The 72,089-nt window shown below is 40.0% G+C and overlaps 1 protein-coding gene across 2 annotated transcripts; it reads right to left on the bottom strand.

The window, feature by feature from the left end:
- Positions 1–38,640: 38,640 nt before the first annotated feature.
- On the bottom strand, positions 38,641–70,294 carry PSAT1 (phosphoserine aminotransferase 1). Of its 2 annotated transcripts, XR_011558322.1 has the most exons (10): positions 70,151–70,294; positions 64,682–64,742; positions 62,707–62,776; positions 59,824–60,029; positions 55,524–55,696; positions 55,134–55,303; positions 50,291–50,419; positions 45,821–45,958; positions 42,000–42,950; positions 38,641–40,552 (listed from the first exon to the last, which is right to left on the bottom strand). XR_011558322.1 is itself a non-coding variant. In XM_070742717.1 (9 exons), exons 1-9 carry the CDS (start codon positions 70,208–70,210, stop codon positions 42,848–42,850), a joined length of 1,110 nt encoding a protein of 369 aa, XP_070598818.1. In that variant the 5' UTR covers positions 70,211–70,294; the 3' UTR covers positions 41,130–42,847. The 2 variants fall into 2 exon arrangements, 1 of the variants encoding a protein (XP_070598818.1); XM_070742717.1 differs by lacking the exon at positions 38,641–40,552 and having other exon boundaries at positions 41,130–42,950.
- Positions 70,295–72,089: the final 1,795 nt, after the last annotated feature.

Raw genomic sequence — 72,089 nt, 5'->3', positions numbered from 1 at the left:
AGTACATTGAGTCAGATGAATGCTTATGCTTATGCTTAAGGTATAATTCAGGGCTGTCAAACTTGTGGCCCATGGGTTGAATGCATCACACAATGGCCACACCGACACCCGGTTTAGCAAAAGGGGAAAAAACCACTGTGACTCTGTGAGAATACAAGTTTGACACCCCTGGATAAATTCATGTAATAGTGATCATTAGTGATAATTATTATTAAAACAAGAGTGATGAGTTTCTTTCAGCTTTAGTTCCACTAAAAGGAACAATCGATAAATAGCTCATCTCAGTGATTCCTATTTTAGAAGGAATCTTCTACGTTCTTTCTTAATTGTAAATATCTCCAAATTTATGATTCTCCGATACTCCAATTTTGTTGTATGAATGTTACAAACACTCACACTGGTACATACAGCACATTATATAGAGCGCTGGTGAGACCACATTTGGAGTACTGTGTTCAGTTCTGGAGACCTCACCTACAAAAAGATATTGACAAAATTGAACGGGTCCAAAGACGGGCTACAGGAATGGTGGAAGGTCTTAAGCATACAATGTATCAGGAAAGACTTAATGAACTCAATCTGTATAGTCTGGAGGACAGAAGGAAAAGGGGGGACATGATCGAAACATTTAAATATGTTAAAGGGTTAAATAAGGTTCAGGAGGGAAGTGTTTTTAATAGGAAAGTGAACACAAGAACAAGGGGACACAATCTGAAGTTGGTTGGGGGAAAGATCAAAAGCAATGTGAGGAAATATTATTTCACTGAAAGAGTAGTAGATCCTTGGAACAAACTTCCAGCAGACGTGGTTGGTAAATCCACAGTAACTGAATTTAAACATGCCTGGGATAAACATATATCCATCCTAAGATAAAACACAGGAAATAGTATAAGGGCAGACTAGATGGACCATGAGGTCTTTTTCTGCCGTCAGTCTTCTATGTTTCTATGTTTCTATTCAGTACCTAATCTGTTAACTCATTAATTTGGTTTATGGGATTTGCAAAAGTAAAATGGAGTTGACTTATCCATTAGCACTGCTGTTTGCGATGAGATCTTGCTTAGAAATAATAAATTATGATAGTATACAGGAAAATATAAGAGATCATGAGTGTGATGTTGGAGTCACCAAGCTTTAGTGTTCTATGGAAAGTTATATAAATATATTATAATAGGTAAGTGATATAAAATCTTTTACAGAAGAAAAAAAATAAAATATTTCAATTCAACAAACATCACTTCTGGCATTATTGCCCATTTCAAAACATTTATTATAAGACTTCAACTTGGTTCATATACTATGTGCTACTCAGCAAAAGTACAGTATCTTAAAATTATTTGTCAGCATGTTTATATTTTCTGTTATAGGTTACAGTAACATACTCTTTTTTTTAAAAAAAATGTCAGAAGGGACCTGTGGATACACATTGTTCTATTTCCTCCAGGGAACAATATTTGCTTCATTTACTCCTGTAGAAAATGTTGCATTTCTTTTTTCTGGAAACCCCCACCGATAGGCAGTTAAATCATGCATGCAAGCAACTATGAGTTAAACCTGCTTGGCAAATCAATAGCCTGGACAGACACTGTGCTCAGTTCATTGAAAAAGCAATGCTTCAAATCCTAGCAATCTGTTGATATCTTTCATCTGATTTCCTTGTGCACAGAAGTGGACCAGGGGGAATGAGAACATGGAAAAAATATTTTAGTTGCATTACATCAATGAGACTAAGCCTACAATTGTACAATAAAATATGAGTTTTGGAAAAATAACATTCTGCCACAAGTGCCCCATTAAAAGGCTGGGTTCTCTAGAGATATCAAAAAAAGACTTTTTACCACACTGATAAAACTACATTTTGATCTGAAAATAGCAGAATTATATTTTTCAAAATCGCTAATTCTTCCCAGTATTTAACTATAAGTGGAAGCTATGTAACCTAACAGCTTCAAAACATTTTGTTCTTTTCAAAAGCTTGTGGTGTGGTGTACTCATGTCTTAACATTCCTTTAAATCAATCAATTCAATCTGGGCACCAGCTACACAATTTTGTGAAGTTTGTCCTGAGATAGTTTGCTACAAAATACAAAATGTATCCCCTCTCCATAACATTTACAGATGTCTACTGGATTGACAATTGAAGTCTTACAATTCTGGGAACTGAACAATGTGCCCATTGCAACCAGAAATAAGTTTAATAATAGAAGAAAGTATGAAACAACCCTTCTGTTTATCTTCCTCCACTATAGCAGCTGTTGCAAGAAGTGTCTGATTTACTTTGCCTAAAAGTAGGCCTAGCCCTGAATTTGTCTCCTCAAAAATGGTACCTGTCCTTCCATAAAGACTTTGTTTTGCCTGAAGTCAATCACAGCCAATGCAAATGTGGAGCTGAGTCATTTCAGGTGAAAATCATTGCTTTAGTGGAAGTAGTCTTGAGCAGAGCTGATCATGTTTCAAATCTATTTAACCATACCACCACATTATGTCAAAGACAATTAAACTTGGATCTTTTGGAAGTTTTTAAAGAACCTCCCAGGCAAGATAATTTTTGCAAGAGGAAACAGGACTACATCTTAGGATATAATTTGGGAATACTTTATTGCTTGGAAAAGCTAGCTAGGTCTTTTGTTCTTTTCAATTCCATGACTTCACTTTCAAAGATATCACTGTGTCTGCTGGATCAGAGGTGGGTTTCCGCAGGTTCTGACCAGTTCTGGAGAACCGTCCCCTGTCCAGTTGTCTCTCCTTATCTCATTTATCTTTTCTTCCTTTCAAATATGTTCACCTATACTTTTATATCTTTTCTTCTATTCTTTTCTTTACTTATATTACTACATATCTATTCTCTTCAATGTGTATTATGTATTGGATTAAATAAATAAATGGGGTGGGAATGGGGTGGGAATGGAGATTTTACAGTATCCTTCCCCTACCATGCCCACCAAGCCATACCCACCCAATCACATGGCCACCAAGCCACACCCACCAATCAAGCCACACCCACAGAACCTGTAGTAAAAAAACACTGAAACCCACCACTGTGCTGGATATAACATTTCCCAGTCATTACATATTACAAGCATTCATACACAGATACATGAGCCTTGATAAGAAAGTGTTTAGAATGCAGTATTGCAGACGAACTCTGCTCACATTGCCAGGAGTTCAATTCCTCAGTCCTGACTGGCTCAAGGTTGACTCAGCCTTCCATCCTTCCAAGGTCGATAACAGGAGGACTCAGATTGTTGGGGGCAATATAATGACTCTGTAAACTGCTTAGAGAGGGTTGTAAAGCACTGTGAAGCGGTATATAAGTCTAAGTGCTATAGTTAGTGTTATAGCTACATGCAGATTCAATTGCAGACATAAAGACAAGTTGCAACCGAATGAGTCTTCAGAGAGGGTCGCCATACAAATCTAATAAATAATAATAATGAAGACCTCTGCTTAATGCCTCCTAGCTCTTCACACAAATGGATAATTCTCTTCCTAATATAAACATAGCAGACAACTATGAATTCAAACATTGAATTGACCTAAAATAGCACAAAATATTCTAAAAATCATTATTTATTTATTGGATTTGTATGCCGCCCCTCTCCGCAGACTCAGGGCCCTAGATCAGAATTTTGGCTTATTCAAGCCAAATGAATCTAATTTATTTATTTATTTATTTATTTATTTATTTTGTCCAATACATAATGTAGCTTTCAGAGGATATAATCATAGTAAAATATATCAATGGAAGAATAGAAGAAGAATAGAAGAAGAATAGAAGAAAAGAAAAGGAATAATATGGAAGAAATAATCATTGGGAATAAAAGAGTTCATAAACATACGCATGTACGTAGTAGAAATATAAGAGAGACATTAGGACAGGGGACGGAAGGCACGCTGGTGCACTTATGCACTCCCCTTACTGACCTCTTAGGAATCTGGAGAGGTCAACCGTGGATAGTCTAAGGATAAGCAACATGAGTTACCATGCAGTACCTTCACTCCTATTTCATTCCTTCTTTCTCATGGGATAAATCAGGTCACCTTGCAAATTTGGAAGCTATATTGGCTGGCAGTCAGTTTTTGGCTGCAATTCATGGTGCTATTGTCACCATGTTAAGACCTATATGGTTCTGAAACAATTTATCTTCAAGATTGCCTTCTCCCATGTTCATCTGCTCATTTGATGAGATCAGATAGGATCAACTCCCTCTGGGTCCCATCTAACCAGGAATGCCATCTGATGAGACTGCAGTAATAAACATTTTTCATCACCACTCTGCCACTCTAGAATTCATTCCCCACAATAATCTGCTCTACTTCTTCCTTCCTGGGGTCCAAGAGAGAGCCCTGAAGATCTGGCTTTTCCATCAAGCACAGGAAGAAGCATGTTGCAAATGAATATTTTAATGGAGCAGATGCATTTTTTTTTATATAGTATATTATCTCCTTTCTACATAATTTTGATATTGCATTTAGTCTATGTCACATCACGTTGCCATCACATCACGTTTCATGAGGTTTTTCCCATTGGCAGAGCTGAGGTGAGCATGGCCTGCGCATTATGCATCCATCCTATAGGCTGCCAGTTTGACACCCATGATCTATGTCGTTAGTGGACTTCATTATTCTCAAGAAGGTTCTGTTTATGAAGTTTTTTGACTGTCAGTTGCCTGGAGCTTTTGGAAATTGGCAGGATACAAAGAAAATAAGTAAGTAGAGAACTACGGCCCATTAGCCAAACAAATCAGGATTATAAACCAAATTTAAGTCTACTTTTACAATGCCATCCGCCCTGCTGTTTCGTCACTGAATTCTCCAACTCTTTCTTTAAATGAAGTGGCAATTTCAGAAAATTATTGTATTATGAACTCTAGCATGGGAAATGTTACTTTTGCAGCGTGAGATGATAAATATCACTAAAGTTTCCCAATTCTATCAGTAATTACTGTTCTCTTATTGGTCTTGAAGGAAAACATATGTTTTTGCCAGTTGTCTTTCTCATCGTCAGCTTACAGTTGCCATAACTCTTAGAAATATATTATGCAGTTGCTTGTTATGTTTTATGACTTCCTTAATTTATTCATCCCACAGCATTACAAATCTCTGTCTGTTTAATATCTTTCTTATGAATATGTTGGTTCTGCCCATCTGCTGTTCTTCTACTACTCCGATGTGTTTTTGTAGATGTGCTAGACTGCTTTGCTTAAGTATGAACCTAAATGAAGACAATCATTTTGAAGCCAATAAAACCAACGGGAATTAAAAATTGCTCCCAAATATAGTTAACATTGGGATGCAAGTGATCAAGAATAAGATCAAATCGCTTTTCTTAAATATCTTATTTAAGCATGGTACGATCGTTATAAATGTATGCTTACAATATTATGTTTAAGCTGTTAATTATTCAAATCTCCTGAAGGTGTAGAACATTAGGCTTTGGGGCTGTTGATGTGAATTTTTTTAACTGCTGCAGGCCCATATCAGATTCCACAGCTTTTTAGAACTGGAATTGTAAATGCAAAGTGAGGAAAGAAAATATCCATACCTCTTTTACTTTCATATTTTCATTCTGAACTAATAAAGGAAACAAAATGGTTTTGGGGTTTTTTTTAATGCAAGGTCATTTTAGAAAACACTAAGAAAAGGCTTATGGAGGCAAAACTGCTCTCATTTTTCAGAATTGGTAGAATTAGAATCTGCAAATTTGAGAATGCAAATCAAGTCCCTGAATATATAGGCTTTTCCAGGTACATCAAAGAATAGAAACCCTATTTATTTATACAAGCATAAAACTCTATTCTACAGGCTATGTTTGAACACAAGCTTCAGTGGAGCTCAAACAATTGCATGCTGTTGTCACCAGATCCTTCCTTCCTTTCTCCTCTCCTTTACTTTTTACTTTTTATCTTTTCTTCTGTTTGGTTGTTTATTATTCTCCACCAGTTTTTGTGAAACAACCTTTTAAAATGCCCAGGCTTTTGTTTTCTAGAAAATGAATAATGGTACACCCAGTAAATTTTTACTGTCACACGGTGGGTGTGGCTTATTTTGTGGGTGTGGATTGATGGTCATGTGACTGGGTAGGAGTGGCTTGCCAGCCATGTGACCAGGTGGGAGTGGCTTGAACGATCATCATCATTCAAGTGAACTGTTAAGTCCTCAACTTACAAACTCACCAGTGTCGCTCTCTGGGGTGACAATTTGCTTCACGTTTCCCGTGCTTTCTGTAATAGAGGCCACAGTTAACTCAGAAGTTTATTACAGAACTCATGCCAGGCCTGGCAGGTACAGACTTAAGCAAATAATACACACACAGGTTTATATATAACAAGCTGCCTGAGGCAGCACCCAATCCCGCAGAGAGAAACTTCCCGCTTACATTGTAACTGGGGCTGGCGGCCAATCAGCACCCTGGATAGGGACGCCTATCGCCCGGCTCTAATCTGCGGCTGTAACTGAGCAGATACAACACTCCTATCCCTTTCGTTAGCACATACATAATCTTTCAAATATTCCGGCCTCTTACAAAGACGTCCCGATCTCCGTGGCTCTATTTCTTGTTCCTCCCCGGTCTCCAGACTCGCCTCTCTGCTTCCCTCGCTTCCAAACGGCGAGGCTTCTGCCGAGCTGTCAGTTTCCCCATTACTTCCGCCTCGGTTTAGGGTTTCCTCCATAACGATTCCGGGGTGGCCTTGACCTCTTTCCTCACCAGTAGCCATTCCCTTGTCTGACCGAATTTGGTCCAAATGTCTCCTCCACACTCGGCCATCCCGTAACATGACCTCAAACGACCTGGGACCCAACTCCCTGCTTATTTCTCCTTCAGCCCAATTCTGCTCCCCAGAATATGAGCGCGCAAACACCCGGTCACCTACTCTCACCTTTCTGGCCGGAGTTTCTGGCCAGGGCACCGACTGTGAATACCACGGATGAAGTCTATCTAAGACTATTCGAAGTTTGCGACCCATTAATAGTTCAGCAGGGGTCTTGCCAGTGGCCACACAGGGTGTCGTGTGCTGTGCTAATAACAAATCTGCCAACCTTTTCTGCCATGAACCCCCAGTCATCTTCTTTAAAGAATCTTTGACTGACCTCACTGCCCGTTCCGCCTGCCCATTACTGGCCGGGTGCCAAGGCGAGGTCAGCGCATGGCGAATGCCCACCGATGCCAAGAACGACTCGAACAGTACAGATGTGAATTGCGGGCCGTTGTCCGAAACCAGGAGGTCTGGGAACCCCTGTGTGGCAAATACTGTCATCAGAGCCTCTATAATCATTTGTGACTGTGTGGATTTAAGGTGCACCACCTCCACCCACTTAGAGTGAGCGTCCACTATTACCAAGAAAGACTGCCCCATGAAGGGGCCAGCCAAATCAATATGTATCCGAGCCCAGGGGCCCGCAGGCGGCTCCCAGGCCAATGGCTCTCCTCGGGGAGGGAAAGCCCGGTGCTCTTGGCATGTCCTACACTCTGCCACTCTTTGTTCTACCCCCTTATCCAGCCCCGGCCACCACACGTAATCCCTTGCCAGGCTTTTCATGCGCACAATGCCTGGATGGCCATCATGCAAGAGAGCTAACACCTGGCTGCGCTGCCTACTCGGAATTACCACCCTGCACCCTCTCAGCAGAATTCCCCTTTCCACGGAGAACTCGGTTCGACACCTGAAGAAAGGCACATACTCCTCGGCAGGGGCTGAGACAGGCCACCCCCTTAACACCCATTGCCTCACTTGGGACAAGGTGAAATCCCGCCCAGTTTCCCAGGCTACCTCGGCTGCAGATAAAATATGACCCCCATCTGACAGCGCAAAGACAGAACATGCAGGTGCGGGGTCCACTAAAACTTCGGCCAGGGGGCATCTGCTAAGAGCATCTGCATGAGATATATGGCGCCCAGGTTTGTATGATAAGGTGTAGCTATAGTTAGCAAGAAAAACTATCCATCGTGACATCCTGGGGGAGATAACTACAGGGCTTTGACGGGACCCAGACAATAATCCCAATAATGGCTGGTGGTCAGTCACCAGCTCGAAGTGACGGCCATACAGGTACTCGTGGAATCTTCGGACCCCAGCAATCAGAGCCAGCGCCTCCTTGTCGATGTGGCCGTAATTACGTTCCGCTTTAGCCAGCGTGCGGGAGAAGAAAGCCAGGGGAGCTTCTGTACCATTGGGCAGTCTGTGGCTTAAGACCGCGCCCACCCCGTATTGAGAAGCGTCACAGGTGAGTACCAGGGGCAGTCCAGGTGAGTATTGAGCCAGGATATTATTAGAAGTGAGTAACTCTTTAACCCCCACGAACGCGGCTTCCTCCCTCTTTCCCCAATGCCAAGGGGACTGTTTGTCCAGAAGTCTGTGCAGAGGCTCAGCCACTGATGCTTTATGCGGGATGAAGACCGCATAAAAATTAAGTAAACCCAGGAACGCCTGGAGCTCTCCCTTGGATTGTGGCCTGGGGGCATCCCTGATGGCACGAATCTTTTCAGGAGTGGGGTGTATTCCCTGCCCATCCACCGTGAAACCCAGGAACTCGACTCTGGGCACCCCAAACACGCATTTCTTAGCTTTCAATTTAAGCCCAGCATCCTTAAATTTAGCCAAAACCCTCCTTACTCGAATCATTAGTTCGTCTGTGGAACTCCCCGACACTAGAACATCGTCGAAATACGGCACAGTTCCTTCCAGTCCATATAACAGGCGCTCCATCAAACCTTGAAAGATGCCGGGGGCGATGGAAACCCCGAATTGCAGCCTGTGGCACTTAAATACCCCCCTATGGGTGATGATCGCCTGGGCCTCGGCTGTCAGGGGGTCTACGGGGAGCTGCTGGTACGCTTGGGACAAATCGAGCTTGGCAAACACCCGACCCTCCCCCAGAGTATGTAGCAGCTGTTGCACCACTGGCAAGGGGTATGAATGGTGGGCCAATGCACGATTCACAGAGCACTTATAATCCCCACACAATCTGATTCCCCCATCCCCCTTGAAAGCAATCACCACAGGGGTCTCCCAAGCAGCCTGATCTACCGGCTCTAAAACCCCCTGGGCAATTAATCTGTCTAACTCTGCATCTACCTTAGGACGGAGGGGAATAGGGACACGACGGGCCTTTAAACGAACTGCTGGAACCTTAGGATCTAAATTGAACGAGATGGGGGTGCCAGTATACCGACCCAAATTGCTGTCAAAAACGGCAGGGAACTCCCGTGCCAGCTGTTCAAATCCCGACTCCCCCACGATAGCATTAACCCCCTCAACGGAGAGTCCCAGAGAAGAGAACCAGTCCAGTCCAAGCAGGCTGGCAAAGGGTCCATCCACCACTACGAGAGGCAGTCTACCAGCGAAAGTCTTGAAGCGGACTGCAAAACGACCTTCTCCAATGATAGGAATTGCAGCTCCTTGGTAATCCCGCAGGCTCAAAGCGCAGGGCAGCAGACGACTCTTCCTCCAGGCAGGGAAACAGCGCTTGAGGGTGGCCCATGAAATTAATGAATGAGCAGATCCGGTGTCTACTTGCATGCTACAACGAGAACCCCCCAATTGAACCACCACAGAAATTTTCTCAGCCGAGCCGGCGGTCCTCCTGACATAAGACGGAACCGGACGAGGGCAGCTGTACACCGCGTTGCAGTCATCTCTTCTGGGGGGGGGAAACCGTCTTTGACCCCGAGAGCTGAAGCCAGAAAACTCACGCTGCTCTCGGAACGGGGCAGCAGGGGATCTACGAGACCGGCAAACTCTGGCAATGTGACCTTTGGCACCACACCGCCAACATGCCACATCTCGGGACGGGCAATTTGAACGATAATGACCCCCCCCACAGCCACGGCACGGCGACAAAGGAGGACGAGGACGTCCCGTCGGTGCTTCCCTAGCCCGATTAGTAGCCAATCTGCAGACCTCTTCATCTTCTTCGCCCCCTAAATCGCCCACCTCCTCCGGGGCCAGCTTGGGTTTATCCGGGACAGGGGTCGTCTTTTGCGTGGCATTAACTGAGCTGTCCATAGAAGCCAAAGATTGTGTAGATAACTCGAAAGCACGAGCCTCCGCCACTGCAGCTTGGAAGGTTAAATCCCGGATCGCCAGGAGACGCCGCTTGAGGCGACCGTCTCTGACTCCGAAAACTAGTCTATCCAAAAGGTAGTCATTAAGGTCCCCAAACTCACAATATAATGCCGCTCTACGGAGAGCAGCCAGAAAGTCATTAATAGACTCCCCTTCGGCTTGATTTCGCTGATAAAAAGTGTAGCGACGAGCACACCTCGAAGGGGCAGGGGCATAATGATCTTGTAACGTTTTCAAGAAATCATCCCAAGCCACATCATGGATGGAAACTGGGGCAAACAGGGCACGAGCTGTTTCAAACATATCGGGTCCACAAAACCCCAAAAAATAGGACCTCTTTCTATCCCCAGAAATGTCCTGGTATCCATTTGAGATCAGGAAACAATCAAAACGGGCGACATAGGAGTCCCACGTCTCCCCTTGAGGATCAAAGGGGGGGAATGTTAAATGCACAGACATCCTGACTTACTGTCTCCACTGTCAATCTTCAGCATAGGCTCGCTACCTCGTCGCCAATGTAATAGAGGCCACAGTTAACTCAGAAGTTTATTACAGAACTCATGCCAGGCCTGGCAGGTACAGACTTAAGCAAATAATACACACACAGGTTTATATATAACAAGCTGCCTGAGGCAGCACCCAATCCCGCAGAGAGAAACTTCCCGCTTACATTGTAACTGGGGCTGGCGGCCAATCAGCACCCTGGATAGGGACGCCTATCGCCCGGCTCTAATCTGCGGCTGTAACTGAGCAGATACAACACTTTCCTTCCTGGGTCGCCCCCTGCCTTAGGCTGGGTAGCTAGGCAAATGGGTACCGATCAGCTGTTGAGAAAAGAGAGGGGAGGAAATGGCCCCCCTGCCACTCCTGCCGGTGCTGGTCTCCCTGCCGCTTTCCAAGGAAGAGGAGGAGGATGGGAGTGGGGGATAGTCAGCTGGAGCTGGGCCCACAGCTTCATTTCCAGCGGTGGAACTGTGTTCCACCCCATCCTGCCCACTGCCCACCCCTGGGTACACCCCCATCCATTTTCAAACTTGAAGTGGATTCTCTGGTTAGCCTTAATAAATGTGCCAAGGAACAAACCATTGCCAGTAGCAAGAGATTTATTATTTATTTATTTATTTATTTATTTATTTATTTATTTATTTATTTATTTATTTATTTATTTATTTATTTATTTATTTATTCAACTTCTGTGCTGCCCAACATAATAACAATACAAAAAGATACAGCAATAAAAAAGAAGTCGAATATAAGCTCTAAAAAAATAACTCCAATAAAAGCCATTTATATAAAAACCAATCAAATCTTATGCATTCAGTCCTGTTCTGTGTAATATTCTCAAGGACCAATTTCTACAAGATTTTAGTCCTGCTAATCTTAAAGCCTATTTTCACCCCTCATTTTTAAGCCAGCCCTTTCAAATCACTGCAAGAGACCCACATTAATTGATAATTATCAATCCCAGCACTTTTGTATGGTCAGAAGTTGCACTTTTGAGCCTGCTGACCTCACTAAACCCCCCAAGGTATGCTGAAATTCATAACAACCCGGGTTGCTTTCACCATATTACTTAATTAATCCAGCTGCTCCAGACTTGCATTAGTGGATATTAAAACAACTTGTCAATCTGTAATTGCAGATCTCCTTCCTCCCTTTTTATCTAATTCAGCTCCGTTATATTAAGTCAATCTCTTCCTTGCACTCAATCTCTTTGTTTCATTAACTTCAGATGGGGATCATTTGATAAAATGACTGGAAGTGAAAATTCAATCTGGCCAGTATGGACATTAAGGCCTGCATTTATGAAATCTTACATATATTTAGGAACTACCCTAAAGCATTGTATAAAAAATATACAAACACAGTTTATGAAAACAACAGCTCGTGAGTAGTCTGTTGAACAGCAGGAAGATATTACACTCCTCAAATTGTTTATAAAATAATAATGTTTTACATTAATTGAATATACAAAGCAGGCAGTAGGGAAAGCAAGTAGGATGCTTGGCTGCATAGCTAGAGGTATAACAAGCAGGAAGAGGGAGATTATGATCCCACTGGTGAGACCACATTTGGAATACTGTGTTCAGTTCTGGAGACCTCACCTACAAAAAGATATTGACAAAATTGAACGGGTCCAAAGACGGGCTACAAGAATGGTGGAAGGTCTTAAGCATAAAACGTATCAGGAAAGCCTTAATGAACTCAATCTGTATAGTCTGGAGGACAGAAGGAAAAGGGGGAACATGATCGAAACATTTAAATATGTTAAAGGGTTAAATAAGGTCCAGGAGGGAAGTGTTTTTAATACGAAAGTGAACACAAGAACAAGGGGACACAATCTGAAGTTAGTTGGGGGAAAGATCAAAAGCAACGTGAGAAAATATTATTTCACTGAAAGAGTAGTAGATCCTTGGAACAAACTTCCAGCAGACATGGTAGATAAATCCACAGTAACTGAATTTAAACATGCCTGGGATAAACATCCATCCATCCTAAGATAAAATACAGAAAATAGTATAAGGGCAGACTAGATGGATCATGAGGTCTTTTTCTGCCGTCAGTCTTCTATGTTTCTATGTTTCTATGTTTCTAAATTTGTTTATTGTTTATTGACATATTTATCATGACTTCCATGCATCTTTTCCAGTAATTTATTGAGATTATATCTTTCCTAGTTGGTACCCCGGAGAGAGGTCTAAGCAGCAGTGGGCTACGAGCTGGAACACCTGATGAAGTGGACAAGGCCATCGGAGCTGTGAGTTCTGCCACCTGTTTACTGGATCCGTGTCCCTCCTGGTTGGTCTCGGCCAGCAGGGAGGTGACACGGAGCTGGGCCCAGGAGATTACCAACACTTCCTTGGGGAGGGGAGTCTTTCCAACACTCTATAAAGAAGCGCTTGTGCACCCCCTCCTCAAGAAGCCCTCCCTGGACCCATCCGTACTTAATAACTATCGTCCAGTCTCCAACCTTCCCTTTATGGGGAAGGTTGTCGAGAAGGTGGTGGCACTCCAGCTCCAGCGGTCCTTGGAAGAAGCCGATTATCTAGGTCCCCGACAGTCAGGTTTCAGGCCCGGTTACAGCACGGAAATCGCTTTGGTCGCGTTGATGGATGACCTCTGGCGGGCCCGGGACAGGGGTTTATCCTGTCCTGGTGCTCCTCGATCTCTCAGCGGCTTTCGATACCATCGACCATGGTATCCTTCTGCACCGGTTGGAGGGGTTGGGGGTGGGAGGCACTGTTCTCCAGTGGTTCTCCTCCTACCTCTCTGACCGGTCGCAGTCGGTGTTAGTGGGGGGTCAGAGGTCGGCTCCGAGGTCTCTCCCTTGTGGGGTGCCTCAGGGGTCGGTCCTCTCCCCCTTGCTATTTAACATCTACATGAAACCACTGAGTGAGATCATCCAAGGACATGGGGTGAGGTATCATCAATATGCCGATGATACTCAGCTTTACATCTCCACCCCATGCCCAGTCAATGAAGCGGTGGAAGTGATGTGCCGGTGCCTGGAGGCTGTTGGGGCCTGGATGGGTGTCAACAGACTCAAACTCAACCCGGATAAGACGGAGTGGCTGTGGGTTCTGCCTTCCAAGGACAATTCCATCTGTCCGTCCATCACCCTGGGGGGGGGAATTATTGACCGCAACTTGGGCGTCCTCCTCGATCCACAGCTCACATTAGAAAACCATCTCTCAGCTGTGGCGAGGGGGGCGTTTGCCCAGGTTCGCCTGGTGCACCAGTTGCGGCCCTATCTGGACCGGGACTCATTGCTCACAGTCACTCATGCCCTCATCACCTCGAGGTTCGACTACTGTAATGCTCTCTACATGGGGCTACCTTTGGAAAGTGTTCGGAAACTTCAGATCGTGCAGAATGCGGCTGCGAGAGCAGTCATGGGCTTACCTAGGTATGCCCATGTTTCACCATCACTCCGCAGTCTGCATTGGCTGCCGATCAATTTCCGATCACAATTCAAAGTGTTGGTTATGACCTTTAAAGCCCTTCATGGCATCGGACCAGAATATCTCCGAGACCGCCTCCTGCCGCACGAATCCCAGCGACCGATTAGGTCCCACAGAGTGGGCCTTCTCCGGGTCCCATCAACTAAACAATGCCGGTTGGCGGGTCCCAGGGGAAGAGCCTTCTCTGTGGCGGCACCGGCTCTCTGGAACCAACTCCCCCTGGAGATTAGAACTGCCCCTACTCTTCCTGCCTTCCGAAAACTCCTTAAGACCCACCTTTGCCATCAGGCATGGGGAAACTAAACATCTCCCCTGGGCACGTTAAATTTATATATGGTATGTTTGTGTGTGTGTTTGCTATTACATGGGGTTTTCTTAAATCGTTAAATATTTTAATTAATTGGATTGTTGTGACTGTTTTACTTGTTGTGAGCCGCCCCGAGTCTTCGGAGAGGGGCGACATACAAGTCCAACTAATAAATAAATAAATAAATAATAAACACTAAATTGTGCTCGCCGCCGCAGCTCGTAAGTGCTTGCGAGGCCAGCGCGATTTTGCTTCTGAACCCGTGGAGGTAAAACCTCACCAAAACATGGGCGCACCTGCGGCTTCGTGTGCGATTTCCACAGATGCAAAAGCAAAATCGTGCTGGCCCTGTAAACACTTACGAGCCGTGGCAGCGAGCGCAATTTAGTGCTCCAGCTCGTAACCCACTGCTGGGTCTAAGTGATAATGAGCTAGATAAAGTAGAATAACATGAAATCAAAACTAGACCAGGTAGAGGTGCTATGGAAAGTGGGTTCAGGAACTAAAATTCTGCCTAGACTGAGATTTGTTTTCCTTCTGAAACAACAAGTTCAAGAGCACTTCAGTAGATTCCCATATCAAAGAGAGGCAAGGAGTAATTATGCCTGGAGTACCATCTGCAAATTACCTACAAACCTTCAGGTTGTCATACTTGGCCATAAGGTATAAGTAACCATTGACTGTTTTAAACTCTACACCATGTTTTACCTGAAGCTATCCTTGACAAGTGTCCAGATGTTGAATTTGATGCATGGTGCAAAGGCATATAATGACTATACTGAAAAGAATTACATTGGTTGCCAAGTGCTAGTCAGACATGGTTTAAACTCTTGGTTTATTTGTTTTATTTATTTATTTTATTTATTTATTTATTTATTCAATTTTTATGCCACCTTCTCTTTAGATTCAACATAGGCGGTTTACAGCATATTTATTTATTTAGTTATTTAGTTATTTAGTTATTTAGTTATTTAGTTATTTAGTTATTTAGTTATTTAGTTATTTAGTTATCCAATACACAAATACATAGGAAGAAAAATAGACATGTAGTAATATATATAAGGGTAAAAGTGAACTTAGAGGAGAGGATATATGAAAGAAAGAGAATATATATGATAAGTGAGAGAAAGGAAAGACAATTGGACAGGGGATGAAAGGCACACCAGTGCACTTATATACGCCCCTTACTGGCCTCTTAGGAACCTGGAGAGGTCAATCGTGGAGAGTCTAAGGGAGAAATGTTGGGGGTTAGGGGTTGACCCAATTGAGTCCACGCTTTGATAACTCGATTGTTGAAATCATATTTTTTACAGTCAAGTTTGGAGCGGTTCGTATTAAGTTTGAATCTGTTGCGTGCTCTTGTGTTGTTGCGGTTGAAGCTGAAATAGTCATTGACCGGTAGGACGTTGCAGCATATTAGTAATAGCACTTTTTAACAGAGCCAGCATATTGCCCCCACAATCCGGGTCCTCATTTTACCCACCTCGGAAGGATGGAAGGCTGAGCCAACCTTGAGCTGGTTATGAGATTTGAACCGCTGACCTACAGATCTACAGTCAGCTTCAGTGACCTGCAGTATAGCACTCTATCTACTGTGTCACCCCGGCTCTTGGTTTTTAATTTATTAATTAATTTGTTGAATTTATATCTCACCTTTTCTAGAGTTCAGTCCTCCATCCTCCAATATTTCTTCTCAATGAAATATTGTGAGATGGGCTAGGCTAGCTGAAAGATAATGTGGACTAAACCCATTCAGGGAGATATGAGGACTGAAGGGGAATTTGAATTTGGGTGTTCCTGCTCCAAGCCTCATTCCTTAACTACTGATTGTATATTTGTAGTGTATTAATCTTTAATCTTTTGGTCCAGCTGCCAAAACAGCTGGACTCAAAAGTACTTCTCTACCCCTCCCTCCGCCGTTACTTTATGGTGTGTGAGAGAAACCTTCTCCTGAGCTGCTTTCAGCCATAAATACACCACTTGACATCTGCACACACACACACAAACACAGACACAATTATCTTGGCATTTAGAAAATCTCTAAGCAGACTCTAAGCTAATTGATAATTGATTTTAGACTTAGTGTTAAGTTTTTCGCTTTTTGGACTTTGCCCTTTGTCCTCATTTGGTCAGCATTCTTCAGAACTCATTAGAGAAGAATCGTAAATTAAATGAATAAACAAATCTGAATAAGAGATCTGATTTTTTTTGTTGCCATTTATACATATTCAGTGTGCAATTAATGCTATGCATCTATAAAAAAAATAATGCCATAAAATCATATTTATCAATAGGCAAAAACATACAGAAAGGGTATATCATTAGCTTACAGCCATGATCATACTTTCTAGGATGACCTATACACTACATGCATGTGTATCTAGTAAGGAACATGGTAGCTATGGGGGGGGAAAACATAGCTAAAAATCATAGTTACTCCAAGTACCAGTATATAAATATAATAGGTAAATCCTGTAATTTAAATAAATGACAAAATAGATAGATAGATAGATAGATAGATAGATAGATAGATAGATAGATAGATAGATAGATAGATAGATGGGTGGGTGGGTGGGTGGGTGGGTGGGTGGGTGGGTGGGTGGGTGGGTGGGTGGGTGGGTGGGTGGGTGGGTGGGTGGGTGGGTGGGTGGGTGGGTGGGTGGATAGATAGATAGATAGATAGATAGATAGATAGATAGATAGATAGATAGATAGATAGATAGATAGATAGATAGATGAGAGAGAGAAATGATGATAGATGATTGACAAAGAAGATAGAAATGTACTTAAATACATATAAACATAGAATACATGTGTATTTTAAAATGAATGCCTATTAAGAAAGAAAGAAGCAAGGAAGGGAAGAAAGAAAGAGAGAGAGAGAAAAAAAGAAAGAAAGAAAGAACAAAAGAAAGAAAGAAAGAAAGATGAGAGAGAGAGAAATGATGTTAGATGATTAACAAAGATAGAAATGTACTTAAATACATATAAATATAGAATACATGTGTATTTTAAAATGAATGCCTATTAAGAAAGAAAGAAGGAAGGAAGGAATACCTCCCCCCATCCATCGTATTTTTTTTCCTCTGCAAGCTTCTCAAACCCTCTGTGTACCCTGATTTTGTGGAAAATCAGACTTGTTTTTGGCAAAATGGGACACATAGGGCAGGGTTTCAGGAGGCTGTAGTCGGTGTATACGACTCACTAACATTTCCACCCTCTTTTGGGGGGTAGTGCATCTTATACTCCAAAAAATATGGCAAATGATTGATTTTTAAAAATATTTCTTTAATATTAAAGAAATTAACCCTTAAATTTCTTTAAACTTGTTTTAAAAGCTTTGCTTTTGATTTTGGTCTAAAGGTAGGCATTCCATTTAATATTTTACAGTATCACTTACTATCCAAAGGGCAAAACCAAAGTACCAAAGGAGAAAATGAACAAGTAATATCAATACATCCTATACATTCCAAAAAATCTTATAGGTGCTTTCCATGTATCCTAGTTCCTAAACAGTCCTATTGAAAATATCCGAAGGGAATAGCGTGCCTAGGAAAGCATGAATAATAGCTACAATTATCCTGCAGTACCCTGAACTTCCAAGAAGTATCAAAGTTAAAAATCCAACCTATTTGCAGGACCCGTTAGGGTTAGATATGTTTTATATAAATTGATCTGAAATTACTTCAGGTATTTTTTTTTTAATTACCATTTATGGAACAGAACGATGCCATCAACAAGTATAGCTATGGAGTAATGAATAAGCTGATTATTGCCATTACCTAAAGTGAAGTAAAATTGACTTTGTGATTAAATTTGACCAAATCTGGAACAAAGACAGATACAGGCGGTATTTTGAAAGGAAGGAGCATATCAAATAATTGATGTTTCCTTACATTTCAGATTCCTGGAAAATCATCAGCTTACATATTCTCCTTCAAACACACAAACTTGTTGTTTCAGAGTGTCAGTAGGGAGGGGCTTGTAAAGTTCAAGATGGCCACCATGATCATGTGATCAAAGCCCCCACTGTCTTGATTTTGTGGAGCCCCCTATGGACACTCCAATTGGTATTATTCTGGCATGGTTTTACTATATATAATATCCAAAGCATTGTTTTTCAGCTAGTACTTAATTCCAAGCAATGATTATAGGATCCTCCAGAGTTAAATGTCTTTAAGTGTTTGTGCTTTCAACAGAAACCAATGAGACGTAAAACTGATTTTCTTTTGCCGGATTATAGTTCAAGTGGGTAAATTAAGACATGCTATGAGAGATACATAAAACATCTTGCAATGTTTTTGTCATTGAAATGTAGCCTTGGAATGCTATACATTTATTAGCTGTAGTACAAGAGAGATCACGAGCTGTTGCTCAGAACAAAACTTTTCCCAAATCAGAATTTTTTCCCCACTCACTGTCATCCTAGACAGGAATGTGAACTCACGTTGTTACGTGACATAGCACAATTTTTCCCTCTTCGCTAAATCGGGCGTGGCAGTGGCCAGTGTGTGACGCATCCGGCCCGCAGGCCACGAGTTGCACATCCCTGTTCTACAGTTATATTTATTACAAATATAGAACTTGTTTTCATTCAGTGGCTGCTTTGTTTAGTGACCATTCACAGTTACGTCTGTGATGAAAAAGTACTTTTATAACCAATCTTCACATGTACATCCCTTTGCAGGTATGTAAAGCAAAGTTGAAGAAAGACCTTAAACACAGTGGTGGTTTCACTTAACAACCAAGTTAATGATTCCAGTTGTGGTTGTGAAACTACCTGTGTGTGCATTTGTGTGTGTGCGTGTGTGTGCTCACACACAAGCACAAGTTGCTATGCGAGCATGCATATGATAAAAAGTTATGCTATCTTCTTGATGTCTGCATTAGCATCCATGTGTACTGATGAGAAGGTCTAATAATTTCCTAGCTAAAATTTAAGTAACTGAGTGGTCAAGCTTCGGAGAGCAGTTATTCACTTCCATTATTAACATGTCTTTGTCTCCCTCATGTGTTCATACTTTGAAGAACAGATGATAAAACCCAACATGTGAAAAAGAAATTTAGCTTTTATTTTATTTATTTTATCTTATTGATTTGTCATACAAATATAGTATTGTAGTATGTCTAACATAATATAAGTATAAAGTAGAGATAGAAAAAATAAAAAGACTAAATTAGGACAGGGACAGTAGGCACGAAGGTGCATTTATGCACGCCCCTTACAGACCTCTTAGAAAAGGGGAGAGGTCTATTTCACTTGGGGAAAAGGAATCCTCAATCTGAGTATTGTATTGGCAGTTCTATGTTAGCAAAAGCTTCAGAAGAGAAGGATTTAGGGGTAGTGATTTCTGACAGTCTCAAAATGGGTGAGCAGTGTGGTCGGGCGGTAGGAAAAGCAAGTAGGATGCTTGGCTACATAGCTAGAGGTATAACAAGCAGGAAGAGGGAGATTGTGATCCCGCTATGTAGAGTGCTGGTGAGACCACATTTGGAATACTGTGTTCAGTTCTGGAGACCTCACCTACAAAATGATATTAACAAAATTGAACGGGTCCAAAGACGGGCTACAAGAATGGTGGAAGGTCGTAAGCATAAAACGTATCAGGAAAGACTTAATGAACTCAATCTGTATAGTCTGGAGGACAGAAGGAAAAGGGGGGATATCACCGAAACATTTAAATATGTCAAAGGGTTACATAAGGTTCAGGAGGGAAGTGTTTTTAATAGGAAAGTGTACACAAGAACAAGGGGACACAATCTGAAGTTAGTTGGGGGAAAGATCAAATGCAACATGAGAAAATGTTATTTTACTGAAAGTGAAGTAGACCCAGAGACAGGGTATCGACGGCTGGTTTCGTTGGCTTGAAATGGCTCGCGAGCTTGGCTTGCAGGACGTCCCAAGCGACGGATTTGGCTGGCAGCGGGTCGGTGAGTGTCTGGGCGAGGTCGAAGATTTCTGGACCGCAGTAGTTCAGGAAGATGGCCCGCTTTCGTTTGGCGTCGGCGTCCCTTATTCCCGCTGCCTCGAGGAAGATCTCGAACTTGGCTATGTAGGCGTCCCAGGAGGATTTCTCCGGGTCAAAGAACTCGGGAGCCCGGCCGATCTGTAGGTTGTTCATTCTGCACGCGTGGTTCTTCCGTCCGTCGTCGCCAGTGAAGTAGACCCAGAGACAGGGTTAGGTGAGAACGGTTCCTTTATTTCAGCTCAGTAAGGTAAGTGACTTCAGCGGATACCGTCTGCTCTACCTGGGAGAAACCGCTTCTTTTATACATTTGCGGTTCCCGCCAGAGAGAGAGCAGCCGCGTCTGAGCCAATCAGGAGCGACTTCCTGATTCTCGCTCAGACAGCGTTTCCACACGGAACCAAACTATTTACAAGGATACAACAGAAAGAGTAGTAGATCCTTGGAACAAACTTCCAGCAGACATGGTTGGTAAATCCACAGTAACTGAATTTAAACATGCCTGGGATAAACATATATCCATCCTAAGATAAAATACAAAAAATAGTATAAGGGCAGACTCGATGGATCATGAGGTCTTTTTCTGCCGTCAGTCTTCTATGTTTCTATGTTTCTATTGTAGATAATGTAAGGTTGAAGATTTTGGGATTGGGGGAAGAAACAACAGATTCCGGTAGTGAATTCCAGGCGTTGACCACTGTATTGCTGAAATTGTATTTTCTGCAGTCTAGTTTGGAGCAATTTACATTTAGTTTGTATCTATTGCGTGCTCTTGTATTGTTGTTGTTAAAGGTGAAGTAGTTACAATGTTTGAAAATAAGAACACTCAAAGTATTAAGGAATCATATTTAAATTAAATCTGATGACATCAGAGTGATATTGAACATATTCTAGAGAAAATTATGTATATTTGCTGGGAGCCAAGACAGATTTACAAAAAAAAAAAAAAAAACTCAGAAAATAAGCATAATAAATGTTTTTGGCTTAAAATAATAGCTTTTGCTTCTTTTTTAGATAGCTGACTTATATGAAGTAAATTATCAAATTACAGGTAGTCCTTGACTTACAACAGTTCATTTAGTGACTGAGCTTACAATAGCACTGAAAAAAGTGACATGACAATTTTTCCACACTTATGACTTACGTTGCAGCATCGCACAGTTACGGGAATAAAATTCAGATGCTGGGAAAGTGTCTCAGAGTCATGTGATCTCCTTTTGCAACTTTCTGACAAGAAAATTCAATGGGGAAACCATTATTAAAAACAATGTTAACTAATTTAACAACTGTGATGATTCATTTAATAAATGAAGAAAAGTTGTAAGATGTGGCAAAACTCACTGAACAAATTTCTCACTTAACAACATTTTGGTCCATTGTGGTCATAAGTTGTGGTCGTAAGGGAGGGAGCGGGAAGAGAGGGAGGAAAGACAGCCCAAAAGTTATACTGCATGCTCCTCCTTCTACATGGTTAAATACACTTTTGTATGTATTATGTTCTTTAGTTTTAACCTTTAAACCAGGGGACAACAAAAGGGTTATTACGATGCCTAATGCTTAGTCACCCTGGCCCAAATCTGAAATGTTGAACATTATCATAACATTTATCTTTGCTACCACAAACTAACCTGGAACCGAAAAAAAGTGAGCCTTTTATAATTCTTTTTGGCATCTATATTTTCCAATACAGTATCTGATATCAAAGCTAAGATTGTATGAACAAAATATATAGCAATTTTCCAGTTTTATCCACAAAAGGGTCACCTCAGTTTCTTGAAGGAATCAAAATGGGGAAATTATCCCCCTCTTAATCATTATAATCTGGTTTAAAACTTGAAAGGAGGAAGGCCTGCAAGTATATTGGAATTAGAACTATAGAACAGTGATGGTGAACTTATGGCATGAGTGCCACGGGTGGCACATGGATTCACATCTGCTGGCACATGAGCCGTTGCCATAATTCAGGTTCAAGGTGCATGTGTGTGCTGGCCACCTGATTTTTGGCTTGCACAGAGGCTCTGGGAGGGCGTTTTTGGCTTCCAGACAGCCTCTGAAGGGATGGGGGAGGATGTTTTTACTTTCCACTGGCTCCAGGGAAACCATTGAAGCCCGGGCAAAACATGAGCCTACTGGGCCCACCAGAAGTTGGGAAACAGGCTGTTCCCAGACTCCAAAGGGTCTCCGGGGGATGGGGGAAGCTGTTTTCGCCCTCCCCAGGCATTGAATTATGGGTATGGGCACTCACACATGCACGATAGTGCACACCCTTGCTCTTTCGGCACCTGAGGGAAAAAAGGTTTGCCATCACTGCTATAGAATAATAGAGTTGGAAGGGACTTCAGAGGTATTCTAATCCAACCAGCTCAGGGATGGGTTCTGGATCCCTTTGCTGCCAGTTCGCTCAAGGTTGCACAGGGGACACACGCGCACCTGCAGCAATCAAATATTAGCTTTTGTGATTGCACAAAAGCAAAATCCAAGATGGCGGCACCCACAGTGACACCAAAAGAACTGGCTCTGTGATATAATCACCAAATTAATAACAGTTCTAAAGAACCAGTAGGAACCAAACTTTGAACCCACTGCTCGAGCAGGAGACCTTATACCAGCGATGCTGAACCTATGGCACGGGTGCCACAGGTGGTACACAGAGCCATATTTGCTGGCACGTGAGCTTGTTATCCTAGCTCAGCTCCAATGTGCATGCCAGCCAGCTGATTTTCGGCTCCCCCAAAGGCTCTGGGAGGGCATTGTTTGCTTCCAAAGAGTCTCCAGGGGGATGGAGGAGGGCATTTTTGCCTCTGGAGCCTGGAGAGGGCAAAAAACGGGCCTACTGGGCCCACCAGAGTTTGGGAAATGGCTGAGGGCCTCTGTGGAGCATGGGATGCCATTGCCACCGTCCCCATGCATTGAATTGGTGTGTGCACTCGCACATGTGCAATAGCATATGCACATGCATTTTTGGCATGCGAGGGAAAAAAGGTTCGCCATTACTGTCAACAAAGCAAACATTATTAAGCATTAATTAATTAATCAATTAATTATTAACTTTATTAAGGTCATGGTTAGATTAAAACTTGTAAAACTAAATAATCGGCGTTATGGCTTCTTTTTTTTAAAAAAAGGTGTTTCAATAGAGCATATAACCTTTTACAATTGTCTGTGAAAATCATTTATCTTTCCTGGGCAGATTCTTTCTTTCTTCTTAAAGAAAATAATACATTTTTCCTCTGGTCCACATAACTACTGTATATCCTGGAGAGAAAGAAAGAAATCATTTAAAAAGTATTTACTGTTTTACAAATTATGATTCCATTAGTAACTACCATAGTTTTCCCCCTGCAGTTTTATTTAATTTGGGGCAGAAGAGGTCATCTCAGCCTAATTATGTTGGTACCATTATTGTTTGCTTATTTTACTTGGTTAGATATTAACGATGTTTTGGAATACACTGCCATGAAGAACAGCAATGGTAAAATGTTGCATTAAATTATTTAATGGAGCATTTCAATACTCTTAAATCCCATGAAACTCTGAAGAACTTTGGTATGTCTTTTGTCTGCTGGATTGGACAGAACAATTTGTCTCAACCTCAGGAACTTTAAGATGTGGGAATTGAAATCCACACATTTTAAAAGATTGAGAGACAGTGGTATAGAGCTTGGAAATTACATGCTATCTTCCTGAATAGAGTTCACTTAGAGTGAATTTTCTCACTTGCTTGGCTCAAATGTGGGGATACCCCATGCCAGTATTATACAAAACTGATACCATATAATTAATATTTCAGTATTTTGAGACTTCTGGTAGATAAAATCATTAACTACCTTGGCACTCTTGATGCAAAGTTGACTGAAGTATTCAACTAAAGTAATATGTGGGACAACTAAAAAAAAAGGCTACTTATTTAAAAATAAGAATAATTCTGTTGTGGCTTGCTCGCGTCCTGCACGAGTCTTCGGAGAGGGGCGGCATACAAATCTAAGTAATAAATAAATAAATAAATAAATTAGTCATGGACCCAGAGGATGCAGAAGCAGTGGAGGTGTGGTACAAGCAGGGGTGGGCAGCAGGCAGGATGGGGTGGAACGCAATTCCACCGGCGGAAATGAAGGTGCCTGCGCAGCTTCAACTGATTGGTGGCTGTCACTTCCTGGATTACCGGTCTCGGCTCGGCTCTCCTTTTCTTCCCTGTTGCTGCTGCTGCATCTGTGCTCCTTGCTTTTTTCCTCTTTCCTTCTTCCTGTCCCTGGACAAGCTTCTCTCTCTTCTGCCCAGCTCCCCTCCACCTCCCACCTGAGGTGCAAGCAGAAGGCTTGGGTGGAAGCAGTGCTGGCAACTTTTATGTTTCTGGCAGCACCCATTCATCTAGCTACCCAGCTTGAGGTGGGAGGGTGACCCAGGAAGGAGAGCACAGGAAACGCGAAGTAAATTGTCACCCCAGCGAGCAACACTGATAATGTTGTAAGTCAAGGACTAAACAGTTCACTTGAACGATGATGACTGTTCAAGCCACTCCCACCTGGTCACATGACCATTAAGCCACACCCACAGTATGGCAGTAAAAATTTTGGCTGCCCATTACTGGGTACAGGTGTCTTATGGTACAGGTGTCCTGTGCTCCTGGCACCTGAGACTGACAGCGAAGAGGACATAGTATCAGAGACCGAAGAACAAATAGGGCCTTCTGCACTTCCTGAGATGAGTGACTCAAGAGAAGAGGAGCAGCACCTTCTTGATGCTAGGATTCGCAGGGCCTCTAGGAGACATGAGCAGTTACTCAAGAGGAAGTTTACTCATGAGTAACACTGCTGACTACCGGCCACACCCTCAGAGTATTTAAGAGTGAATCACACCATGCTTCGATACACAGAACAACATAGTTCATTCTAGCATCTAGCTATTGTTTTTTGACCGGGCTTTCAGCCAATTTCTGAACGTTTCCGCTTCTGAATCTTGTTTCATGTTTATCTCTTTCTGGGACACTAGCCAGCTGATAAGACTCTATAATCAGTATGGCAAAGCCATTGCTAGACTTTACTTTGAAAAACCTTTAACTGCAAATACTTCTTGTACATAGTAAAATCCTTTATTAGTTAATCTGGTGGTGTGCATCTGATTTCTGGGGGCTCGGCACTGGGACAGGACAAATTCTGATGGCTTCATATTAACCACTTTATCTTCTGGAAGTTCAGTTCTATGAATCCAAAGGCACAATTTCAACATCCCTAGAATATTGTAGAAAGGCCAATGAGTTAAGCCTGGGCAAACGTCATTACAAGTAGTCCTCAACTTACAACTACAATTCATCCCAGAATTTATATTGCTAAGCAGGACAGTTGTTAAGTGAATTGCATCCACCTTATGACCTTTTTTGGCACAGTTTTAAATGAACCGCTGCAGTTGTTAAGTGAATCATGTCATTGCTAAGCAAGTCTGCCTTCCCCCCCCAAAAAAATTGGAAGAGAAAAACTGGAATAAACATCTATAAAACACACACGCATTCCCCAACAGGACAGAGCAGCAAATATTTGGATTCAACAATTGCTTAGATTACTTCTCTTGTTTTCATAGGATTCTCCCTCCCCCCCCCCCCCTTTAAGAAGACGAGTCAGTGCAAATTATTGCTTTATGCACAAAGTGAGGGCTCTGGTGTGAAAACACATCATTCCTAAAATGGATGAAACTAAGTCAGCTTGGGTCAATGGTTATGATAGGAAGCTACATTTGGAACCATTATCTATGCTCTTGGGAGCTGCCTAATGGAAGGAAGTGAGATATAAATGCAATAAATAAAAGAACTACTATTCCTTATCTTGCCTCATTGTTAGTCCAGTCTTCTTTTTCTTTCTTTGTCCTGTCCAGATAATTTCAACAGTGAATCATTTCCCACTTCTGTTTTGCTTCTGAATTTTGCAGTGTTTTTAATACACACACGCAGCACACACACCAACATATATTACAACAATGCTTATACTTGCCATATACCAGTTAATAACAGCTTTCTCCACCTCAGCTCCTACAAAATTAAAGCTTCAGTCATCTTCAGAGCATATGGCCGTGCTGGCTGTCAAACCGCTCCATGGCAAGTTAAACTGAAAACAATTACCTAAATACAATCCAGCCATTTCTGCAAAGGAATTTCACTGTGGAAAAGCTACTGAAACTTGTTCTGTCTGGGTCACTCCGGAAGCTATGACCAACCCAAAAAGATAAGCCAGACACACCGGTAAAATTCAAATACAGTTTTATAATGTTCAAGAAAAACGAAGCTAACAGAAAATGTCCTTACAAAGCAGGAAAACACTGGAACTCCAAATATATACACGAAGGCAACTGTCCATGCATCAATATAGGATTCTTGCTGCCAAGACAAGGCTGTAGATAACGGACATACACCTCCCACGGGTCTTCAAGACTGCTGGGCCACAAGCCAGGAACAGAGACGCCGAGAAAACAATGCAGGTTACAGCAACTCCAAACTGATAACACTCCACATGGCTTCAAGAGCTTGCCTGCCTTATAAACCCTTCCCTGCTAATGAGGACCACACCCAAGCCCTGGTGTTCCTTATTCAATGCTGATAATATTTCTTCAGTTGATCCTTCCTTTGATCTAAACGTCTCTGTCGCATGTCAATGACAGCTTGTGCTTCGTCACCTAATGACTCCAAAGACTCCAAGCTACTGGCTGGGGAGAGCCCCTCCCCGGGGCTCCCATGCTGTTCTTCCTCGTCACATTCCTGACTGGACTCTCCCCCGTCCGACTGCTCAGCCCCCTCCTCTTCGCTGTCAGCCTCCTCCGGGCATGGAGCCAGCAGAGACGCAGCTGGTCTTTGATCTGCCTCAGGCTGAACCACAACAAAATTATTATGAGAGCATTCCAGTGACGTGTGTGTGTGTGTGTGTGTGTGTGTGTGTGTGTGTGTGTTAAAAAAATTAAGTCTATAGTCCATGAATGCAGCCATGCAAGCTATTGTGGGTCTTCCAAGATTTGGCCACATCTCACAGTCACTCCGTGAGCTGCATTGGTTGCCAATTGGTCTCTGGACGCAATTCAAAATATTGGTTATGACCAGTGATAGGCTACCAATTTTTTTACTACCACATTGTGGGCGTGGCTTGTGCATTTTATTTCAACATCTTTCAGTGCAAATTAGGTGCTCTGGGGTGGAGCTCCAAATTTTGCTACCAGAACTGTGTTCCTGACCGTTCCCATAGGAGCCCATCACTGGTTATGACATATAAAGTCCTACATGGCTTAGGACTAGATTACCTACAGAACCGTCTTCTGCCTCATTTATCCCAGTGATCGGTCAGGTTCCACAGAGCCAGCCTTCTCCAGGTGCCATCAGCCAGACAATGTCATTTGGCAGGATCTAGGGGAAGAGCCTTCTCTGCGGTGGCTCTGGTCCTTTGGAACCAACTCCCTCCAAAGATTCGTGCCGCCCCCACTCTCCTGGCCTTGTGGAAGGCCTTAAAAACTTACCTTTGCTGGCAGGCCTGGGGCCGCTGAACTTTAACATCTAGCCCCGGTTTCTGGTACGACTGTGGTTGAATGAGTAGGGTCACATGATTTAAATTTGGGGTTCTTAGATTGTTTTTAAATATTGGGCTTTCAAACAGATTTTTTTTATATATCTTTGTATTTTATATATGTTGTGAGCCACCATGAGCCCTCAGAGAAGGGCGGCACATACCGTAAGTCCAATAAATATGATAATGATAATGATAATGATAATGATAATGATAATGATAATGATAATGATAATGATAATGATAATGATAATGATAATGATAATGATAATGATAATGATAATGATAATGATAATGATAATGATAAAGATTATTATTATTATTATTATTATTATTATTATTATTATTTATTGGATTTGTATGCCGCCCCTCTCCGCAGACTCGGGGCGGCTAACAACAGCAGTAAAACAGTACAACAAAATCCAATACTAAAAAAACAGTTAAAAACCCATTATATAAAAACTAATCATACATACAAACATACCATACATAAAATTGTGAAGGCCTAGGGGGAAAGTGTATCTTAGTTCCCCCATGCCTGGCGGCAGAGGTGGGTTTTAAGCAGCTTACGAAAGGCAAGGAGGGTGGGGGCAATTCTAATCTCTGGGGGGAGTTAGTTCCAGAGGGTCGGGGCCACCACAGAGAAGGCTCTTCCTCCGGGTCCCGCCAAGCGACATTGTTTGGTTGACGGGACCCGGAGAAGACCCACTCTGTGGGACCTAACTGGTCGCTGGGATTCATGCGGCAGAAGGCAGTTCCTGAGATATTCTGGCCCGGTGCCATGAAGGGCTTCATAGGTCATAACCAACACTTTGAATTGTGACCGGAAACTGATCGGCAACCAATGCAGAGTGCGGAGTGTTGGAGTAACATGGGCATATTTGGGAAAGCCCATGATTGCTCTCGCAGCTGCATTCTGCACGATCTGAAGTTTCCAAACACTTTTCAAAGGTAGCCCCATGTAGAGAGCGTTACAGTAGTCGAGCCTTGAGGTGATGAGGGCATGAGTGACTGTGAGTAGTAACTCCCGGTCCAAATAGGGTCGCAACTGGTGCACCAGGCGAACCTGGGCGAACGCCCCCCTTGCCACAGCTGAAAGGTGTTTCTCTAATGTGAGCTGTGGATCGAGGAGGACGCCCAAGTTGCGAACCCTCTCTCAGGGGGTCAATGATTCTCCCCCCAGGGTAATGGATGGACAGATGGAATTGTCCTTGGGAGGCAGGACCCACAGCCACTCCGTCTTATCTGGGTTGAGTTTGAGTTTGTTGACACCCATGATGATGGTGATGGTGATGGTGATGACGACGGTGATGATGATATCAATGGTCAGTTGTTGTGCTTTCTTCTACTGCTTGCTCTGTATTTGGTTTGTCTTTTAAGTAGTAAATCCATTTCTACCTCTGTTTTGCAAAGAGCCACATGATGTCCTATCACATAGTCTTCCTCTGACTGTACAAGAGATAAGTCTCATCTCAGATGAGCCTGAGATGAAGGGAGCGATTATCTGGCACATAGAGAGACCAGTTTGGAAAAGGCTGGAGTAAACTGATATGAAGAAATCAGGCTTGTCAGTTTCAACAATCTGGGGCTCAAAATCAGTTCTACTTTCAATTTCAGAATCAGAAGGTAGAATTTGAAACAGAGAGGCTCTTCTAGGACACCAGTCTGTCTCTCTCTATCTCTTCTGTCTGCTGACCCTCCAACTTTACCACTTTGTTATAACTGCTGTGGTCAGAGGGAAAGACCAAGGGTGCCCAACTGACCATCCCAAGGGCCTTCCTCAAACTGATTACTTTGCACAGTGATGGCGAGCCTATGGCATGGATGCCACAGGTGGCACATGGAGCCATATCTGCTGGCACACGAGCCATTGCGCTAGCTCAGCTCCAATATGCAGGTGTGTGCCGCCCAGCTGATTTTTGGCTCACACAGAGGCTCTGGGAGGGTGTTTTTGGCTTCCAGTGAGCCTCCAGGGAGATGGGAGGAAGTGTTTTTACCCTCCCCCAGCTTCAGGGAAGCTTTTGGAGCCTGGGGAAGGCAAGACAAGAGCCTAATGGGTCCATCAGAAGTTGGGAAACAGGCAGTTTCCGGTCTCAGGGGGCCTCCAGGGGGTGGAGGAAGCTGTTTTTGCCCTCCACAGGCATTGAATTATGGGTTTGGGCACTCGTGCATGCACAATAGTGCGAGCACATTTTCTTTCGGCACCCAAGGGAAAAAAAGGTTCAGCCTCACTGACTTAGCAGAAACCCATGGAACCTGCTGAATATCAATGCGCAGCAAACTCATCCAGAATTGGCTGACTTGTGTTTCAGTGATATTTGAAGGGCTGCAAATTGCCAAGCTGTGATTTAGCCCAAAAGTTATACTGTACTCATTCGGAGATGGTTGCATAACCCAAGTGATAAAATATTGCAAAGCAGAAGCAAATGGAAGAAACCCATCAGTGTAAATCTAACAGAAATTGCTTTATTATCTGGTTATAAATGTTGAATGACAGCAGTTTCCCCAGCCTACTTAGGAACCTGTTTACCTTTTGACAGCATGTTAAGTGTTCATTTTTAAGTGCTATTATTTTGCTTATGTCTTCACAGTTCCCTTGAGATGTATGACATTCTAGGCTGCCAAGCTGTGCTGAGCATTAGGTGGAAGTCATAAGAGTGGGAGGGTGCAACTTCCTTTAGCCTGACACCTATATATTACTGCAATGTCTGTCTGCTATTTTGGCAATAACTCAAAATCTAGAATCTCATGGACCTGGGAGAGATTGAAGTTTTAGGAGTTCTTCTGCTTTCACTCTATCATCATGGATAATTATAGCTGCATCAGGTCTTGTGTGAGACTGTGAAGTATAATATTAAAAAGACTGAATATTCTAAAGTAGGGGAATATGACCTTGACAAGTTTAAAAGTTGTGAACTTCAACTGGCTGCTGGGGAATTCTGGAAACTGAAATCTACTGGCCTTAAAGTTGCCAAGTTTGGATGCCTTGGATCCAAGCCTAAATATAGAGGAACTTAAAGGTTGCATCAGAACATCTAGCTGCTATTGCAATGGGTAGAAGTATCTTATTTTATTTTTTGTTTATTTCAAAGATTGAGATAGCAGCCCATCTTTCAACCACTGTGAGTAGCTTCCCATCAAAAATTAAAACATATAAAAAAATCATATTAAAACTATAAAACCCCACCAGTTAAAGCATTCAAAACAACAAAAACCTAGTGCCAAATGAGTTTCGATATGCAATTATCTAGAATAGGAGTTTTATACTTTTGTATGCAAATACTCCTCAATTTACACCCACGCCCAAATGGTAGATGCCAGACAATGTGTTTCATCTCTGGCATATTACAGCCCACAGTTATGCACTGATTAGCAGTACTTATCGCTAGGGCTGTCTTAATGTATGATCCTGATGGGCACTTGCCTGGGGCCCCGACAAGCATAAGGGCCCCATACTAAATAAATACAGCAACTGTATGGCTTACTGAGTATTATTGTGTTTTCCAAGCCTCGTGTATTGTTCAAATGTTAATCATGTTGATTAGTTGTTGCTGGACAACATGTTTTTAATGTTTCAGTACCAATTTTGTTGCAAGTGCCAATAAAATAAATAGATGTTTAATTTTACTGGCCATTTACATTCTCATTCCTGCGAGTAGTTGCCGTAGGGGCCCCAGCACACTGCTTTGCCTGGGGCCCATAAGGCTGTAAGATGACCCTGCATATCACCAAACATTGGAAGACAGCAAGCTCTCATTCGGCTTTGCTCAAGGATGCTGAACAACAAAACCCTCCCAATGCACCAGGGCAGGGGTAGACAAAGGTGGCTCTTCTATGACATGTGGACTTCAACTCCCAAAATTCCTGAGCTAGCATGATTGGCTCAGGAATTCTGGGAGTTGAAGTCCACAAGTCATAGAAGAGCCAACTTTGCCTACCCCTGCACCAGGGTAATGCACAGCTCATCACAAAATTGAAATCCCATAGGCCAGGTTGGAAAACAGCTATTCGCCTAACACCTACTCAGCATAACCCTGAGATGTTCTGAAGAAAGGAATGTGACCTGACCTTTAGTGAACCCTCTGTGAAACCACCTGGTTTTGATCTGCCTTGATTTGTTGGGTTGAAATTCAGCAGAATTAGATGCTCACTCACGCCCTTATCAGCTCACGGCTCAATGTTGCAATGCGCTCTACATGGGGCTACTCTTGAAAAGTGTTTGGAGACTGCAACAAGTCCAGAACGTAGCTGCGTGAACTGTTGTGGGTGTACTGGCTTCCAACTGGTCTCTGGTCACAATTCAAGATCTTGGTTATCACCTACGACTTAGGATCAGACTATCTTCAGGATCATCTCCTGCCGCATAGCTCCCAGTGACGGATCAGAGCCCACAGGGATGGCCTTCCCTGGGTCATGTTGGCTAAGCAATGTCAATTGGTGGGGCTGTTGGAGAGGGCCTTCTCTGTGGTGGCACTGGCTCTTTGGAACCAACTACCCCCCGAGATCTGTACTGCCCCCACCCTCCTTGTCTTTCGTAAACTACTCAAGGCACGGGGGAGTTGAGACACCTTTCCCCCAGGCTCTTTATGTTTTATGTTTGGTATGTATGTGTTGTTTGGTTTTTAAATATGATAGGGTTTTATATGCTTCTTTTTTAATATTAGATTTGTTTCGCTATAATATTGTTTTTATTATTGTTGTGAGCCGCCCCGAGTCTTCGGAGGGGAGCGGCATACAAATCTAATAAATTATTATCATTATTATTATTATTATTATTATTATTATTATTACTGGTTTTCTGAAAAGTCCTGTATCAATGGGGATAGAAAGATACCACTCGTAATTGTGATGCTGATATACAGATTATTAAATACATTGTGCAAGTTTGTACATCACATTCTTTGGTTCCCTGGAAGGTCTGCATGAAGCAACCGCCAGAAGAAGTCTCATAATTGATTTGCACATCCAGTTATGAGATGAGACCAATGCCATATATCCATAGAGGTTTTCCTTATTATTACATGGACTGTGTTCATATCCTTTGCTTCTCTTCCATCACATATGCATCATACTCTAAATAATAACTGCAACTGTCATAAGTCAGTTGCCAAGTATCTGAATTTGATCATGTGACCATAAGGATGCTACAACGGACATAAGTGTGAAAAATGCTCACAAGTCACAATTTTCAGTGACATTGTACCTTCAAGCACTCACTAAACGAGCTGTTGTCAATTTAAGACTACCTACTGTATATTACATACAGGAAACTTCACAAAACCCGAAGTTAGGAACTGAGTGTACAGTTGGAATCATTGCATGTGTGATGATGAAATGGCAACAGATAGAAGCTTTCCACTTTTTTCCTTGGAAGTAGCAAAGGGTAACAGCAAGGGTTTTTTTCCCTGAGCTAATAGATTAAATGCAGATTTATGTAAGCATATTTATCTTAGAGTCCATAATAGGCAGAGAATAATAATTGCCATCAAAACCACCTTCCCCTACTTAAAAAAAACCTGAGGCTTAATCAGTATAAATACTTGATACCATTATGAAGTAACCCACTGAGCTATTTTCTGAAGATGGTGATTGCATTAAGGTTCTCCAGATAGTTATATAGGATTTCAGCTTGAATGTCCCACTTCAGTTTGATTTCTGGTTAATATCTAATAAGCATAAAGCAAAATAAATGGTAATTCACAATAAGCTATTTTAAAGGCAGTGGCAGATAACAACCAACTTTTAAATAATGTACTGTATGTTTTATTTTAAAGTGAAGAAAAATTAAAAATAATTATACCCCCCCCCAAAAAAAATTGAAGGCTTTTCTCATCTCTCCTTCCCAGCATTCATTATTATTATATTCATTCATTCGTGTTTTTTTAAAAAAAGGAAAAACAATCAAGTAAATGAACAATAATTGATGCAATAAAATATCACTGAATGGACAAGGAAGTTACCGAAGTTGGACAGTTAGAGTCCAAAACATCATTGGTAGAAAATTAATCATTAAAAAACTGGAATACAGATGGTTATTTTAACAATAAGAAATGATATTTTTGAATCTCTGAGTTAAGTGCCAATTAAAATTTCAAAAAAGAAAAAAAATCTGCATGTAGAATGAGACCAGGGCCAAATTACTGATGAATGTGAATGCAAGGGCTACAACCTCAAAAAGTGAATTATGTTCTTATAGAAGTAGTCCCAATTGTCAACAACGAAGCTGCTATATTTAATTTTTAGTTACAGCTTTGCCTTTGTTTTACTATAATCTTTTTACATTCAGTATTCTTTTGGGGGGGGGGTTCCCAATCTTACTCTTTAACTGTTAATTTATTGTACACTGCTCAGAAAAAAATAAAAGGAACACTTAAACAACAGAATATAACTCCAAGTAAATCAAACTTCTGTGAAATCAAACTGTCCACTTAGGAAGCAACACTGTTTGGATTTCACAAGCTGTTGTGAACATTCAACTTTGTACAGAACAAAGTATTCAATGGGAATATTTCATTTATTCAGATCTGGGATGTGTTATTTGAGTGGTCCCTTTATATTTTTTTGAGCAGTAAATTTTATGGCACACTACAACAATAAACATATTGACTGAAAATATTACAGGTAAATAGTTTCTAACTTCCCCTCTGTTGTGGTTAGCTCTGGCCCAGCTCCTGCCCCAAGGAATGTGGAGGTGGATGTGGGGGAAACGTCCACATGCCACAGGCCTGTCTTGCTCCCGACAGAGTCTGCCAGTGAAGCATCCTCTGATGAAGGAAGTGTGGGTGACATGGAAGAGGGGGAGTTGGCAGACAACTCAGGAGGAGATCAATCATCTTTATCTTCACTGGATTCAGATCAGGAATGTATGACAGACCCACGCATGCGTAGAGTTATGCATAGAAGAGAACAGCTTAAGAAATATTACAGGAGATAAGAGAGGCCACCTGTGTTTGGGTGGGGCTCCAGTAATTAGAGCTGCTGATAAAAGAGCAACGTGCTGGCTTGGCTTTTGTGGAAGATTATCTGATCGTAGTTTCGTCAAGACCGTGAATTGTTGTTTCCTGTCAAGACTGTGCGTGGAATTCCTGGACTCTGGATTATACTTCATTGTGAGTGTATATCACTGTTTGAAGAACATTTAGTGGACTCAATTTCCCAGTTACTGGGTTAGAAATTGGATTGCATTTAAACTGTGCCTTGTTTGTACAAGAAATCCCTTTGAAGTTAAAAGGGAGCTTTTTCTTCTCTTCTGTTGATAAAGAACATTTATTTTGCATTCAATCGTGTGTGTCTGCTTGGACTAATTACCCTGTCATTACGGGCGGTTGGCACATGCCCGGCAGAACACCCTCTAACTGATTTTGCCCCAATCTCACTTAAATGATGTGTTGATATCACTAAACATACCCTGCTTTGCCTCCGGAAGGCTTCAAAAATCAAAGAACTATCCTCTGCTACAAGAGAACTTGACTCTTAAGTAAAGTAACTGTAAATGAACTCTTCCTTCTAAGGGTATCGTGTGTGAAGGAAACTACTGTAAATTTAATTGGCCCAAGGATTTTTCTTTTCTTTTTTTTTTCATCAATCTGAAGAAAAAGTCCAGTAGATGCTATGACTGAACATAAGAATTGTGTGTTTCAAAATAGGCTGACTGACTCAAAGAACATATCAGTTGCTTCACATACTTTTTCCAAGACTGTATCACCTTCTGACAGCTCAGCAAAATTTAGATATTTTTCCCCCTCTTTATTTTCAGAAAATGTTCCAGCGTTATTAGACACACTCCGCAAGCAAGCAGATTGCTTTACAGACTTTCCAGCTTAATTTACTGTAACTTTTCACCTTGCTGCTGACATTACAAAGGCTTTCTGTTTGCATGTCACCTCCAACTCTGGAAGAGTTCTGATAACAGCAGTATAATAAAGCTGATACAAGGTGATACATGCTGACATATTACTTACTGCACTGACTTGGAAGGAAGGTAATCTTGAATGTAACATGATGCTTGTCTCCTGAAAAAAAGGGGAACTTTTAAAAAAATCATAAATTCAGTCCAAATCCTTTTGAGTGTCTATCGTTTCAACACCACCTTGTCAACATCAGAATGTCATGTCTTGGAGATATGTGTCAATCTGCTACGTCCGTGTGTGTGTGTGTGTGTGTTGAATTAACCAATTAAAATAAATTGTGTATTATATTCCACTTACAATATTAATTTATCACCATCTGCATATATCAACCATTTTATGTCTTAGAACGTACTGCCATATTGCCAAATAAGAGACACAAAGATGCCTGTGAATGACTATTTATCTCTTTTCTTTTTAGCAAGGAAATGAAAAAGAAGAAAACAACCATTTGGATTTACACTTGGGGGGTAGAAATACCTACTATGAGTAGCAAAACAGAAAAAAAACTGAATAGACACAACCACAATATTCATGAGACGCCATAACGATGTTGCATTGTAGCGAGGGAGGGAAGGAGGAAGGAAAGAAGGAAAGATCCATTGAGACATAGATTATCTAGTGGGGCTTTTTTAAATTCTGGTCTTGGGGTGGAGTGAGAGTGAGGGACGGAAGGAAAGAAAGAGACAGACAGAAGGAAGAGAGAATGAATGAATGTGACTTCAGATTAAGTTAATTATATTCGCTGAAATTATGGTTTCTAATAATTTTAGTAACAATTCCTGCTGTCGTAGTTCTGCACATCCCCGACACAAATTCTCCAGCTCAGATGTTGCAGAGACTGAAATACTCATTTCATTTCATGCTCTTTGAGATTTTTTTTTCTCTTGGAATTGTGGAGCTTTTGTTTTTGGAACTCACATACATATATTCTTGAGCTGGTTTAAAACCTAATAAATCTTCATGTATTAAACAGCTTTTCTTTCTATCCTTCAATCTCTTTGATGTAGTCATCCAGGAGTAATCCAGGGCTAATTATAATTTTTGAGCCTAAAAGGAGCCAATTTATCACAAACTGTTATGAATCTCCATTTAAAATTATCGAGAGTCCAATTACCAACAGAAATAAGGGATATTTCTTTCCAATTAAAATGATTGATTTCACTTAAAAACAAAGTAACATTTCAGTTTTTAATTATGCACATCCTTATCAAATGTGAAGAGATTTTTTTCCACACATTTTATTTAACATTCAAAATGTGTAATATAGCAAACATTAATCACATGCTGATATAATACCAAGCCTAATAATGTTTTCATCTTAATTTGACAGAAGCTAATCCATCAAAATATCCTACCATCTTTAATGTTACTTCTAACATTTAATAATTTGGAGGCACAAAATAAGAAATCTGTTTTCTTTGCCATGTTCAGCCACCTTAAGGTGATATTAAATTCACCTCCCAGATTTAATTTAATGTCAGAGCATCTTAGACTGGCAGGCAAGATTAAAGATCTATGCTGTCATGTCTGTTAAAAAATAAAGCTATCTCTTGGAAGACAGTTTAATATCATGCTCAGGAATGAGATTACACATTTCAGATAAATGGATATAACCTTTTAAAATAATGCAAAATAAGGTTCACATAGGAACTTATGTTTCAAAGAAATGACAATACATACCTTCAGTCTCCTCAGAACAGAGAGATTGCCACATGCATCATGAGGCACAAAATGAGTGCCTTTGACTCTAATGGAACCATTTTTCATTGATTTAATAGACAAGAGATGCTTGTGATCACTTCCTATTCCATTAGTCAATATCATTGGCCAAGATGACAGTACCAGTCATATCTTCACTTGGCACAGAAAAGGGAATTCTTGCTTGAAAACTTCAAATACACAAGTTTCTTCTGATCAACAGTCTCCAAAGAGGGACCAGTGTAAGTGACTAGGGATGTTTAACAGACTGGCTTCAATTTGGCAAAGGAATATAATGGATGATAATCTGTATAATCTTCCCTTAATTTATTCAATATATAGAATAGAAGAATAGAATTCTTTATTGGACAAGCTTCTACTGATACCAATACTTTTACTCTTTTCTTATCACTGTAATCATCAATCTGTTTTTTTATTTACAGTCCTTTTTCACCAGCATAATCTCCTTGTTCTTCATTTTCATTTTCCACATTGTAAATTCTGAGTGTTCTTTACTATCCAATTTCATTTCTATTTTCTTATCACCTCTAATTTCCCACGTGTCATATATATTTAGATAAGCTTCTAAACATTTGATTTTGGCCACATAATATCATTGTCGTCTAACTTATCCCTTTATCTGTGATAAGCAGTATCACAACTTTTTGGGTGAGTAAAAAAGAACTCTGACAATTCTGAAAGAAGAAATAGTTCATCCTAGTTTTAGCACCAGTGAGAATCTACTATCATGCAGAATCTTAAAATGTTATCTACTTTATACTAGAAAGTGTCCTGTGTTGCAAATGCTTATTTATTTATTTATTTATTTATTTATTTAATTTGTATGCCGCCCCTCTCCGAGGACTCGGGACTCTTTTCTTTGGACATGGCAAACACAATAGCCAAGAATAATGTCTAGGTTGGACCAGGTTGAGTAAGATGAGGGGAGGAAGAGGAAGAGAGACGTGATCTTGATATTGTAGTCTTTGGCTGAGGAAACTAAATGTTAGATCTCAATAAGATTGATATTCTCATCCTAAAAGAATGGTCAACTTTGTGAGATTAATAAAAAAAAAATTCCATGAAGTTTACGAAGTTTAAGAAGTTTTATAACCAATGCTAAAGCTCCTACAAGTCTCACAGAATTTACATTTACCATGCTTTTATATTAAAAGAAAATCAAATCACAACAAGCCATTTTTAAAGTTTCTTTTATTATTATTAATTTTCAATTAATGGTGGAATACAAAAAAATAAAACATTGCTATTTTAAAATCAGCACGCACACCTTTAAATGGGTACATGGACATCTAATTCAGACCTTATGCCAAGAAATAGACAAGGAATATTATTAAGTGTAGTAAAGATTTTTAAATAATGTTAATACTGTACAGAATGCTGCGCAATGCAGCTTCTAAAGGAATGCTTTGCAGTTTTAAGTCTTAAACTCAAGAAGCCAATTCTTATTTAAAATGTATTTATGCTATTTGTAAAGTTGACTGATTTCACATACAAAAGCAAATTAACAACACTGGGAAAATAAAATTGCATATATCTGAAAAGAGTAAGACCAACACCTCATCTGAGCAGCCTGCTATTAAATTTAATTTAAAGCTGGGTGAAATGCCACATTTGAAGAACCAGGTTTGAACAAGACAAATCTCAGTGAGCAGGAATGTTGTTCCAGATGGCAAGTACCATGATATCAGATGACACTTTGTAATAGAAAGAGCCAAAGTATCTCAACTATCATAAAAGGACAGGCAGATACTGTGGAAGATAGAAGGTCTCTCAAAATGTAATGCTTTTAAATCCAAGTGTGATTGGGGAGGTATAACATCTGATTAGAGATGGTTGGAATTAAGAAAAATATAGCTTCTTCTGCAAATGGGCACTTTCCCCACCTTCGTAGAGTCCTCAATGTTTCTCCTAGGATACAACATTTGGCCTCCTACCCAAATATAATTTTGCACCAATATCGAATGCAATAAAATTCTGCATTCAGTTAGAAATTCTGTTCCTTGTTTGATAAGCTTTCATTTTAAGGAGATGGAAACTGATCAAACAAGCAATTTATGATCCCACTTATTGTTGTGGTTAGCTCTGGCCCAGCTCCTGCTCCAAGGACTGTGGATGTGGGGGAGATATCCACATGCCGCAGGCCTGTTTTGCTCCTGGTGGAATCTGCTGATGAAGGCTCCTCTGACCAAGAAGACATGAGTGACAAGGAGGAGGAGAGTATGGCAGACAGCTCAGAAAGAGATCAATTATCTAGCTCCTCCTTGGATTCAGAACAAGAGTTAATGATACAGCCACGCATGCGGAGAATGATGCATAGGCAGCAACAACTGAGAGATTATTATCAAAGAAAATGAGGCCACCTGTGGTTGGGTGGGGCTGTGGTAATTAGTGAGGCTGCTATAAATAGCAGCCTGTGGGTTTGGCCATTGTGAAGGATTATCTGATTGTTGTGTTTCGTGTCTGCCTTGCTGACTTCCACCTTTGTGTGCTGATTTTTCCCCGCTTTGAAACTAAACCAGAGCAAAGTGTGTTTCACTTTGTGAAAGAAGGACTGTGAATTGCCTCACAGCTGCAAGCTAAGTATCTCAGAACTGATAAGGGACTTGTACAAATTACCAGTTTGCTATACAAAAAGAGTGCTTAGTGTATTTGAATTTTCAAACGTGTGTGTGTCTGAAATTTGTATCTGTGAATTTTCGGGAGGATTCTACCAGAGAGCTCCACAGAACACTTATAATGTGCTATTTAAAAAAACAGCTGGGACAATTTGTTCAAGTATAAATTAAGAATATAGTTAATTACAACATTATAATTTTTTTACATTTTTAAAAAAGAGAAACATTATTGGACAAGTGAGGGAATTGGATTGAGGGTGTAAATATGGAGAATGTATGAAGATCACAACATATGAAGATGGCATTCAAAATTAAAGAATATGAGTTGTTTCACAGGGGCCAATTCTCCTCGATGGAGACCATGCACGGTTGAGTAGAGGAACAATGCAATGGGAAGGGAGTTGAACTAGATGATCTCCATGGATCCTTCCAATCTTTTAAGTTTGTTTTATGAATTAAGTGTAGAACACACTTACCGTATATACTCGAGTATAAGCCGAGTTTTTTAGCCCCAAAAATGGGCTGAAAAACACAGCCTCGGCTTATACTCGGGTCACCACACGAGGGCGCCATTGCTTGAGCCAGAGCGAGGAGGCACCAGCTTTTGTCCCCTCTGGCACGCCGTAGTTCCTCTCCCTAGCTTAAGCAAAGAAGGCAGCCATTTGCAATGGTGAGTCGGATTAAAAAGGCCCCCTGCTGTCAGATTCTCCTCCCCCTCCTTTGAAAGGATTTAAACTGTTTAAAAAATGGTATTTTGTGGTAGTTGCTGTCCTTGCTTGGATAGGATCTAATAATGTGTTATGAGGCAGAGCTAGACAGGAATTCTTTTTCTATCTGTCTATCTTTCTATCTATCTATTTTTCTATCTATCTATTTTTCTATCTATCTATCTATCTATCTGTATCTATTTCTTTCTATCTATCTATCTATCTATCTATTTTTCTATCTGTCTGTCTATCTTTATATCTATCTGTCTATCTATCTATCTATCTATCATCTATCTATATATCTGTATCTATTTCTATCTATCTATTTTTCTATCTAACTATTTTTCTATCTATCTATCTATCTAGCTATATATCTGTATCTATATCTATCTATCTATCTATCTATCTATCTATCTATCTATCTATCTATCTATCTATATATCTGTATCTATATCTATCTATCTATCTATCTATCTATCTATCTATCTATCTATCTATCCTGTATCTATATCTATCTATCTATTTTTCTATCTGTCTGTCTGTCTATCTATCTTTCTATCTATATCTATCTATCTATCTATCTATTTCTATCTATCTATCTATCTATCTATCTATTTTTCTGTCTGTCTGTCTTTCTATCTATATCTATCTATCTATCTTTCTATCTATATCTATCTATCTATCTATCTATCTATTTGGTTTTCTATGCTGATAACCTCACAGCAGCTAATGCTGAAGCTCTTCTTTGGATACACTTGTTTGTTTGTTTGTTTGTTTGTTTATTTAATTGGATTTGTATGCAATCCCTCTCCAAGGACTCAGGGTGGCTCACAGCATATATAAAAACAGAACAATAATGTAAATCCAATTAATGATGAGAAGGAATCCAGTTTTGAAGGATTTTAACTCTTAGGTTTTAGCTTTGTTCCTGATCGAGCTACTTTTTTTACTTTTTAATTTATTGTTAATATTGTTAATTTGTTTACCCTCTTTTAAATTTACAGAGCTAGTTTACTGGTTTTCTTTAAAATAAATATTCTAAAACATGTCTCAATTAATGTAATTTTATTGTTTTCCATTTTTATAAGTTACCAGTAGCCACTGCATTTTCTAACCTCGGCTTATACTCGGGTCAATACGTTTTCCCAGTTTTTGTGGCAAAAATTGGTGCCTCGGCTTATACTCGGGTCGGCTTATACTCGAGTATATACGGTAATTCCAGCATAGTGCTTCTGCCTTTTCTCAAAAAGCAAAATTATACATCTGACCAAGAGTAAAAAGGGTAACCTTGGGGTCAACTGGGTTTTATAAAAACACAAAAGTAATGTTGACTTCAAAAGGGAAACAGAAAGAATTTTTTTTTCCCTTTTGTGCTGAGAATGTATGATATTAAAATGTATGATATTAAAAGTTAAAAAAAATAACCCTCCACCCTGGTATGCTAACAGTTAGAGAAAATAACAATTGAGCCAAGCCTTCAATTCATTAGGCATATTGTTTCAAAATATTTGCCAGATTCGGGCCTGTGGCTTGCATAATTGGCAGCAATTTCTTTAGGCACTTTTAGTGACAGGCACTTGGGATGATCAGACATTGAAAAAGTGGCCAGCTCAGTCTTATGGCAGTCTTTCTGAAGATTTAGACTTTAAATTAAATAAATCAAGGCAGAAACAAGCGTTGGAGAAAATGTAACAAAGTATACTTAAATATATTTTATACAAGATTGGACTGTGCGTGTCACGGAGATTGTATGTTTCACAGAATTCTTGATGTCTTATGATCGATATATCTGTTTAAAAATTAAAATCTTACCAATCCTTTTATGGGCCAATGAACAGTCCCAGAAACAAGCACTACTTTAAAAGTAAAATGTGCAGTTTGGCTATCTTCAAGCCAGCCAAAACTGCTAGGCACATTTGACTGGCTAGAAAAATATCAACATCTTTGTTTCAAAAATATAATGGCATAGAATGTTTTGTATTAATTTTTTTCCTAGTTACTAAATCTTTGCTGGTTTATTTCAAAGGCGGTTCACCACAACACCATCAACATTAGTTTGTTACGAATGTAACTTCATGAAGCTTTGCATCAATGTTGCCAGCTTCTCAGTATCTTCAATGGTCACTGCATTATACAAAGATGCCCGAATTCCTCCTACGGATCTGGAATATGGAAGAAAATGGGGAAGAGAGGGGGATGCATGGTGACTCAGTTTCACAAAGACATTTATTTCTTGGCAAATGCCAAAATAATTTATTTATACTAAAAGCAGATTTATTCATCCATGATGACTTTTTACTGTTCTGTGACAAGCATAAAAAGGAACATACAAAAATACCCCAAAGGTGCTTTTCCAAAAGATACTTAGACTTTCTTGAGGTTTTTTTCCTTGAACCTCAAGAAGCTTTTTGGATGAGAAGCAAAACGTTTTCGAGGAAAAAACCAAGAAAATCCAGTTCCTTTTTGGAAAAGCACTTTTGGACAATGATGACCTGGGTGATTGAGAATCTCCACAAACACAACACAGGAAAAAATGAATGGAGAACGTACATGTCTACATGTCCATAGATGAGTATATATTTTCAACAAGGATGAGCTGAGCACTGGAAAAGCTTGGGCTCTGTTGGAGAACGCATCTGTATCCTAAATCCTAAAACAGGGGTCCCCAAACTTAGCAACTTTAAGACTTGTGGACTTTAACTCCCAGAAGTTAAAGTCCACAAGTCTTAACGTTGCCAAGTTTGAAGACCTCTGTCTTAAACTAATTGTGAAAAATCTCCAGTGGTCAACTTTATACAATCATGAGGTCAGAAGAGGATGTTTTTCATGAGGCTCATTTACCTCAGAAACAAATGATTTGCCCTTTTAGACTAGTATAAATAAAAGGGACTAAATTCTGTTTTTCCCCTTCTGAAAGTTTCACTATCCTTAAAGAAAGGATCCTGAATCACCCAGAATATACAAAATGTCTTCAGTATCTGTATTTCATCTTGAAATTATTATTCATATGTTCTAGGACTGCCAAAACTGCTCTGGGAACCAGAAATTATTGCTTGAGTGAAAAGTTTATACACTGTTCAAAAAATAAAGGGAACACTTAAACAACACAATATAACTCCAAGTAAATCAAACTTCTATGAAATAAAACGGTCCACTTAGGAAGCAACACAGATTGACAATCAATTTCACATGCTGATGTGCACATTCAACTTTGTACAGAACAAAATATTCAATGAGAATACTTCATTCATTCAGATCTAGGATGTGTTATTTATTTTTTTGAGCAGTGTATTTTTAAAAAATATACATGAGCAAATATTCACTATAACTCTTATTTATATAATACTAAAACTCTATTCATCTGTTGGTAATTTTCAACTGGACCGAAACAGTGCCTCATAGGTCAACTGTTTTTGAATCAATGTCACTCAAATGGGCTATATCCTAAATCCAGGACCATCATTTCTATGAGATTGAAATTTGGGGAAGTTGTGGTTGTTTCAGCACTACCACACTACCATGGTCAGATACAGTCATGTGACTGTCATTTCCAATATACCCCAACAGCTTCCCATAAATAAGTCAATGGGAAAGGCAGCAGGAAGTTTAAACACAGTTATGATTTTCAAGCTCCCTGCCTGCTTTTTACTAGTAAATTGGAAACGCCAACAGGAAATTGCAAATCCAAGGCCAACAGGCCCGAAAACTGCTGCTGCTGGATGGGGAGGGAGCAAGAGGTGAGGCAAGGGTAATGGAGGGCGTGAGGCATGCTCAAGTGATGTGGGGAAGTTGGAGACGGTACATAAAGGTGTTGCATGAAGAGTGAGTGTGTGTGGATGTGTGAGTGGCTGGCATAAATGCAGGGAGATTAAGGGAAAGTGAGTGGCTGTTGTTGTGAGTGTTCCTTGTCCACCTCAGGTCATGTCTTATTCTGAAGAGGATGACTCAGGCCCCTCTGGGTACCCTAGGCCAGGGAGGCTGACAGAGGAAGCTGAGAGTGAGGCAGAAAGTGACTGGGGAGAGCCTGAGGGGGCTGATGTGACATTGAGAGATTGGTCTCTGTCAGACAGTGGGGGTAATAAACTCTCGCTATAGAAGAATGGCCAGAAGAGTTACAGAGTAGAAGGTATTAATTCACAGCCTTAGCTCTTTGAAGTGTGATGTCACTTCCATGAATGGAGTTGTGGGAAATGGGCGTGGATCCTCAACGTTTGTTCTACGGAAGAGACGAGAAACTGGGTTGTGCTTGAAAAGAAGCTCTAAAATCATGATTTCTGCCTCAAAAGACAATCTGTGCTGGATTTCTGTGCTAGGAAGTTTTCAGTTCTAAAATCATGATTTCTGCCTCAAAAGATAATCTGTGCTGGATTTCTGTGCTAGGAAAAGTTTTCGGTGAGCTAATGCATATGTTTTGAGTAAATGAATGGGTTTTATCTAGGGAATGTAGATAAAGACTCAGTTTGGTGCGTTTCCCGGCTCCAGATCAAAGCTGGCTCTAAATGAGATAGAATCTGCTTCTATGCTACTTTTAACTCTGCATTTGCATTCATGTATTTGCTGGAGTTTTAATAAAGACTGAGTTATTAATAAGAAGTTATTTTTCCGGAGATGGAATTTATCGTAAGCACGTGAACAGAACAGCTGAGGGAGACTTAGACAAGCAACTTTCAAACTTCTCTGCTGGCTTCTCCACTGACTTTCTTTCTGCAAGCTTAGCACAAGCAAATTCAGTGGGAAAGCCAGCAGAAAGTCAGAAATGACTCCTGTTCTCATCAGTTCCCCCACACACACCTGGGGCCACTCTGTTGATCTGAACAATGACACAACTGTATCAATCCCAACAGGTTTTCAGGCTGTCTACTATGTGTTACATTTTTGTCCATTAATTTTGAAAAACAGAAGGTATTTGTCATTCTTGAATGAGTATGCGTGGATGCATCCACACGTATATGTATAAACCACAAGCTCATTTTATCCAGACATATCCTAGAAAGACCTGAAATGATTTTTAAAAAACAAATCTCTGCCTTACCTGTGACCTTTCAGGGATATCATGTTGCTTTCTACAGCTTTTTCAAGGAATTCTTTTTCTAGACCTTCATCACCCTTAATGCTGCCAATCCGGAACGGAACATTCATTCTGCTTCTGCTCTTTTTTTCCACGGGGCATCTGTAAATGCCACAGACATAGAAGCCATTAGCATCTCACTTTTATTGATTTTTTGTTATATATATATGGCATATTCAGGTTTCTTCCCGTATAAGTTTCAGAGATTCCTGGCAACGGTTCGACAAGGTCCCACTCGCCATCTTCAGGCTGGTGCTTTTGGCCTTTCACAACAATTATTCACCCTAGCACAAGGCCAAAAGCACCAACCTGAAGATGACAAGTGGGACCTCATCAAAATGTTGCCAGGAATCTCTGAAACTTATATGGGAAGAAACCCAAATATGCCAAGACCTTCATACACCTTCATACCTGTACCCATGAAAATCTACAAGTGTGTGTGTGTGTGTGTGTGTATGTGTGTGTGTGTATGTGTCTATCACATGTTTTTGCTGAATTTTGCTGAATTAAGGGAGATGTAATACATACAGAATATAGTTTGTCAGCTATGAATAAATTAACTGCCTTGAAATGGCCCTGGGTTGGGTCTAGAGACAAAAAGGAACTGACTTGAACCTGCAACCTTTGCCTTGTAAGGCAGAGAATTATCCTCTAGGCTACAGTATCCAATCCCTTCAGCTCTGCACCAGGGAAGGGTTACATATTTTGTGTCGAATCACCCTGGTGTATTGAAGGAACATCACAGCTCCTTATTTGCCTCTCGGCCCAAACCAGGGCCATTTCCAAGGCAGTTAATTTTATTGATAGCCGACAATTCTATCTGTATTTGTCATATGTTTTTTTGCTGAATTTGAAAATTAAGGGAGACTAGGATAGATCTATTTCGGCCTTATTTTGGCCTCATCAGCTAGCCATACCCACTGGGACTTGAACCTGTAACCTTTTCCTTGTAAGGCAGAGAATTATCCTCTAGGCTACAGTATCCAATCCCTTCATATATATACATATGTTTCTGCCGAATCACAAATATGGGAGGAGCATAGAGCTTCCTTTTTGCCTCTCAGCCCCTCCAGGGGCCATATCCAAGGCAGTTAAACTTTTATAGCTGACAAAATATGTGTGACATACACACACACACACACACACACATATACATATATATATGGTTACATATTTTTGCTGATATCAGCAAAACTATGTCACCATGTAAATTATAGTTTGTCGACTAAAAAAAGAAAATTACCTGCCTTGGAAATGATCTGTGTGGGACCAAGAGGGAAAAGGAAAGCAAAGTTCCAGGTTGATTTATATTTATATATATATATAGATGTATTGAAATATTAGTGAGCTAGCTATGTTTCTAAATAGCATGGCATTTGTTCAGCCACAGTAGCTGCTTTTTTCTGCAACGATCTATTCGAGAGATAATGACATGGCATCTGAAAAAACTGTTCAACAAAAGGATTTTTTTCCAGCAGTTTTCTCCAATTTGGTGTCCACTTGATATGCTGGAGGTCAACTTCCATTATTCTTATCCAGCCCGACCAGATAAGCACTTCTCATGCAGAGGACATACGTGATCATTATGCACACCAGCTTGCACTGCGCTGAACACTTAACATGTTGCGAATCAGAGTCAAAGGCTAATTAATGTGAACAGTCCTTAATTTTTCTTTTAAAAAATCATTAAGCCTTTGAAGCTTTTTTTTTTTTTGAACGAAAGCGTAATTCTCATTAGTTAATGTAAGAGCCCTGAGAGACCAGAAGAGAGAGGAGTAGGCCGAGTCCTACTGATTTTCCCCAGCGTCTAATTTGAAGAAGCGTATCACCTTTGGCTCCAAGAGCAGTGTCTATAAAAGTCATGGCAATTGCCATAAAGTCTTGGATTCACGCATGCTCTTAAAGAGATAATCCTTTAATAAGCACCAAACAGTAATTAGTAACTAACTTAGAGGAATAACATTTTAAAAAGCGGCAACAATTATTTGAAAAACTGTAATCTTTCTAGTCGTTCCAAACATACGTTTCAGCTAGACTTCCTCACCTAAACAAAGTGGTGCTATTGTATAGATCTGTCATGGCAAACCTATGGGAGGCATGCTGGAAGTGGCAAGCAGAACCATCTTTCTATAGCATGCGAGCCGTCGCCTGTTGCTCTTCCAGGTGCACCAGCCAGCTAGTCTTCGCGCATGCGGGAGTGCCGAAAACCAGAAGAGCAGCTGCCTGGTGTGCATGCATGCACCAGGAAGATGATCTTCCAATTTCTGCTGCTCTTTACGCATGCAGGCATACCAGAAACCGGAAGACCAGTGTGCATACATGAGCAGAAAACCGGATCATCTTCCTGGAGTCCACATGTGCACTGGGCAGCTGCTCTTCCGGTTTCTGGTACCCCGGCGCGCGTGCTCCCATTTCTGCACTTTTTCTTTCTTTCTTTCTCTTCTTTCTTTCCTTCCTCCTTCCTTCCTTCATTCATTCATTCATTTATTTTTTATGCCGCCCTTCTCCTTAGACTCAGGGTGGCTTACATGTTAGCAATAGCACTTTTTAACAGAGCCAGCCTATTGCCCCCACAATCCGGGTCCTCATTTTACCCACCTCGGAAGGATGGAAGGCTGAGTCAACCTTGAGCCGGTGATGAGATTTGAATCACAGACCTACAGATCTACAGTCAGCTTCAGTGGCCTGCAGTACAGCACTCTACCTGCTCTGCCACGCCGGCTCTTTGTACTTTGTACTGAAAAGGGTTCACCAACACTGATATAGGTGGAAGGACAAGGCCAAATGGCTTAAAGCCATAATACTTTCCTGAGACATGATTATGCTTTGTCTTCATCTCAATGTGCTCAATTTAGAAGGAATTTTAAATATCTATGTATCTAAAGTAACCAAGAAACAAAGCATGGAACTGGTCATTATAAGCTATGCAGAGTTACCCTATAGTAAGATGGGCGGCCAATACATTTTGTAAATAAATATAAATAAATAAAACAACCCTACAGTTAGTGCGATGCCATATGCCCAAGACCTTGAAGTTTATCTTTAGACAATCTGTATGAAACTGTTGTTAAACTACATACAGTTCAGAATAAAGATACCAAAAAATGAGATGGGGAACTCAAGTTGGGAACTCAGCCAAGTCCCCAAGATGGGAAACTGACTCCAAGATGGGACAGCAACAAACAAATTTTACTTGAACGTAGCCAATTTTGAAATGTGTTTGAATATTAATATTTGGTATTAATATACTTGAACATGGGCAATTTCCTTTTTAGTCTTTCATTTTACTTCTTGATCGGAAACTTGGGGAAATAATATTTTACCTGCCAGATACCATAGTGTGAAAAAATGAGGTGGGGAAGGGAACCACTAGACCATGATATTGGGGTGAAAGCTGAAGTTCCCTAAAGAAATAATGAGACAGTGGATTTCTTCCTCTTCAGAGATCCAACTCATAATAAGTAGAACCGGAAGGGGAAGCTGCCAGTTACTGTTCCTGCTGTTCCTCTATGCTTGGCAGGGCAGATCCTGTGTGACCTTTTGCCTATAACTGAACACTGTTTGGCTTCATACACTATACTAAGCCATCATAAATTTTAATATGTTGTTTGCGAACCATTTCAAGAAATGTTTCAGGACAGTTTATTAAAAGTTCAAGAAAGTTTATGAGGGTTGAGAAGAGATGCAGATTTGAAGGGGAAAGGTGATTCAAGCACATTCATCACACCTGTCAGCCTCTCCTTAAATGAAATACTTTCCTCGGTTGTACAAGCCTTGTAAAATAAACTCTCATTTACTCCAACTATTTCTTTCTTTTTAAAATCTGGATTTCTGCAGAAACTTTATATTTATGGCTTAGTATGTTCTGGGCATCCGGCCAATTGTGATTCTTCAATCATGGTGAAGTGCAACATGTTAACCCACTTCTACATTATACAGTAGCTACTCCACACATATTTTGCATAGTACTTAAAGGTGAAGCAAGTTGTTAATCTGCAAGCCTACTTGCCAACTTATTTTACTCTTGAACTGAATTCCCTTCTTTTGCCAAATGGTATGTCAAACTATAAAAGTGACCAATCTTGATATTAGAACTCATTTATTTACTTTAAAAGGTTATGTTTTTCTGCTCCTTCCTACATCAGACAAAATGTTTAAATATGTTTCCTAAATATTTCTGTTTTGCAAAGTAATGTTTCATGTGACATTTTCTTGTTTGCTATAGATACATAGTCCTTGTTTTGTATTTACCAAAAAGGACTCACAAGGCCTTTGATGTGATCATTAATGTCTCTGCCTGCCTCTAATATGTGGGGAAGTTTCAGAAGACACTTTTAAGAGAGTTAATTCCCTTTTTCTTGACATTAACAGATATATTCAGGCATCAAGGCATGCCTTACTATAAGCCCCTTTCCTTATAGTAATAATACTTACGCATAGAATCCATTAGATTTTTCGATAATATCATAAATCATTTGTGATTTAGTTTGGCTGAGTTTATCCATGGCTGTAACACCGCCATTGTTTTTTATCCACTCCAAGACCAAACCCATGATGTAAATACTGGAATCAAGAAAAGAAGGCACCGATTATTCATTCGACAAATTCTGCTTCTCCAAAATAAAATATTAGGCTTAGAAAATCTAGCATAGAATTGACTATGGAGATTTGAAAGAGCAGGAAAAAGAAAATCTCTAACTGTATATCAAAAGAACTTCCCATCAGAGTCATAGCTGTAGAGATTATGGTGTAAACATCTAGGTGGAATATTAATCCCTTTTATGCAAAAAACCAAAATCTTCGTCCATTTAGTTGCTGTTGCATTTTGAGAACATCTAAAACTAACAGACATTCAATTCACCTTTGAAAACTCCTGAACACCCTCCTCAAATACACTTTGATCAACTCATTTTTGGAGAAGAACCTTTACATGCAACAGAAAACTGGACGTGATCTTTAAGTCAATGGAAACTGCACGTTCCTGACAAAATTGCAAGGAAAAGAAATTTTCTGCAAGTGTGGAACATTTAATCTCAGTTCAAACGAAGGAAAGAAAAGGAATTCACTAAAAATGGTTGGCGTTATGCACATAATATCACCATCTATCCATTGAACTAATTATCCATCTGTTTCTTTCATGCATATACTGTAGTTTTTGCAAATCTACTTGCCAGCAACAATTACTAGAATTCAGTAGCTTTCATGTATTTGTCAGCTACCATTTTCAAAGAAAAGTTATTGCATGGAAATGAAAGCACAAAATGCAAGCAAAATGCGATTTTAGCTAGAAATTGCTGAAGCAGGGAACCTTTCTTATGGACCCTGTTTTGCATAATAATAAATTGCGTGCACATTTGCAACACTTCCAAAAGGTTTTCTTTTGCTATAGTGTTTAAATGAATACTCCAAAAGCTATTAGGCCCACATTTTCCAATCTTGGGTCATTCAGAGATTGGAATTGCCTTCAGATATTAGCAGTCTCAGAATTTTCACACAATATGACATTTGAATTTGACTTGAAAGAGCACAAGAAGCTTTCATCCTAAGCACTTTTAATTCATTTGCAGGTAAACTTTTGTGCATTTCTGAACCACAATGCAATTCCTAGAGGCTGAAATCAAAGAATATTTACCACAATCACTAGTATGACTATTCTACACTAAAGTTTCAAACAATTTCAAGTACCTTTATTCACAAAATCTCTCAGCAATCCTTTCAACCCACTTTGAAAGATATTTATTATCCTTTTGTCAAGGTTAATTGCATTCAGCCATGGAAGGCTTTTAACCAAAATACCCCAGCTTCTTAGCTACTATGAGAAGTAGTGTACTACATTCACTAAACTTGAGGGTATTATTATAAATCAACAGTCCTGGGACCAAACTATTGTCCAGCACTTAACTGTATTAAAGCAAACAGTGTCTTCAGTCTTTCAGTGACCAGTATACAACTGTCCTAGACTTTAGAACCTTATATGTAACTTCAGAAGTTACAATTCTTCGCAGAATGAGTGCACACTGGTCCCTGTAAAACTGGTCTTAGAGAATGTGGCCCTTTCCAGGTGAATGCTCCAAAGAAAGGCTTTGTGAAAAAATGTTTGATTTTTTTTCTTTAAATACATTACAAGGACAACAACTGGGACAAAAGAAAATAAAGATAGTACCAACAGTAATAGGTGCCTTGGATGCAATTCCAAAACATCTGGAGCACCAATTAAATACCAACAGCATTGACAAAAGCGCCATCAGTCAATTGCAAACAGCAGCTTTATTTGGCCCAGTTTACATCCTGCAAGGACACCTTTTATACTATCAAATGATATCTGCATATCCCAGATTCTTGAGACAGACTTGACAGGTAGATAAAAATGCTAACTACCGTTTAAACATTTGGTTTATTATGTGACCAGCAATAATAGTTCATTATTGTTAATTAAACTTGTATACTGCCCAACTCCCAAAACTCTGAATGACTGAAACCATGTAAAAACTTATGAGAAGAAAAATATTGCCGTCCCCTAAGATTTTGCTGGCCTTTTGGCTTTTTATTGGCAGAATATAATCTACAAACATTGCTGACAGCATTCAGCTCATGGGGTTTGGGGTTTTTTTCCCTACCTCCCTGTGCACTCTTGCCAAGTCAGATTTGCTTATCCCTGTTGGCCAATGCAGAATCCTTTCTCCACATTGAGCTGAATTTCAACTAAGCTTTCCTATTCCCTAAGCAGATGGGAGGGAGGAGGAGGAAGGAAGAGGGAGGGCATAAGTATAACAGAATGACCCACTTTAAAGCCACGCTGCCAGTTTCAGTGCTGTCCCTAAAGCAGGTTTAGTCATAGATTTAAATATCAGGCAAATCCTTGTAGCTAGGAAATGAGATTTCTTCTGGGGGGGGAAAAAGGTTATTAAAATCTACCCAGAAGATTAATGTCAGGAAGGCAAGTCTGCTATTGACAGGAAGTTAAAATGATCCACACTGCAGGAATTTAATTCAGCGCATCAGTCTGCCAATTCTTGAACATTTAATTCAGGATCTTGGCAACCCATGCTGTCACGAAAAAGGAAGAAAAGTAGTAGGCAGAATTTAAAATTTAGCCAATCTCTAGCAACACACACAGCATGGTGAGTTTGATTTTAAAAATAAAACTCAGAATGCACATACCCAGCCAATTTACAGGTTAATAATTATTATACTAGAACATGGTATATTCTGCAAATATGCTAGTACTATTAATCTGTGACTAAAGCACCGAGCCCGTTGATCTTAGCAATTTGCAGCTGGTCAGCCCTAGAAGAAAGAGAGGGCTGTCTTGTCCTTCTGTATTATGTAGCACAAAGAACTGACTGTTCTAAAGTTAACATTTTTTGGAGCACTCAAATTTACTAAAATGTTCTTCAAAAGATTTAAGAGTTTTCCCCAAGAGTAAGCTTAGCACAATAGGTTTTGTGTGCTGGTACTAAATGGGCTAGATAGGACACTGGTTCTCAAACCTGGGGGTCGGGATCCCTTTGGGAGTTGAACTACCGTTTCACGGGGGTCGCCTAAGACCATGGGAAAAGACAAATTTCCCATGGTGTTAGGAACTAAAGCTTTTATTCTGGCACCCTGGAACATATTTTTACAATCTGACCAATCAGGTGTTTACAGTGGGAGTGTCCCCCTGATCTTCCTGCCAATCAGCTTAAAGCTCTGTTGAGAGAATTGGCGCTAGACTTATGGTTGGGGGTCACCACAACATGAGGAACTGTATTAAGGGGTTATGGCATTAGAAAGGTTGAGAACCACTGAGATAAGGACAATACAAGCGTTCCTTGATAAATCTAGATGAGAAATAGCAATCTGGCACCATAAAGTCTAGAGCTACTGTATACTAAGACTCAGAAAGATTGTAGTCCAATTCTTTTGAGGTTATTAAGTTACTTGATCTTTGGTTTAATTAAAGCGAAGCTCTCTTTATAATGCCATTGGATCCAGAGTTAATGGAATAGACAGCCACTGTCATATTTGTTTGCTTGGTGGATTCATATCTCAACATTTCATTCAGGAGCTCACTTTGGGATATATAGTACCGCCACCTGCTTTATGTCACCACAGCTAATTCTGCAACATAGAAAGTGACTGGCTCAAAGTTCACTCAGTGAACTATTTGAACCAGGTGTTTTCAGGTAACTTTTATATAAAAGAGTATGGTGTAGAAGGAGACACCCAATCAAACAAATGCCTGGGGTGCTTCCACATACCTCTTGGTCTCTTTCAATCTATTCTTGGGAAATAGTCAATAGGGAACAACCACAAATAAGCTTCATTTAGGATTATATCTGCAATCATTGCATTCCTATTCAGATATTAATTGTCCTCATATAATCAGAACATGAGAAAGAGCAGATATAACAACTAGTTCAATATTGTCTTGCCTACAACTTGTCTACCAACTCAGAAGTTAATATTACACACATTCTCTAACTTCTCTTGAGCCTCCTTTCTACTAATGATCAAAAAGAAAGGGTTAAATAAAGTTCAGAAGGGGAGTGTTTTTAATAGGAAAGTGAACACAAGAACAAGGGGGCACAATATTAAGTTAGTTGGGGGAAGGATCAGAAGAATTGTGAGAAAATATTATTTTACTGAAAGAGTAATAGATGCTTGGAACAAACTTCCAGCAGACGTGGTTGGCAAATCCACAGTAACTGAATTTAAACATGCCTGGGATAAATATACAGTGGTACCTCTACCTACAAACACCTCTACTTACAAACTTTTCTAGATAAGAACCAGATGTTCAAGATTTTTTTGCCTCTTCTCAAGAACCATTTTCCACTTGCAAACCCGAGCCTCCGAAACTGTAACCGGAAAAGGAAGGGAGAAGCCTCCATGGGGTTCTCCTGGGAATCTCCTGGGAGGAAATAGAGCCAGAAAAGGCAGGGAGAAGCCTCCGTGGGGCCTCACTAGGAATCTCCTGGAAGGAAATAGGGCCTCCACCCTCCCTGTGGTTTCCCAAATCGCACACATTATTTGCTTTTACATTGATTCCTATGGGAAAAATTGCTTCTTCTTACAAACTTTTCTACTTAAGAACCTGGTCACGGAACGAATTAAGTTCGTAAGTAGAAGTACCACTGTATATCCATCCTAAGATAAAATACAGGAAATAGTATAAGGGCAGACTAGATGGCCCATGAGGTCTTTTTCTGCCGTCAATCTTCTATGTTTCTAAGTCAGTAATTAGTAAGAAACTTCTAAGTTATTAGTAGAATGAAGTTAACTTTAGCAAAAATACCTGTAGCATGGAGGTGTGTTGTATAACGAAGAGTTTTCTACTTGCACTTTGTAGTCCAGCACAATGGGGCACTCTTTCAGAGCATATCCGAGTAAATCCTCACGCACTATTACCACTGTGACTCCAGCACAACCAATATTTTTTTGGGCACCAGCAAAAATGACACCAAACTTATCATTGGGGGAGAAAATAAAAAGAAAGCTACATTATATTCATGAGTGCATTTGTAAAACATTTTGTACAGTTCTTACTACTTCATTCATGCATGGAACACATCCAAGCTGGTAAATTGAACGTGATCAGCCCTCAGTAAGAGGAGCAGAGGTACTAGCCCTGGTGACCTTAAATTTGAGATCATTACATATTGCAAAATGCCTTTTGGAAAGTTACCTTTGAAACATCCACTGGTCTGGAGAGGAAGTTTGATGACATATCACAAACTAAAACTGCTTTTCCAACATCAGGTACAAAGTCAAACTCCACACCATGAACAGTCTCATTAGCACAATAATAGATATAAGAGGACTCGGGATTAAGATTCCAGGTGCTTGGGTCAGGGATTTCTGAAAAAGATAAAATGATGGAAAACAATGGTGTTTTTTTTTTTAATTTCAGCCTGTTGCTTGTATTGATATGCCAGGAATGACTGCCAAAGGTCAAATGCACTGCCAGCAAATTTAATCTCTTACTTCAGCAAAGGAGATATTAAAAAAAAAAATACATTAAGCCTCTACAACCTTGTGCAACTATCTGGAGAAAGCAGAGTCTGATAAACTGGGAGTGGAAAATCTCCACTTGATATGGAAAGAAAGTAATTGACTAGTAATCAAAATAACTTTCAGTTTCAATTTGGGCATTTAAAAGAAAATGCTTTTTTGAAATACAAAAGCTCCATGTGTGTAATTTGCCTGGTATTTCACTCTAGTTTGAATGTTAGAAAATCATTCAGAAGACATTTTTCAAACCTTAGGTGGGTAGAGCATCTCTGTTACTCATTAAAGTAGCCTTTTTTTAAAAAGCCTCCGCATGATTCTAAAAAATGATTGCAGCTACTGCAAGACTTGCGGTAACTGGAATGAGTCAATTTTTTAAAGAAGTCACAATTTTTTAAAGCTCACACAGTAGCCTAAAAAAAAGGTGGGCTGCTTTAATGAACCACATAGAAATGGTCTGCTAAAAAATTCTTCTAAATTGTTTTTGAAGCAAGTTAATTAATCCTCAATTGCTTCTCCAAACTTAGACTATTAAAGCTCCTGAATATCAGCAGAATCTTTATAAATAATGATAAGATGTGAGAATTATGACTTTTCACTTTCTCTACCATTTTCATACACACACATATACCAAAATTGTTCACTATTTACTTTGAAATCCACGAATTCCTTATGATCAGGAACCTGCCATTTCAGTCAGGGAATGAGCAAAGGTTGCTGGTTTGCATCAGAAGCAAGAGGCAGAAGCAAACATTCAACACCTAATATTTGCGGTCCCTAGAGCAGTGGTTCTCAAACTTTCTAATGCCGCGACCCCTTAATATAGTTCTTCATGTTGTGGTGACCCCCAATCATAAGTCTAGCACCAATTCTCCCAGAGCTTTAAGCTGATTGGCAGGAAGGTCAGAGGGACATCCTTCAGTGTAAACGCCTGATTGGTCAGATTGTAAAAATATGTTCCAAGGTGCCAGAATAGAAGCTTTAGTTCCTAACACCATGGGAAATTTGTCTTTTCCCATGGTCTTAGACGATCCCTGTGAAACGGTTGAGAACCACTGCCCTAGAGAAACCAACTTTAAAACCAACTGCAGTGAATCCAGAGTAATGCAATCCATCTTTTAGAATAGAAAGATGATGGTGCGTATGTTTACACTACCTCTGCGACAGGAAACGGAAGACCTTCCAGATATTATAAATTTCTATCAGCCACAGTCAATACAGTTACAAGACAAAGGAATTGTAGCACGAATTAGTTGGCAGAAACTAAGTTACCTACCCTTGTACTTATCAGTCTTGATATAATGTGACCTTTATTTTAAAGGTAATTTTGTACACAAGATAACACACTGGTCATAGGCCTTTTTAAAGAAATGTAAAAGGGTGAAGTCCATATTAATTATGGCCAAAGTGTATTCAAGTTAAAGAAATTTGCAGCATCCATGCCCAAGCTAGTAATGTTTAGGAGAGTAGATCTTGAGTTCCTGCAGGAAAATTCCAAATAATTATGGAAAACCAAGGAGATTCAGAAAAGAAGCCAATAAGATCTGGATTCTTAATAATTTTTTTTGTACTCATCTACAGAATTACCATACTTTTTGGAGTATAAGATGCTCAGCGGTATAAGACGCACATTATTTTGGACGGAAGAAAACAAGAATAAGAAATTCTGCCTGCCTACCAACAGCTATTGGTATTCATCTGGCTAGTGTTGGTCATGACCTTTAAAGCCCTACATGGCATTGGACCAGAGTACCTCCGGAACTGCCTGCTACCGCACGAATCCCAGCGACCGATAAGGTCCCACAGAGTTGGCCTTCTCCGGGTCCCGTCGACTAAACAATGTCGTTTGGTGGGCCCCAGGGGAAGAGCCTTCTCTGTGGCGGCCCCGTCCCTCTGGAACCAACTCCCCCCAGAGATTAGAACTGCCCCCACCGTCCTTGTCTTTCGTAAACTACTCAAGACTCACTTATTTATTTATTTATTTATTTTTATTTATTATTTAGATTTGTATGCCGCCCCTCTCCGCAGACTTATACCGCCAGGCATGGGGGAGTTGAGACACCTTTCCCCCAGGCTTTTTTATACTTTGTTTTATGTTTGGTATGAATGTGCGGTTTGGTTTTTTAAATAATGATAGGGTTTTATATGTTTTTTAATATTAGATTTGTTCCACTACTATATTGTTTTTATTACTGTTGTGAGCCACCCCGAGTCTTCGGAGAGGGGCGGCATACAAATCTAATAAATAATAATAATAATAATAATAATCCTTGCAGCAAACATCAAACAGCCTGGTAAACTGCAGCACCTTCTTGCAGTCTGATTTAGCATGATCAGCTGATTGGTGGTTGGCTCAGCCTCCCGGAATACCACGTGTCGTGTCGTGGTTTAGGCCTTTGCATGCTCCATTTTAAATCCATTCCAGACTGCAGCGATCACAATGCACAGAGGCCAAAAATGGGGCATGCAAAGGCCAAAAACGTGACATGTGGAGTCCAGAAACATGACGTGTGGAGGTTGTAATGTGCTGTGGCAATTCCCTGCAGCTTGGAACAAGTCTAAAATTGGGCACGCGGAGGCCAAAAACGCATCGCGCAAAGGCCAAAAATGGGCTTCAGCAACATTCGGTGTATAAAACACATTGCAATTTTCACCCACTTTTTTTAGGGGGGGAGTGTGACTTATACTCCAAAAAGTAGGGTATTCCCTTCCTCTTGTACATTAGTTTTTGGGCTTCAACCAGTTACCATGCTTGCCTGGCAGATCATTATTTTCCCAAAGTAGATCTGATTTTATCGAGTTTACCAAGTAACCAACAGTCAAACATAAGCACATCAAAGGATCTGCAAACAATGAATGCAAATGCCTGAAAAGAATGAGGAAACCACTATTGTCTCTTCAAAGAGTTCCAGGATACTTTCGATATCTGAGAATATAGCAAAAGAAGATACTGAAAGCCACTTAATGAAGAGGAGGTCTAAGCCATAACCAAGAAGGACACGGGACGGGGGAGGAATCAGTTCTCTAGGTACTTAAAGGACGCAGCAAAGTAGTCCTCCCTTTCCATGTACAATGGAATAGTATCTGCAGTGGAGATCTTTCTTTTCTGTTCTTAGTTCTCCAAACAAATAGTCAAGGTTGCTTGATCTGCAGTGAAGATCTCCATTCCATGTATTGCCTGCTATATATACACTAAAGATATCTTAATCTTCTTTTGCAAGAAGATTAAAGAGACACACACATGTATACTATCCTTCCCACTATCTTTTCCCTACAGAAACTGCATACCTATCGATAGATGGCTATCCAAAAACTTTTAGGAACATTATAAATTAAAACAGCTAAAAAAAAATCTGAACTAAATCTTTAAAGTTGCAACTTAGCGGTCAACAATATAGTTGACAAATCAATAGTAAAGATCTTTGGATGGTATCATTACAATTCTATAGAGTTTAAATTTGACTATATAAGTTCCAAATATATGCAAAACAAGAATGAAAATGTAAATTATGTTAACCTCAACTTATATATGTTATCCCTACTTAGTGATAAATTAATATATATCAATTCCATATATCCATGAAAATCACTCTTTATAATCATAGCATTAAGTTTTTATTTTGTCATGTTTACCACCTAGTTCACATTTTGGAAATGCTCATTTAAATGTTTTGTCATGTCTTATGTGTTATGTTTGTTTGTTTGTTTTCTTCTTTATAATCAATAAAATTATTTTTTTTAAAAAGGGATATTGCAGCTAACCTAGCCTTCCTCGAACTCTCAGTGACTTTTAATGCCATCAATCATAGCATCCTTTTGTACCAGTTGAAAGGAACTGTAGTAGAGAAGAATAAATACAGAGAGACAAAGGCATGGAAAAATTGCATATGTACACACTGCTATACTGCGAAGACTATCTAACAATAGAAAGAAAATAATAACCTGGTATGCATTCTCATGCAAGTAAGTTAACTTACTTGTGTAACTTGAAAGCTTAGGATGCACAAGGTTCACTTTTGCGTATTTCTCTGCCTCCTTTGCTGCTTTGGCTGACCAACCTCCCGTAACCACGTAATCAGCACACCTGGCTTCTTTAAGCCCAATGAGATTAAGCGGAACGCCACTGAACTGGCCAGATCCACCACCTTGGAGAAATATCACTTTGTAATTCTCTGGTATATTGCTGTGCAAAACAGAAGAAAGGGTTTGGGGCGGAGGGAGCAATAATTCATTCATTATGCCTGGTAAAAACAGAAGACGGCATGCAAGTAGAGAAAACTTTGCAATACATTATATTACAAGTACAATATATCATATTACAATATATTAATGTTTATTTAGAAATAATCACTCCAAATGGTATCTCAATGCATAATCTTCTTCTGCCAAAGTGATATGATTTTGTAAAGTGCAATTCATATATTCGCTCATTTTTTAAAAAATTGAAATATCTTGATAATCTATGAGCTTTATACTGTTTTATTTTATGCAACCATTGGATAAAGTTTAGTAAGCAACTTTGCATAGGAAAATTTCTTGGGGAAAAATTCAAGAGTTTCACACTGTTTGTTTTTTGGACTGGGCTACAAGAATGGTGGAAGGTCTTAAGCATAAAACGTATCAGGAAAAACTTCATGAACTCAATCTGTATAGTCTGGAGGACAGAAGGAAAAGGGGGGACATGATTGAAACATTTAAATACGTCAAAGGGTTAAATAAGGTTCAGGAGGGAAGTGTTTTTAATAGGAAAGTGAACACAAGAACAAGGGGACACAATCTGAAGTTAGTTGGGGGAAAGATCAAAAGCAACATGAGAAAATATTATTTTACTGAAAGAGTAGTAGATCCTTGGAACAAACTTGCACAGACGTGGTTGGTAAATCCACAGTAACTGAACTTAAACATGCCTGGGATAAACATATATCCATCCTAAGATAAAATACAGAAAATAGTATAAGGGCAGACTAGATGGATCATGAGGTCTTTTTCTGTCGTCAATCTTCTATGTTTCTATGTTGGCAGAATGCATAATTTTTCAGCTTCTGAAAATGCCAGAACTGAATTTTTTAAAAGGCTCAGTGTTGGATTAATAAGATTTAATTACTGGGTTTCCCCAAAAATAAAACTCTATCTTATATATTTTTTTTGGAACTCTGAAATAAGCCCTTGGCCTTATTGCCATGCACTCAAAACCATGATTGGTCTTATTATCAGAAGATGCCTTACTGGGGTAGTTCTCTAAAAGAGAGGTCTCCAAGAAATCAGAACTAATTTTATCAATTGCTCCAGTCTAGATATACAGTGTTCCCTTGATTTTCGCGGGTTCGAACTTTGCAAAACGTCTATACCACATTTTTTCAAAAATATTAATTAAAAAATACTTCGTGGTGTTTTTCCCCTATACCATGGTTTTTCCCGCCCGATGACGTCATATGTCATTGCCAAACTTTCGTCTGCCTTTAAAAAACATTTTTTTAAAATAAATTTTAATAAATAAACATGGTGAGTAATAATCTAAATGGTTGCTAAGGGAATGGGAAATTGTAATTTAGGGGTTCAAAGTGTTAAGGGAAGGCTTGTGATACTGTTCATAGCCAAAAATAGTGTATTTACTTCCGCATCTCTACTTCGCGGAAATTCGACTTTCGCGGGCGGTCTCGGAATGCATCCCCTGCGAAAATTGAGGGAACACTGTATAACATGCCATTCTAGTTTGGAATAGACAAGGTGACAATGTTGAAATTATGCCAGCTCCCAAGTAGATGCCACACGTAGACATGTTCTTGACCTGATCTGGTCTCAACAAAAGACAAAAACTGGCAAAAGCAGCACTTGTTGGATGGACTGAAACAATGTAGAGGGATCCTGCTAAAACTTCAAGGCAACTATTGAAATTAAAGTACAAGCAATTCAATCTCTGGAATATATTCTGACTGGCACGCTCAAATATTGGCAGCAACTGTGTTGAGAATGAATCAAAACCCAGTACAGTATATACCACAGATTGAGCCTTATTAAAAATGCATTCTGCCCTTATTAGCACTCAGGAGCTCCATATGGCAGAAAGAGACATAATGGAAAGTGAAGATACTCCCAATCATGTTATAAAGCAGTTCAAAAAAACAAACAGCGTGAAACTCTTGAATTGTTTCCCAACAAATTTTCCTGTGCAAAGTTGCTTACTAAACTTTATCCAATGGTTGCATCAACTTTTGCAGAGCAATGTTGTGCTTCAGCCCCTGGTAAGCATTTAACAATGCACTTTAATAAAAAAGAGACTAGTCGTACTGATTGGCAGAAGAGTGTCACATAACAAAGAGGATCTGCCTTTCTATTACATTACATTACAACAATTCTCAGGACAATTGACAGCTACATATTTTATGAAAAAGAATTTTAAAACCCATTCTCCAATTCTCTACTTTAAATTACCCTCTTCCCAATACTTAATATATTTGTTTAAAAGATTGCATTGGATCTAATTAGTTAAATTTAAATTCTGTTCAGATCAGTGTGAAAAAATGTCAGCCTGATTTTAACAATGGCTAAATGCAAAGAGTTGTGTTGCGATCCAACCATTAATATTAAGTACAATTATAGACATTAGATATAACACGTGGCTGTTACAAGCTATCGTAATAAAAATTATAAAAGAAACTTCCTGAAAAAATGTATAACGATCCATGCCAAAAACAAATCATAGTGTCTCATTTTATCTCTGCAGCAATAAGTCATACACAGATAAATGTTTCATTGAAACATCATAAATATACTACACATCCAAAGGGAAACCATATATTGCAGCTACAGTATTTTCAGAAGTCAAGCTTTTAATGGTGAAAATAAACAGGTTAACTCACAGGAGTTCACGTAAGCAGTTTTCAGCAGCTTTGATAATTTTTGAAAAATCAGATGTTCTGTGACTCATTTCTAGAGAAAGGAAATCAAAGACATCATGTTATGAAACCAAACATACCGTAGCTTTTCAACTGATTGCATTTTAACTTGGCTTTCTTCAGGCAGCTTAAAAAGCACCTAAGAAACAGTAAACAGAGCAGACAAATTAATTTGCTAAACTCCACAAGGGTGTCATGGATAAATGGAGCTTAGGCCCAAATGAGGAATTATCTATCACATGCACCAGTGAGCACATTCTACTTACATCTCATGTTTCACATACTCAATAGAGGCAAAAGAACTCAGGCCATAAAAATTAGGTGCATAGATCTGTTCCCGCCATTGAAATGGCTTTCAGACACAAGAATGCACAGACATTCCCATGTCCATTGAAATGATAAAGAATAAAAATATTATAGTGGAATACAATAAATTTTCTTGGTTCAAAAGAAAGATCTGAAGCATTTGGAACCTCAGCTCATTTCTTTAGAGCAGTGCTTCCCAACCTTGGCCACTTGAAGGTATCTGGACTTCAACTCCCAGAATTCCCAGTCCAAATATCTTCAAGTGGCCAAGGTTGGGAAACACTGCTTTAGAGAACTTAAATGGGGAACAGTAACAAGGGTTGACATTACATACTAGTACGGGAAAGCTGCAACAGGACGAAGACAAATTTCTAATGACCTCTTTTTTTTGTCCTAGCAGTTTCCCACACAAGCACAAGGTCACCTTTTTTGGATCAATGGAATGTTGATCTTGTGCTTGCAGAATAACAGAGTTGGAAGGGACCTGGGAGGTCTTCTAGTCTACCCCCCTACACAAGCAGGAGACCCAATATCATTCCAGGCAAGTAGCCTCCAGTGATGGAGCACCAGTAACGGGTTGACACCATCGTACTGGTAGTGAAAATTGAGCTGCACCTACAGCTCGGTGTCTCCGGCATGTGTGCGCATGTGCATCTGAGCAAGATTTTGCTTCCTGCACATGTACAGAAGCAAAATTTCGCTTGGACGCACACCTGCACCGGAGATGCGTACAGTGCACTGGTAGTGGCAGGAGTGGCAACCCCCACCTATGGAACACCCACAATTTCTGAAGGCCCAATGTTCCACTTGTTAATTGGTCTCAATGTTAAGATACTTTTCCTTAATTCTAGGTTGCTTCTCTCCTGGTTTAGTTTCCATTCATTGTCTCTTATCTTGTCTTCTCATGCTTTGGAAAATAGGTTGAGCCCCTGGTTCTTTGTGGAAGTTGTTTCCCTACATTTGCATAGAAACATAGAAGATTGACGGCAGAAAAAGACCTCATGGTCCATCTAGTCTGCCCTTATACTACTATCTCTGGTTATTGAAACGGATGTCCATGTGCCGCCTCTATGTTGGTTGAGGCAGGCAGGATTCCCTTGAGTACCATTTGTTGGGGATCAGGGGAAAGGGAGGGTTTTGCCTTCTCTTTCTGCTCAAGATCCCCATGTACAATTGGTGGGCCACTGTGTGACACAGATGCTGGACTCGCTGGGCTTTGGCCTGATTCAGCATGGCTCTTCTTATGTTCTTTTTCTTGTATTTTATCCTAGGATGGATATATGTTTATCCCAGGCATGTTTAAATTCAGTTACTGTGGATTTACTAACCACATCTGCTGGACGTTTGTTCCAAGGATCTACTACTCTTTCAGTAAAATAATATTTTCTCATGTTGCTTCTAATCTTTCCCCCAACTAACCTCAGATTGTGCCCCCTTATTCTTGTGTTCACTTTCCTATTAAAAATACTTCTCTCCTGAACCTTATTTAACCCTTTAACCTTACTAAAAGTTTCAATCATGTCCCCGCTTTCCCTTCTGTCCTCCAGACTATACAGATTGAGTTCATTAAGTCTTTCCTGATAGGTTTTATCAGCATTTTTGGTAACACCCCAAATAAAGATGAGTTCCTTACCAAGGACGCTAATACCAAGGCCTTTGTAATCCACCAATTCTTTCTGGGCTTCCAATAATACCTGCAAAAGATGTTTCATATAATTATGCTCATGTCATAGGCCAGTGACGGCGAAACCTTTTTGGTTCGAGTGCCAAAAGCGGGTGTGTGGGGGTGCTAGCATGTGTTCACATGTCCACCCCCCTTCCCTCTCCCCCATGCATACAGACACACCCCACGCTGACCCTCCAGGGCTTCAGAAAGGCATGCGCACAAGCCTTTCTGAGGCCCCGGAGGCAGTAGTAGGTTCCTACCGATGTGGTCCAGAGAGCCCCACTGGTAGGAGCCCACTGATGATGCAATTTTCAATTATTATTTTTCCGGCATCTCCTGAGAAGGAGCTTCTCAGCTGTGCTTCAGAGCAAGAATAAAGGTCAAAATTTAGACCAGGGTGGGCAGGAGGGCTTCTACTGACATGGAGATGCGGGGAGGGGGGAATCACCGAAAATTGCATCAGCAATGAGTTCCTAGCGGTGCGCCTCTTTGGACTGCATCAGTAGGAACCCACCTCTGCCCAGAGGTGAAAAAAAATCACCCAATGGACAAACCAGAAGTGCATTTTTCCAAACTTCCGGTTTGTCCATTGGGTGATTTTTTTTTTGCCTCCCGGGCTTCAGGGAAGCAAAATGGTCTTTCCCAAGGCTGAAAATCTGATGGCCAGCGCACGTATGCACGCTGGATTTGACACAGGGCAACACCTCGCGTGCCCTCCGATATGGCTCATTGTGCCCCCCTGTGGCACACTTGCCATAGATTCGTCATCACGGTCATAGGCAAATCATATGTTCTATAGAAAGAAAGTTCATTTATTATTAGCATTATTATTCATTATTGTTTGCATCTTTACATGTATGCTTTAACATTTATCCAAGAGTAAGTAGTATAATTCTAGCAAGATCCTAGCCACGTATTGCCTGATTTGAATGGTAACAGTTCTGAATGTTTCTATTAACTGCCAAAATTTGGTCCCAAGAGCTTCCCTGTTGTGAAGTATGTGCTTTGTAATACTGAGTAACCTTCTAGGCTTATTTTATCTGCAAAAATACAGAGGACCACTAGAGGGCAATGAGAATAGCAAAAACTCTTGATCTTTGTTGCCAACTACAGTACTGAGGTTTTATAGTCTACCATGGCAAGCCTACCATTGTATAACTACAATAGTATGGATTCTAAGAGGAAAAATAATTTGAAGGATGCATTGGCCTGCATGTTGCATTTAATCAACTGAAATCAAATGGGTTATAAGTCTCTTCCTAGGATTACCTACACAATCCACCTCTTCTTCTTCTTCAAATTGGATTGCTTTGTCTTCTTTTCACATTCCAATATCTATTTAGAGTCTCAGCTGTTCTAGATTATTTAATTTTTTATTATTTTAAATGAGAGTCATTTCAGGAAACATTTGCCTGAAAGACTCACCAACGGCAAAAATGTCATTTAGATTTTACAAGTAACACCGGGACTTATTACCCAATTGAATCGTAGACCATCTGTAACTATTTAAATGTAAAATCTGTTTTGAAAGCTGGAATTCCCAACAAGATGCCAAGAAATGCCAGTGAGCTACATACAGTATACCTCCTGGAGGACTTTGCCAGGTTTCCATTCCCAGCTAACATTTTATTTATTTTTTTTAAAAAAATGATACTAAAAGGAAATTGGCATCCTGCAAGAAAAAGCATCAGCTTTCACCATCTTTATTTCCAAGATTATATCTAGAAATAAACATTATTTTGGTAATACATTTTCTGAAAAGTACCAAGAAATAAGCAGCTGCAACTCAGCAATTATTTTTGAAGTATCTCTACTGCCAGAAAAAAATGTTTTTTAAGAAAGAAAGCAGATGGGCTTGTCCCTCAATCTCCTAGCACTAAGGAAACTGATAAAAACACATCTTTTCCCCCACACTTCCTCCCTAACAGTTTTTATATTTGGATTTTACTTGTACTGATGCTGTTTTGTTTATAATTAACATTTCATTTACTATTGTGAGCTACCTATGTCCAACAGAAAGAAAGGTAAATTCTATATGGTAAATACCATAATAAATAAATAATTGGACAATAAATAAAACAAGAGAGAGGTGGCCAGGAATTTGTATAAACCAGTGTTTTATAACTGATGAGGATTTATGTAATAATTATTCTGCAATTGACAAGCCCACAATTGCAATTGACATGCTCAAGAGTTCAAATGTGAACAAAAATCCCATGAGTATCTAGCAGACCCATGTGTTCTAAAGTTTAGCGGATCACAGCAAATTCAACATTAAAATCCTCATTTACACCACTTTTATCTTGGATAAGTTATTCATAAAACAACTTTTATCATTCACCCTTCTCTTTCAGAACATAAAAAAGAATCATTCTCTGCTTTGTTTCATTAAACTGTAAAAGGTTTTCTAGATCTTCAAAGTTTTTGACATTCTTTTGAGTTACTGTGATTTGCTGGCTCTGATAATAGGATCATCATCTATAGATTTGGGCTCCCTGAAGATATTATCTATTGAGTTAGCCTATTAAATTAACAATTTAGGCTGCCATTTTTTAGAAAATTGTCTTCTATCTATCTATCTATCTATCTATCTATCTATCTATCTATCTATCTATCTACCATCTACCTATCTATCTTCTATCATCCATCCATCCATCCATCCATCTATCTATCAATCAATCTATCTATCTATTCATCCATCCATCCATCCAAACCTACTGGTAATTGAGAAATAAAGATGCTTTATACAGCTGATTACACCAGTGCCTTCAGATGTAAATCTTACTAAACATCAAAACTGATAAAAAGATCAGCTAGTCCTACTCAATTTCTGAAACAAGTCTCTGATACAGTCATCCTTACTAGCTATCCCAAAGGTGCTTTTCAAAAGGCAATTGGACTTTCTTGGGGTTTTTTCCCTTGAAAAGGTCTTGCTAAGCTTCTTCAGTTCTGACTGAATGATGGAAAAATGGAAGGATTTAGATTCCTTGCATCGTCAGCATTCTGCTCACTGTTGTTGAGGCCACTTGGGGTTTTACCTGTACCCTCAAAGTTACCTGAATCAGAGTTACAAATGGGTGTGGAACCTTCTTGGGAATGCTGATAGAATTATGTTGTAGGCAAGTGATAGATGGTATTGTATCCCTTCTCCTCTGTTAAGAGAGGGGTTATCAATTTTAACATTGGTGGCTCTTTGATCTCTTTCAAACCAGTGGTCCTCTCTGTCCAGAATGTGAAATTTGATGTCTTTAAAAGATGATTCAGGCTACCCTGAGGTACAAATAAACTCCCTAGTGGTCGTAACAACTCTAAGAGTGCTTTGCAGTTGACTGCAAAGAATACAAATCTTTCCATTCCCCACCATTCATTCAGAACTGAAAAAGCTTTGTGGATGAGAAATGAAACATCAAGGGAAAAAAACCAAGAAAGTCCAGCAAAGAAAAGGACTTCAGGACAACCATGACCTGGATGACTGAGAATCTCCACAGACACTCCTTACAAGCTGCTTCACATAGAAAATTATTTCTTTTAAAAGGGAGGGGGATATGTCCCTGATAAAATGTTAACTAGCCCAAATAGTAGCAATGCCACTTTTTTCCAGGCCTCAGTAAGAAACATGGTTATTTTTGAAACTGTTTAGACTTGCAGTTCTGCTGGAAGGCTGAAAAACCAGATATAAAGAGCCACACCCTCTAAATGTGATTGGATCAAGACATTTGCTGATGCAACTTTTTGGAATAAAGTGAGTTACATACGTGGAAAATAATTCAATTAGCAGAAAGCTGCCTGAAGTTAAACTCTGCTGCATGTCTGTCCTTCACATTCACAAAGGATTTATTCAGCAAGAGAAGACAATGAACTTTTCAAATACTTTCCTCTCTTGAATGCACAAACACAATGGTTAAGAATTACACACTTCAGTTTTCCCAAATGGAAAATAGGAGAACCGTTTTACACATGTCAGAATTTGTGCTCTACGGCACAACCAAAACTTAAACATGCACCCTTCTTAAAGTCATGAGGTGCACCAATTAGCAATATGCTTTTGCTGCTATGCCAGAAATACAACTTGTTATCCATAGCAGGACTGAAATGAAATGAAATGAAAATGCCTAACAAGTTTGAGATGTGTTTGGATCATAGTAGGAATTAAAGAGGGGGGGAAATGCAAAGACAAAATATCCTGTAATCCTACCACGTGGGCAGCTACTCTGCTAATATACCTTTGACAGAAAAAATATATTATTTTCCCATTTAGCCACAACTGGTCTGCAAATGTTAATGTTCTGCATTTGGGCTTTTTTAAAGGAAAAAAAATCAATCTTTTGCACTGCATCGGATTTAGAAAGGTAAAACATCAAAAGGCCAAGTTACTTTAAGCTAGGATTTTAAAGGATAAAGTCAATACTGTGCTAAGCATAGAAGGAAACTTAATTACTTGAATAAAATCAGCATGCTTGAAGAGTGCAACTGAGATCCCCAACACAGAGTTTCCAGGACAACCGTGTCAACAGGGGCACCGTTTCCTAACTTTTTTTTTGCATCTGAAGTATTCGTTTAAAAATGAAAATAAATTGGCCCGATGCAGAGGATAGAAATATCTTCCTCATCATCTTGCCAAGCACAGTCCCACAAAGTTTCCAAAAGTTTCAGAGATTTCTGGCGACGTTTCGACGAGGTCCCACTCGTCATTTTCAGGCTGGTGCTTTTGTCCTGTGTGCTAAGGCGAATAACATATATGAAGGTCTTGCCATATATATATTGCTCAAAAAAATAAGGGGAACACTTAAACAACATAATATAACTCCAAGTAAATCAAACTTCTGTCCATTTAGGAAGCAACACTGATTGACAATCAATTTCATTTTGTTGTCAGCACATTCAACTTTGTACAGAACAAAGTATTCAATGAGAATATTTCATTCATTCAGATCTAGGATATGTTGGAGTGTTCCCTTTATTTTTTTGAGCAAGATGGATAGATAGATAGATAGATAGATAGATAGATAGATAGATAGATAGTATATATGTATGTATATGTGTGTGTATACACACACACACACACATATAAATTGTCCTAAAAATGGGGATTTTAATACTCTGATAAAGTCAATAGGGATTGATGAAAGCTCAGTAATTTTTTAGTAGTTTTAAATAAATTTTAAAAGTTCCAGTGATCGTGATGGTTATTGCCACCCCCCACCCCCCAATATATATAACGCATACATACGTATTGGTAGTATATGTAGATACAGATATATATATAAAATATATAGATATAATAGATATAAGTTATCCCTATTTAAACCAAGGTATACTCGGTTGCAGCGCTTACTCTCCATAGGCATAGCGGCACCACAAACCTCGGGACAATCTTCCCCCATTAAACAGCGCGGAGCATCCCTCCCGCTTCGTTTTACAAGCGGGAGTACCTACCGGTCGCGGGAGTTTCGCCGGTCCGGCGCCGAAATTGGCTACGTGTTTCTTAGCGTCCATGGTTGTCAGCAGCGGAGCTCCTCTTTGCTTGCCTCGACTCGCGCCTCTCTGTCTTCTTGAGCTCTCTGGAACTCAGAAGCTCCCTAAACGGGAGCGTTCCTGCTTTTCTATTGGTTCCTTTCGCAGAGGGTATAGCAATGGCAAGCGACCCGATTGGTCGGGAGCTTTGCAGCCGGGCCAGTGATTGACCGGCGCCCACGAGCAGGCGGCGTGATTGTCCAGTCCTTTCGGGGCAAAGCCAAGGCGAGAGGTTGCAACATCCGAGCCGCCGAGCCAAAGAGAGGCGACCGAGCTTGCCGAGTCAGCGGGCCTCTCCTCCCCTCCCCTCCGGCAGCGTCGCGTGCCGAAGCTGGAGTTGTTGGATCTTGCTGGGATCTCGCTGGCTTCAGCGGGGAGGTCTGATTAGCACGATCCTATGGCACGACTAAGAAAGGGGACGTTTTTACAGACGGCAAAGGCGGGGATGCCCTCGGAGTAATCGAACGGGAGGGAGGGAAGCGTCCCCGTTTTCTGCCAGCCGCCTTTTCATTTCAGTTGAGCGCATTGGGTTGGGAATGCCTGTCAAGAAGTCGGATACCAACCTGATGGGACGCATTCGGTGCCTTTTCTTAGCATTATTATACTCTGAATCAGTCCACCTAATGCCCCAAATTTTAATTCATCAACTAATCCCCCAAACTTTAACCCATCACCTAATCCCCAAAACTTTACCCGCTTAGACTATTCACACTTTACCCTTAAACTACCTATTTATTTAAACGTATTTATTTAAATATTTAAATATTCTTTATTTAAATACATTTATTTGTTTAAACTATTTACTATTTATTTATTTAAACGATTTACTAAGGGTAGACTTTAAACTTTACTGTTGACCTCTCCCTAATTCCTAAGGGGTCAATAAGGGACGTGCATAAGGGCACCAGGGTGCCTTCCATCCCCTGTCCTAATGTTTCTTTTTTTTAAATTATCATCATGTATATAAATATTATTATATCTTTGTATGCCACCAATACGTACTTGACAAAACAAATAAATACAAATAAAATATTGTTCCTTCAAACCTCAACAACGCGTGCTGTACACAATTAGGTTCACACTTCACACTGTCAATTGCTCCAAACTTGACTGCCGAAAATAGGACGTCACTACCCGACTCTGTGGTTTCTCTGCAGTTTCTTCCCCAAAGCCCCAAAACTTTAATCTTAGACTGCCTACAGTTGATCTCTCCTAAGAGGTCTGTAAGGGACATGCATAAGCGCACCATTGTGCCTACCATCCCTGTCCGATTGTTCAGATTTACCTATACCTACTTTGCTTTTGTTTATGTTTATATCATACCTATTATGTTGTACATGGATGGATGGATGGAGAGAGGGAGAGATACTGTAGATAGAATAAAATACATCCAGCATACTGCCCAATTTGCCCAGATGCCCAATTTGTTCTACCTGTTTCCCTGAAAATAAGACTCTGTCTTGTTTTTTAGAATCCTGAAATAAGCTCTTGACCTTATTGCCATGTACTCAAAAGCCCGATTAGGCTTATTATCAGGGGATGTTTTATTTTGGGAGAAATGGTATATGTTTGTTATGGGTCCTTATCCAAAATATAAAGATATCTTTATCTGAAACATTGGAGTAAAACAATAGGGACGATAGTAGGGCCAGTGATTCAATTCAGTGTTGGACATCTATGGTTATCCTTCACAAATTTAACTCATTGCAAGTTACCTTTCCACAGAGAATCTTGGAGTTTCAGCATAACGTTGGGAAGTAAAAAAATATATATATTTTTTCAGATTAAGGTCCAATTACACAAGGGTATATGTGATGCAATTCTCAACCCACTAAAAATGATGAGGTATAAGGATCGGGAA

The sequence above is a fragment of the Erythrolamprus reginae genome, chromosome 2 (genome assembly GCF_031021105.1).
Source record: "Erythrolamprus reginae isolate rEryReg1 chromosome 2, rEryReg1.hap1, whole genome shotgun sequence".
NCBI classification, from domain to species: domain Eukaryota; kingdom Metazoa; phylum Chordata; class Lepidosauria; order Squamata; family Dipsadidae; genus Erythrolamprus; species Erythrolamprus reginae.
The sequence above is the reverse complement of the archived record's forward strand: the minus strand, read 5'-3'. Positions and strand labels throughout refer to the sequence as shown.

Coding starts and splice junctions, on each gene's coding strand:
- PSAT1 (XM_070742717.1), bottom strand. CDS start 70,210: ATGGACGCTAAGAAACACGTAGCCAATTTCGGCGCCGGACCGGCGAAA. Junction 60,030..62,706: donor AACTGCTTACGTGAACTCCT/GTGAGTTAACCT, acceptor TGTTTTGCACAG/CAATATACCAGAGAATTACA. Junction 55,304..55,523: donor GACCAGTGGATGTTTCAAAG/GTAACTTTCCAA, acceptor CCCAATGATAAG/TTTGGTGTCATTTTTGCTGG.